The 72089-nt window shown below is 42.4% G+C and overlaps 1 long non-coding RNA gene across 1 annotated transcript; it reads right to left on the bottom strand.

Moving 5' to 3' along the window:
- Positions 1–43049: 43049 nt before the first annotated feature.
- Positions 43050–61340, bottom strand: LOC309373862. Its single transcript, XR_014170249.1, has 3 exons — positions 61303–61340; positions 57081–57267; positions 43050–43543 (listed from the first exon to the last, which is right to left on the bottom strand). It is a non-coding gene; the product is annotated as an uncharacterized lncRNA (long non-coding RNA).
- Between the last annotated feature and the right edge of the window lie 10749 nt (positions 61341–72089).

The following is a 72089-nucleotide window of genomic DNA, read 5'->3' as shown; positions in this document are numbered from 1 at the left end:
CCAAACTTAAACATCCATACTTATACATCAATACTCATTCTTAAAACATTTTTTTCTAAAGTCGACCAAAATTCCCTTCCACGAATTTCCCAATTTTCATACAAATAACAAAACAAAATAAAAACAGAACAAATTATAATTATGTACCCTTTGGATTCCCAAACTCCACCCCCCCTTTCCCGGTTTTTTTTTTTCCTTTGTGAAGGGATTCCACCCCCACCCCTGAGCAGAACAGTCCACAATTCAGTATAGTATGCATCCCTATTATTTGACAACAATCTCTATAATGAGATTGTAAATGTTAGGTAACATAACAGGTTGACTTTGCCAAATACACAATACTGGTGCACTTCTGTTGGCACAAATTCATCTGTGTCTCACTGAAGCCACCTACATACCTACAAAGTCAGGGTGTTGGAATAAATGGAACGAATAGCACCATAAAACTGCCTGCACAAAGACCATTACAAGAGGCAAACATTATTCAGAATAATCTCACAACATCAGCAAGACATGAAAAATTAAGCATCCAATATAACTTGCATGTTATTGCCTGATGAAGAGTGCAAGATATCCCCGCCTTTCCTTAGCCTAAAATTGTGGCAGATTACTTGCATCATTTGGCTTTCTGAAGGCACATTCTTCTCAAGATATAAGTTCAATACAGAGGAACTGGATCTGAATACAGATTTGCCTGATGTTCATTGTGGGTGACGCAGACATAGCATTTTAGTTGGGTCTTTTTGAAAGGACCCTTTTTCTGGCCTAGCGTCAACTTCATTTTTAAAAATTAAAGCATAAGAAGAGCCCTTCTGGATCAGGCCCGTGGTTCATCTAGTCCAACACCCAGTTCTCATGATGGTCAACCAGATACCCATGCAGTGGTGTAGAATGGGTTGTCAGACCTGGGGTCACACAGATGAGGGTGGGAGGGAGGGAAACGTACTGAGTACACATGCACATTCAACTGCTTAATGGTGTCCTGGTCACTGAGGAGATTGCAGCTGGAGAGGTAAGAAAAGAAGAGGCATTCTGTTGTCTTCAGAGGTCACTTCCTGGTTCTCATGGAGAAGCCATCTTCCATGCAGCCCAGAGATGGGAGTGCACAGCTGTATTGAGGCAGCACCAGGTGTTGAAATTTTGCAACCCTAACAATTTTGCGTCCAGGGCAACCACCCCTGTGCCCCCCACACCACACCACTGTGCCCACGGGAAGCCCACAAGCAGGGTCTGAGTACAACAGCACTCTGGCTATTTGTGATGTACAACAACTGGTATTCAGAGGTGTACTGCCTCTGATTATGGATGTAGAAAATGGCCATCATATCTAATCCTCTTTTAAATGTTGTCCAAGTTGGTGGCCACCACTGCCTCATCTATGAGCCTCTTCCATAGTTAAACTATGCACTGTTTAAAGAAGTGCTTTGTTTAGCCTGTCCTAAATCTTTCAACATTCTGCTTCATTGCATGGTCCCAAGTCGTAGCATGAGGGCAGCCATCTTTTCTCCAGGAATGCTGCTAGGACTTATGCCTCATCAGTGAGTAGCACTGTCCCCTGGGACATTTTTGTCCCATTTGCAGCCAGGCTATCCAGCTGCCACTTGAAACAGAGTCTTTGCTTTGAAAAAGAAAAGAAAAGAAAAGAATAACTTACATAAAAATTAAAAGCCCTCCCATTTTAAAGCCATACAACTTTTGCCATCACCCTCAGAAGTCCCCATCTTCTTGGGTAACCAAAGCTCTGGTGGAAGGTGGAGTGATAGTGACTTGACCTAACTGGTTTGTGTACTGAGTGGAGTGTGAATGACAGAAATAATTGTATCACAAAGCTTAACTTTAGCCTTGACATTGTAAATGTTGCCACTTACCAGTAAACAATGTAAATCAGATAGAATGTGTTCTTTATTCAAATGTGCTTGGATAACCTTGAGATTTACCATTACATATTATTGGGTTTGTTCTGGACATTTATATCTGGTGGATGAAAAATATGTTTTGTTTTTTTGCTATGTGGTGATGGAATTGAGGAGAAAATCTGACTGTTCACTGAAATACTGTTTCTCTTGAGATTTCCTAGTAAATATCAGGATTTTCTGACATTTCCAAGGAAGTTTACTGAGATGCAATATATGAAGCTCCTTAACAATGTTATATAAATTCAAAGTATTAATAATAACAAATACATTAATGATGGTGATTATAATAATGACTGAAAAAGTATCCAGCAATTCATTCAAATAAGATACTACAAAATCCAGTCTTTGACAAGGTCCCAGTACACTCTGTTGTTGTCTTCACCGAGATAAAAAGTAATTGTTCCAGTTGTTTAATACAGGAAGGAAAGCAACCTCAATATTTAGCTCTTCTCTGCTGCACTTTTTTCTTCTTCTGAAGCAAACTGATATTTGATACTTGGGGAATGGTTCTTGGTGATTGATACAGCATGTTTGAGAGAGGCCGGCGACGTATCTAGTAATTACACTGTTCAGACATCAAGATTGTATTACCTCAAATTGCCTGGAATGATGTCAATTTATCAAACATCCTTTGAGAAGTTCATCCCAGTTTTCATTTCTCTCTGTTAGGCTGCTTTATCTAATAGAATAGGGACCGGAGGGGATTTATATACTTTGTCAGCTTCAACCTCTGATGATTTTGCTTGACCAACATGGGGGGGGGGGGAGATTTCTTCCCTGTTGCCTTGTTTGTTTTATCATCTCTCGTTCTCTCTCTCTCTCTCTCTCTCTCTCTCTCTCTCTCTCTCTCACACACACACACACACACACACTGTGCAGTGGAGAGAAAGGATATACAATGTGATTTGAAAGCCCCAGATAGTTTAAGCAACAGGGTTTCAGCAGAGCAACAGTAATCATGTCTGCTTAGTGAGGTAAAACATACCCTGTTTGTATTCCAGACGGAGGATTTCAATTATGCTTCTTTAAGACCAAAAGATTAAAAAGCATAAAGATTCATTTCCTAGGGCACTATCTCGGGGAATGCTTAATAATAAGAATAAAAAGGTGGGAGCTGAATGAGCAACATTTCGCTGGCATTTGTTCTTTTACTGCTAACAGGCTAGAGGCATGTGTTGAATTATTCTAGCGATGTGGACAGGATTAGATTATAGGCAGAAGCACTAACAGGTTAGCAAATTGATTTATTCTGAATACCTGAAGAAACCAAAATGCTTGAGAGCCAAGTCAGTTGGCTGTAACATTATTTTCCTGATAGTTTTCTGGGGAGCAGATTTGTAGAGGTTCCTGGATGTAGTAAACTTGTTGCTGTCCTCATTGAAATAGGGTATGAGTTCCACTGCCTGATTATACATTAGAGAAAATGATTTGGGGCAGTGATTCTATGATCTTTATAGTCTATAAAATGGTGTGTGTGCATGTTGGATGGGTGGGGAGGTGGGGGAAGAGAGAGTAAAATTGGAAGGTAAGAACTGGCCTTGGTGCTGAATCAGACAAAAGTTCAACAAGTCTAACATTTTTCTTTAAATAGTAGCCAGCCAAATGCCTCCAAACCCTTGCAATTAAGTCACAAACTGATTGCTTCCCTCCCTCTGCAGTTGTTTATCCCAACTAGGGATGAATGAATCTGACATTTTTCATTTCCCAGTAATCCAAACTTCACCCCCACTTCTGCATCTGTTAGAGATTAAGTTAAAAAAAATCAGCATGAAGTTTGCACACATTTTTGAAAGCATTTTTCTTACTATTTGCATTTTGTATAGAATTTAGTCTAATATATGCATTTTTGCAAGCAATTTCCCCCTTAAAAACCATTTGCTTTGTTATTTCCACAAATGTGTGCATTTTTGGATGCCATTCCCTCATTATATTTGCCAGTGGTAATTTAATGAATAGGTCTAGTCAGCGTGGCCAAGAGATGTTTTCATTTAGGAAGCCTTACACTGAATCTGCTTATACACCTTCGCTATCTGTAATTTGAATATATTTCTTATGATGCCTGGTTATCTATTTTTAAAAATGCCTTTTCCCTTCCACTTTCTGTCCTGCATCGACAGTGTTCAGGCATGCCAGCTAGCAGGGACTGAGGGACCTTGCCCCCCCCCATTTTCAATGAGGGGGCCAGACCCCCTCAGTATCCCACAGTGATGTGAGCACACCATGTGCAACAGGCCCACATGCCCACACAGCATGTGTGTCTGATGTGAGCATGTTGAGGGGCACTGGTCCCCTCAATCATGGGGTAAGCCAGCGCACCTGACAGTGTTTGTGTGCATAACACCTCTGTGGGAACTATAACTCTATGAGAGGAGCAGAGGTCTCCTAACAAGTCTCAGCACCCTTAGCAAACTACAGATCCCAAGATTCTTTGGATGACTGCTTAAAGTGATATGATACAGCTGTAGGTGTATACAGCAGATAAGGTCTAGATCTGAGAGGGGATATAACCATTGTTTCTTTGAAATCACCTTCCCCACCCTTTCGTCTCTTTGATTTGCCTGTAGGACTTCTATGTTGTAAATATTATCTTCTGGTAAAACTTGTAGAGTTATTGTTTAGAGTAATGTAGGAAGCGTTTAGGAACATGTGGGTGGATTGAAAAACTTGACTGGTGTTATTTTTCTTCTTCTTCATCATCATCATCCCTTGTGATCTTTAGGTGAAGGGTGGTATAGTAATTGAATAAATAAATAAATGATGATGATGATAAATCATATATAAATATAGATATCTATTTTAAAAATGAGGAAAACTAGTGACACACACACTATGCAGTTTGAAATCTATGAACTTCCAACAACTTCCCCACCTTGACTCATCAATAATTTCAAATCTCTTCCTCAATAAAAGATGTGTTCCTGATGGATGAAGGAGCCATGCCATTTTCTTTCTTCTTTTTTTATCTTGGACTGGTCGATCCACTCGTTGGTGTTGATATGGGGGGGGGGGGGTAAACAAACATTAGAGTCCCTCAGTTGGGGGAAAGAAACAGTAAGTATTCCAGTGTGTAATCTCTAAATATTTTATACTTAGAGTGCCTTTTTCATTAAGAATACACTCTTATTTCCTGACATGGGGGAAATGGATCAGTATCATCACTCTGAAAAAGAGACAGAAGGAGTTCTGTTTAGATGTAGATTTTGAATGGCTGCCAGGACTGGATGAAACCCTTTGCAGAACAATCACTATAAAAATCAATATTGCTCTTTCCAGGGAAGTATATTTCTCATGTCACGTCTGCTCTGACTGCATTTTAGGGCAGCACTTTCCCACCAGTTCTTCTCTTTCCCCATTCTAATAAAAGTGAAGTCCAGGACACAAAGAATGCAGGCAGCCTAAGAAATATTTAAGCCTCATTTAAGTTTTGTGTACAAAAATATAGCCAATTATACATGCAACAGGGGAGGAGAACCTGTGACTCTATGAACCTCTAACAGCCTCAGCCAGCAATGGGAGTGGTCAGAGATGATGGGAGTTGTAGTCTAGCAATTTCTTAAGAATGAAAGGTTTCCACATCCACAATGAACAGTAATTAATGGGACAAGACAGTTCTTTATAATTGGGGATATACAAAATATGAAAGCACAATATAACCAGGGATGGAGAAACTGGCTTCCAGTTAAGACATAAGAAGAGCATGCTGGATCAGGCCAATGGCCCATTTAGTCCAACACCCTGCTCTCACAGTGACTGAACAATTGCCTGTGGGAACGAGCAAGCAGGATTTGAACAAGATAACACTATTCTCTCCTGCAGTTTCCAGCAACTGGTATTCAGAAGCATTGTGCCTCTGATTATCAAGGCAGAGCATAGCCATCATGCCTTGTAGCCATCCTCATTTAAAGCCATCCAAGTTGATGGCCATCAGTGTCTTCTGTTGTGATGGCCTGGGATTCAGACTCGGATGCTGAACCTGAGGTATCCCAGCCTGCACAGGATTCCCCGCTCCAAAACCATCTGAGCCAGGGCTGGGGCTTGAGCCTGAAGGGTCCTCATCTGGGCTGGATCCTCAGGTGCAGGCACCAGCTGAGTCTGCTCTGGCTCCTGAGATGATGGAGGACCCATTGCCTGCAGGTGCTCCACTCTCAGCTCCGTCAGAGGAAGCTGAGGTTGCCTCTGGATCCGGTAACCCTCCAGCCTCTCCTGAGCTGCAGAGGCTCAGGGCAGAGAGGTGGAGGGAACTAAGTTCCCGCAGGAGGAGTGCTCGCCTCCAGACCAGGAGAGGTGAGTCACCAGATAAAAAGGGGCAGATAAAAGCCGGCCAGCCACAGTCCCAAGTTGCGGGAGCTAGTTGCTGCCCCGCCCTGGCTCCCTGCTTGCATGCCTGTTCCTGACTTCACCCAACTCCCTGCCCTGCACCCAGCTTCAGCAACTACAGACTGCCTCCACGTTGCACATTTGACCACGGACCAGACTTGGACCTCACCTCTCGGGTAACCCACAGGACCAGCACATCTGTGAAGATGAATTTCATAGTTTAACTGTGTGTACTTTCTTTTGTCCATCCTGAGTCTTCTAACACTCAGTTTCTTTGGATTTCCATAAGTTCTGCTGTTATGAGAGAGGGAGAACACTTTGTCTTTATCCACCTTTTCCATGCCATGCATAAAACTATATGCTTGTTGTTGGACAGCTTGGCCAGTGATGATAGGAACTCTTATCCCGCAAGAGACTAGTTCATTAGGATGAATGGGTCTCTGCCCCATGAGCTTCAGTCTGCCCCCAACCAGCTCCCACTTGCATGTCTTCTTACTCTCCCTGCCACTGGTTCTGGTTCCACTTACTGCTGACCTCCCTCTCCCATAGTCCCAATGATAACCAGGCACTGATGGAGACATTCCGTACATAATTGATTGATTGACTGACTGGGTACAAGCTGTGCCCAAAGTGGCTTACAGCAAACATTCAAGATAGATAATATTAGACCACAATACCTCATGAATGCAATACCTCAAGGACTGCCTCTTTCCATATGAACCTACCCGGTCCCTGAGATCATCTTCTGAGGCCTTCCTTCGTGTGCCTCCTCCTTGAGAGATCCAGAGGGTGGCAACGTGAGAACGCGCCTTCTCTGCAGTGCCTCCCTGTTTGTGGAATGATCTCCCCAGGGAAGTTCATCTGGCACCTACATAATACACCTTTAGGCACCAGGAAAAAACATTCCTTTTTAAACCAGGCCTTGGGTTGATTCAGTTGACATCCTACAGTCTTTTAAAATGTGGGTTTTTGGGAGCAGGGATTATTGGGTTGTTGTTTTTATTTTGATTACATATTTTGTGGCTTTATATTTTGATTTTGTTCTGCGAACCACCCTGAGACCTCCAGGTATAGGGCGGTATATAAATTCTAATAACAATAACAACAACAATAATACAATCTCTATCTCTGTATCGATAGAAAGAGTTTAGAGTTTTTAGAGTTTAGAGTTTAGAGTTTTTAGAGTTTAGAGTTTAGAGTTTAGAGATAGAGATAGATAAAACCCCAGAACATGTCAGTAAATGCAAAATAACAAAATCAACAATGTAGCAAATAAATAAATAGATAAATTCCATATTACAAAGGAGCCTGTCTAGGCTGAAGTACATAAATACAAAGCAAAAATGAAACTTAACTGATAGCTCAGTTGGTTAGAGCATGGTCCCAATAATTCCAATGTTACAGGTTTGATCCCCATATGGGACAACTGCATATTCCCGCATTTCAGAGGGTTGGACTTACGTGATCCTAAGGGTCTCTTCCAACTCTATAGTTCTATGATCCTATGAATAAAGTTTCTGGTACTGGTCTTGCTGCACTCCAAGGAACCTGACTTAAATATATTTCAGAGGGAAGGAGTAGGTGATATAAACCTGACTACCACATTTCTCTTCCAGAGGAGGCTGACAGCACTAAAAGGCAAATGTCCGAGAGAAATGATGGTAAGTCTTTTCCCCAGGCTCCTGGAAATATCAACTGCTGGTGCAAGTCTTATTGATGGTGATGAGGATTTACCACAGGAACCTTGTTCCAAGAGAGTTCCCAGTGCCATTACCTTTCTTCTACCAGTTCAGAATAATCCAGAGCCTCCATTACTCCATGGTGGCAAAAAGAGTTTCCTTCAGGTCGCTGTGCAACTGAAACTAGCCTAGCATTACAATTTCCTTGTACCTAGTCTAAAATGTCATGGCAGACATCCTCTTGAAAGATAACCACTCCTCCTGGGTAAAGGTTTTGACCTAGCCCTATCTCAGTATCAGTGTTAACTGACAAATTCTGATGTGTCTGTATATACACTATCCATTTGCTTATTCTGCAAATATTTCTATTCAGTCACTGACACTTGTTTTGCTGAAATTGTGAAATGCTGACCATGCACTTACACCACGTTCTGCTTTTCATAACTGTAGTTTGGTTGTCAGTGTATGGGCCCTCACTAGGTTTTGGTAAAGTATTGAAATTTGCTGATTTCCCTCAAAGTTCTCTCAGAATTAAAGCTAACTTCCTTTTTACCCTTGTTTTAATTCATCAGGGCCTCCCAAAGTTACCTCAGCATTCATAAAATTGATTCACCTCCAAAGCTGCTTCTCATTTATTTTGAATAACACAAAATTGGATCAAAGCGAAACAGTTCACAATAAGCTCCAGTATTTAAACGCATGTCTTGAATATAAAAGTGAATAGCAAAAGGGATAGAAAATAAAATTGCCATGATAAAAAAATCATGACCGCATTTGGAATACTGTGTACTGTTCTGGTCACCCTACCTCAAAAAGGATATTGAAAATCTGGAAAAGAGAAAAGGGCAAGGTTTCCACTCAGGGGCTTCCCATGGGCATCTTGTTGGCTTCTGTGTGAGAACAGTGTGTTGGACTCAATGGGCTTCTGGCCAGATCCAACAGATTCTTGTTACGTTTGCATTTATACATGAGAGAAGTCAATGGAAAATTCCTGAACAAAGTTAGCTGCTTTCTTCATGAGTTTGGATGTGAAAGAAATACCATACTTTTCCATCTATAAGACACCCCCTTTTATAAGACACCCCCTATTTTGGGGACTCAAATTTAATAAAATAGGGGAGAAGATGGCTCAGAGTTGTTGAGATTTTTTGGGGGGGATTGCCAAAAATTGCTCACACACAGCATCGACGCTGACAATCACTGGCAGCTGACAATCGCTCACATGCTATAGTGACAGCCAATCGCAAACAGACCCTTCCCCAGAAAAAATCTCTTACCCGACTGAGAAAAGCTATCCACTGGCAATCACGTCCTAGTACAGCAGCTGTCAATCACGGCAGCGGCAGCCAATCCACAGCAGTGTTTGCTGCATAAACCAATCACCAATCAGTTAGACAAGCAGCAGCCAATCCAAAGCAGCCCTTCTAGCCACCAGCAATCCTCACTGACAAGCTCCTGCTTGCAGCTGCAGCCAATCACCCGTCCACCCCATTCACTATCATGTATAAGACAAGGCACATTTTTGAACATAATTTTAGAGGGGGGAAACCTCGCCTTATAGATGGAAAAGGACGGTAATTGTCAATGAGTGCGCTGTAAGTGTAAAGTCTCCAGGTCGGGACTCTTGTGTCCCAAACTGAGAAGGGGAAAGGTGTTATGTACTGAAGTTCTCACCCTGAGCCAGCAGGGGGATACTGTAGATAGTTATGCAAATAAGGGATCGAAAGTGACGTTCAGTGATTGGATAGTTTTAGAAAGTTGTTACAGTAACATTGTACTGGAGCTCTATATAAGCAGGCTGACTGAACCCTTCAGTTCAGTTCTGTTCTGGCCTGTGAATAAACAAGAGCTGTTTGAAGAATCACTGTGTCGTCTGGTATATTCACCCACAACTTAACAAAAGGGAAGGCTGTGGCTGATCTGTAATCGCAGGTGCCTTTGAGAAAAAATGTTGTAAAGGCAGAATTCCCAAAGCTGCATCCTTTTCATTTAGGAAAAGGCCATTGTTTCTTTTCATGCCATTGGGCTGATATTTGCAGAGAAGCTCACACAGATTAAATGGAACAAAGGACTTGGGAAGCAGACCTCTGCTAAAAAAACACATTAGTGTATGTTATAGGTCAATGGCGGGACATAAATATAGATGTATGTTTTAACAGTACTTGATAACTGCTTGGTCTGGGTTTGCTTCAGGTCTGGCTACATCTTCCTGCATTTTTCTACATAGCCAGAAAAGCTCAGTGATAAAACTAACAATTGCCTATATCTAATAAATCAATATATAATAATATTCTTATTGTCATTGCACAACCTGTGTACAATGAAATTAAATAAGCCTCCCCCCTCAAAACACTCAATATCTCCCCCGTCCAGCAACTTTAAAAAGTGAGAGGAATTCAGCAGTCAGTGCTCTGTGACACACATTTAAACCAAACAATGCAAATGTAAAATAATAATGATAATGATAAAACCCCTGCAGTAAGAAGATACTACAGTGGTACCTCAGGTTAAGTACTTAATTCGTTCCGGAGGTCCGTTCTTAACCTGAAACTGTTCTTAACCTGAAGCACCACTTTAGCTAATGGGGCCTCCTGCTGCCATCACGCCTCTGGAGCACGATTTCTGTTCTCATCCTGAAGCAAAGTTCTTAACCTGAGGTACTATTTCTGGGTTAGTGGAGTCTGTAACCTGAAGCATATGTAACCTGTACAAAGTAGAGATCTGATAGTAAGTTAAGCAGTTAATGTAAAATCCACGTTAGACCAAACATCTATTAATATGTTAATAAAAAACAACAAACATCAAGTTCCTGACAAAGGGTGTTCTCATTAAGGGAGAGCACGTGTTGCAGCTGGGGCCTAGCAAAGCACCCTGTAGTTGCCAGGCAGGACCTAAGGAAGGGGCCTGGCAAGGATTGGTGGTGGTGTTGTTGGGGCAATTTGTATGTTGCCAATTTGGGGGTGGAGATCAGAGGATATTTAAGGAAGGCCCACAGAAAGCTGCTTTTTCTTTCGCTGTGGGCATCGGATCACCCGCCCTCCCTCCCTTGTTTGGGCTTGCGCTTTGACCTTGCTATGCCTGTCATGGGGTCATTCGCATTGGTGTGGGGGCCTGGTAGGAATTTTTCCATTTGGCTGATTAGTGAGTGCCATTTGGTTTTTGCCTACTGCGTAGCAAATCGTCACAACTTGTAAGGTTGGCGGTTAGGCATTGGTTTAAATTGGTTGGTGGAGGGGTATGGATTGGCTGTGCCTGCCCCTCCAGTGATGCTGCTGAACGGGAATTCCGTTAAAGGAATTCAGGGGCTTACCATCCTTTCGTCCAAACCCCTGGAATCGGGTTTGGGCCGCGTAAGCCCCTAGGAGCATGTGGGGAGAAGCTGAGGGTCTGTGTCGCAGCTCCAGTTATCCCTAATCTTGTTCCTCCACACTGGCTTTCGCTGGAATCCGGAAGTCAGTGCTGCCCCCAAGGCGGGTGGGACAGATAGTCTTAACCAATGCCTAAGCAACCACTCACAATTATGTATGGTTAATAAAGTTGTGGCCAAAATTATGCCAAAAACCTTCAACAAAAATTATGTGTGATGTGTGAGTTATTGGGGTTGGGGTGTTTTGGGGGACCTCAGCATGCAAATCACTTTTTCAGAAGTGTTTCCGTCCATGGGAATAAGACACACACAGAAATCATGAATATTTGCCTGCAAAAAGGGGGGGGGGAGAATGCAACCCTCTTTTCTCCTTACGATCTCTAACCATCATTGTCACTGTTCCATAATGCTTCCGGACTGCTTTTAAGTTGTCAGCAGATGTTAAAAAGAGAAGTGCAACCCCCTGCATATTGTAGCTGACTTCAGAGGTGATGTTTGTAGTTTATGTGGAATAACATCACGCGGCAAACTGACAAGAGGTGGCATGCTGCGATGCCATATGGCATAATGTTCTGAATTGGAAAGAGATCAGACTTGTTTTCAGATCTGATATTGTTCTGTTTACCGATTCTAAAGAATGTGCTAATGCACACCAGCAAACGTGTGACATGCAAAAGCATTTGAAGCTGGAAGGATTGAAGCTTCCCCAAGGCTTAAGACAAGGAAAAAAGGAGCCGCCTAGCTGAATAGGCCTGTGAACCAATATAGCATCCAAGTGGTGTGGCAACTGTTTCCCTGTGGTATAATATGTTTCTATGGCTACAGAGGATTGAATGGTGTCACTCCTTCATAAAGACAGAGGTGGCAAGGCCCAATTGGAGTGTGGTATTAGATGAGGCAAGGTGGGACAAGGTCCAGGCTGGCAGCTATCAAGGCACAAGCCTGGGAAGCTTCTGTCCGGCTTAGGGAGGCCCAATGCTCTCACACACAACATCACTCCCCCCATCAGAGGCAGAGGAAGGGGGACCGTGGGGGCGGTCAGACCTGGGTGTCATCCCTGAGGGGGGTGACATTCAGCACACCGCCCACATGCAACTCCCAAGCCTACCCCAAGCCACTGGGGAAGGGGGGAGCTGTGCTGTTTTGCCAGCAGCCTTCCCCCTTCATTTTAAAAGCTCAGGAGTCACAGGAGTCGTGGGGGTCGAGGGCGGGTGGTGCGCCGTTGCCCTGCACTCCCAGCTAGAGGAGGCAGGCAGGGGAGAGGAGAGGAGAGGAAGGAGGTAGGTGAGCAAACAATGGAGGGGACTATCTAGTGGATTTAAAGGGTCACTTCGAGCGCAGCACTGCAAACGTAGAAGGGATCTTGCAGTATGTTTACGCAGACCTACTGGATGTAATAACGCTCCTAAGTGAAGGCGTGCCTATATCTGATTGAAGCCGACCAAAGGTTAATATTTTCTATATTCAAGGCAGATTAATTCCCTAAGCACAAAGGACACGTACTGAAAACTGGAATTTCATACTCCCTTGTAAGAAATTGCGGCACTACAGAACCACGGCTGGCTGCACTATTGTAACATGCGATATCTCTCTCTCTCTCTCTCTCTCTCTCTCTCTCTCTCTCTCTCTCTCTCTCACACACACACACACACACACACACACACAGACACAAGACACAACTACCAAGAATACAGTTTATCGGGCAAGCGCCCTGAGCAGCTTCCTCCGCCGCTGCCCCCCATTGCCCTCTAACTCTTCCCCTACAAGTAACACTAGCAGAAACAGCAAGTGTGGTCAAATTGTGAGCAGTATCTGTGCTGCAAAATGCTCTTAGACATCCTGGACCTTCTGCAATGGAATCATCTGAATCAGAGCAGTGCCACATTCTTCGTCTGACGAAGGAGAAGCATCTTGGGAAGCACAACAGATTCATGCGAGGGGGCATCTTGGCTCTGAGGGAAAAGTGTTAAGGGGAAACCAACTGAGGGGCATTTGCAGTTTGGAAGAAAAACTTCATTTCTGGCCCTGTCAAACAGAGGCCCAAATACAGACCCTTCAAGTGTCCCCATTTTCCAGGGATGTCCCTGATTTACAGAAGCTGTCCCTGTTTCTGATTTGATCCTGGAATGTCCTGCTTTTCCTTAGGACATTCCTATTTTCATCAGAGAAATGTTGGAGGGTATGGCGTTATCTGACCCCCGAGCCATCTGAAGGCAGCCCTGAATAGGGAAGTTTTTTTAACATTTAACATTTAATGTTTTATTTTTATTATGTTTTATATATGTTGGAAGCCACCCAGAGCGGCAACTCAATCAGGTTTGTGGGGTTTAAATAATAAAGTGATGATGATGATGATGATGATGATGATGATGATGGAATAGGATGTCCCTATTTTGATTCATGCAAATAGCTCAGTGAAACTCTAACATTGAGGGTAGGTGGGTTAGATGTTAATGGGGTAAAATGGCCAAATCCTTGAGCGTGAGGCCTTTTAAAGACCTCAGCCCTTCCTCTCAAGCATGAGATTCTGTGAGGTGATCGGTATCCTGCAAGATCTTGCAAGTAGCAAAGGGATGCTACTTCGTCCCCCATCCCACTTTCTGGACCTTGAGCCAGCAGGCAAAGTCACCCTATGTTCAGGTCGCAACATGTTGATCAAGGCTTGCAAAATTTTAGAGAGTTTTCATTAGAGGGAGAAAACTGAAGACAAATAAATAAGATTATTTTAAATTGAACTGTGACATGAGTGCAAGTCTACATATTCAGTGAAAACTGAAAGCTGAGAACCTGTGATAATCAGTGTGGAAGGACAGTTTCCCATCCCCATTATATTACTTTAACGAAACATGTGACATTTCACAAGAGTAGTTTTGGCCTACTTTTCTTGCCCCTCCCCATGAAGTCTACCTGCAATCCCTAGCTATCTCCCATGCAATCATTTGAATCCTAGAGGTTTAGTAAAATAAGGCAAAACATTGCACAGCTGACACCACTGCTAGAACAACTCTACAGTTATTTATAACCATCCTTGAGTTGAGCTGATTCATGGAGATGACCTTAGTACTCTCCATCTCTCTGTTCTCAAAGTAACTAAAAAGGAGCCATTTGTTTACAGAGTCTCTCTTTTCCTCTCTCTCCTTCTCTCTCTATGCTTCATTTTTTTCTTGATTCTTCTGGAGTTCAAAGGTTGATTTTGATAAGCTTTCTTACTTGCTGTTCAGATTATGTTCGCAGCACTACTAGGTGGGACAATGGAAACATTGCGTAAGCACAGGAATCTGGCTTTGAGAGGTGGGCAAAATCATCATTGTAGGGAGTCCAGGACTCACTATTCCTTGGACCACTTGGAAAATGAATGAATGTTTCCAGCACAGGGAAGGGAGACATTCTAACTTCATTCCCCAGCCTTGGGGCATGTAAGGCAGGAGACTATCGCAGCCTGGGGTTATTCATGGGCTGTGAAAATCCTGCCCCCTTTCTGCTTCAGCTACTGATATGGGTTTCAGTGTTACTTTGTGCACCCCAGGCATTTCACACACATTGAGAAGCCTGTAAAAACACACAAATCAGAAACACCTTTTTGTGTATCAGACAGCCATATGGCAAATATCTTTCATGGCCTTGGGAAATTCACTGAACTCTCAATACCACTAAGGGCTGTTGCTCTCAAGCTTCCCATGGGCCACTGTGAGAACAGAGCATGGGTAGGCAAACTAAGGCCCGGGGGCCGGATCCTGCCCAATCGCCTTTTAAATCCGGCCTGCGGACAGTCCAGGAATCAGCATGTTTTTACATGAGTAGAATATGTTCTTTTATTTAAAATGTATCTCTGGGTTATTTGTGGGGCCTGCCTGGTGTTTTTACATGAGTAGAATGTGTCCTTTTCTTTAAAATGCATCTCTGGGTTATTTGTGGGGCATAGGAATTTGTTCTTTTTTTTCTTTCCAAAATATAGTCTGCCCCCCCCCCACAAGGTCTGGGGGACAGTGGACCGGCCCCCTGCTGAAAAAGTCGGCTGACCCCTGGAATAGAGTGTTGTACTAGGTGGGCCTTTAGTCTAATCCAGTAAGCTTTTATTATATATCAAACACTGGCTACATCAAAAATGTCCATTGATGCCCCTTAGGCAAACTAGGTCTCCATATCTAGACTTAAAGCTCTGTGATGCAGGGAGTAGACACAGTGTATTCTCCCCGTTGGGCTGTGAATTGGGTTCTAGTGCAGAGAAATTTCTGGAGCTTCAACTAAGAGCCTTTATATCTGATGAGTCACTAAATCACATGTTAGAGCCTCTGTCTAAGCCCAGAGTGGGGAACCTTTAACCCTCCAGATGCTGCTGGACTGAAACTCCCATCATCCCTGCCACATGTTCCCTACCCCTGGCCTCAGCAGTTTAGTTTCCTCAAGATTGGACCCAAGCTTCATATCCCCCCAGGTATGAAGGGGAAATTGCAGGGCTTCTTGTGCCGGTTAAAACAGTGATAGGGAACCAGATAATGTTGCATTACAACTCCCATCATTCCTGGTTTGGGGTCTTGTTGACTGGGGCTGATATCGGGACAGGAAGCACAGCAACATCTGGAGGGTCACAGATTCCCTATCCAGGTTTACTCTCATTTGAGCAATATGGTAGGGCATGTTCCTGTATCATTTGCTTCTGACTTGACTCTCGTTCTTGGCTCCTGGATTGTTCTCGACTTCTTACTCTTTGGTCCTTCTGACTACTGGCTTGTCCTATGGCTTCTGACTTTTCTCACACTGCTGCCCACAGTCCAGGCCTGACAGCAAATGGCAATGTGGTTAATACTGAGATCTGCTTTCTAATTTTATAGAAATGAATCAATGAATGAAAAGATCTCCTAGGGTGGGAGATTGGGAGAAGAAAGGGAAACTCCTAGGTGAGATCTGAGAGATTCCACCCCTTTGTGTCTGAGACAAGGCTTAAGATATTTGAGATTTACCTTTGCTTTTTTTTAAAAAAAAATCAGATTAATTTGTTTTTTATTGTATCATGAAAAAGCATCAATAAAAAAATATGGAAAAAGAAATACTGAATATTACTTTCTAGGGGTGCTTGTAAATTTCTACACTGAGTTCTCCCCTCCAGGATAGATGAAACCTGTCAAGCCTTGCAGGATGAAGTCCCTGGGGACCAGCCAGGGAGACAAGAAAGAGAAAGAAGAGAGATAATATTTGTTGAAAAATCACTGCATGATGCTCTGGGGCAAGATGCGAAAGCCTGCTGAAGCCACAGAGCTGCCAGGGATGGACATGGTGATAGACATAATAGTTAAGACCCACACACATTGCTCAAAATAGCTTCCTATAGCCAATAATAGAGAAATCCAAGGTTTAAGCATAGCTGTGACTGACAAATAATGTTGTTGTTAGATCACCATCATCATTGTGACTATTACATTCGTACCTTGGAAGTCGAATGGAATCCATTCCGGAAGTCCGTTCAACTTCCAAAATGTTTGGAAACCAAAGTGTGGCTTCTGATTGGCTGCAGGAGCTTCTTGTAGCCAATTGGAAGCCGTGGAAGCCCCGCTGGACAATTGGCTTCCAAAAATAGTTCGCAAACCGGAACAGTTAATTCCGGTTTTGTGGCATTCAGGAGCCAAAACGTTCAAGAACTAAGCTGTTCGAAAACCAAGATGCAATGGGTTTCTGTGTATGACTGAGCAGTGGATTTATATGGGGGACAAAGGAGGCACATTTTAATAAACTTGACCTTAGCTGCTGTCCGCTTTGTAGCTTACCTCCATGCGCACCTGATTCCACTGCTGTGAGTGTTGTTCTTTTAGCAGAAAAGCAGGATGAAGATTTACGGTTGTCTCCCACTATGACCCACTGAAATTAATGGGCCTATGTTAGTCATCCCCATGAATTTCAAGTGGTGTACCCTGGACTCAGCTACATTAGTCAAAAAATGCATTATAAACATGCAACACCAGATGGTGCTGGAGAGCAAACAAAAATTCTATGTGATTTCCTATAGCATTTTTTTGTTGTTATAACAATTTAATTTCTGCCTTATTCATAGCGATTTTTCCCCTGTGTGTAGATCCACCCCCTGAGTATTACTAACACTGGATACAACCCTCTCTTTTTTGAATCTCAATAAATTCCCCCACAAAAAAACTCCCAAAACCTTAGCAAAATGTTAGAGTATGACATAACTTTACAGGACTGCACTGCCAGGTTGTCATAGTGAATGAACTCTCAGGACCTGCCCCCCCTTACACTATGTGTGTAATAACAGTGGGCTATTGGCATGGTAATTTGCTTTGTCAAGATGAATGGAGGGTTTGCATTAGAGAAGGCCAGATAAGTGATGCTTTATTCTACGCAGTTGAAGTTGTTTATTGCATTCTTGGATGCTTTTGGGTATTCGGAAGGAAAGAAAAATCAATAAGCAAGTTAAATAGAACAACTTTAATCCCCTTTTGTAGGGTTTATTACCTTTACTTCCTTGCTATCAGCTTTAAAGGGAATCCTAACAAACGGAAAACATGGTAGTGACAGTGGTTTGGTGCATCATAAAAAACGCTTCACAAAAGAAACTTATTAAATGACGATGGCCGAGGATGGAATTTTAAAAACGCCATTAGTTAATTGCCCAAGCAGTTATAAACATTAGATGTTAATGGAAAGGTTCTGTCCCTGTAATAAATGTGAGTCTTTAAAGATGGGAACTGAAGTCTGTTGCTTGTGCAGAAGCCTTAGCAGCTGTTATCACATCTTCATGGCCTCTACAAAAAGATTGGAACGGGCTTCTACAAGTAGCAACTGAAGGATAAAGACTAATAGAAATATTGTGGCTTATCCCTTGGTGCATTTCTTATCTTTCTGAGTACCACGCAAGTCTCTCATTTGTTGCCTGTATTTCAACAGTCTAAAATGGCAACGGCATCAGGGAATTTGGCAATTGACAAGCATGTTTCCCATCTGCCAAGTTGTGAAAGGGAGCCTTAGGCACACATGGGGAAAGTGCACCGTAAATCCAAGTCATAGGACATGGTAAATGTTCTGAAATTGGTATGACAATATGTTATCTCGAGATTTGCTTTTAGCAGGGTAGGACAAAAACAGTCCTTTCCAGATAATTTGACATTTTCTTATACTGTACAAAGTGGGATCGGCAACAAAATATGGCAAGTGTACGCACACCCTTTTCCATTCCATTTCAAAACCATTCCTCATCTTCCCTAGTTTTCCTTCTGTCCATCTCCTTCCAGTGCTCAGGCATTCTGGGTCCTCATTGGGTTGCTTTTGACCACCTTTCTTAGGGTGATTGCAAACTGGGGGCGGGGGGGGGCAGGTTTCTACAAACATCCATGGCTGGGCCAAGACATTCTGCTGCCTGAGGCAAAGGACAAGATTCATGGTCTTCCCATTCCGTGTACAAAAGCCAACCAGACTGCCAGCTGAATCTTACTTAAATGCTTGCAATGGGATAGTGCCTTCAGTGCATCTGAGTGCAGCAGGTTAGCTTAGCAGGTGCACGAAGTGCCTGGGACATAACATAGTTCTTTATCTCCAACAGGGGGCTCAGGAAGTGTAGTGCGGGGGGTGGCTGCTGTTACTCCCCTGCATCTGATGATGGTGGTGCTGTCTCCCAGAATCTTCTGCCTGACACATGGCCGCCAAGACCATATAGCACCAGTCCTGAAAGACCTACATTGGCTCCTAGTACGTTTCCGAGCACAATCCAGTCTGTTGGTGCTGACCTTTAAAGCCCTAAATGGCCTCAGCCCAGTATACTTGAAGGAGCGTCTTCATCGTTCTGCCCGGACACTGAGGTCCAGCTCCGAGGACCTTCTGGAGGTTCCCTCATTGCAAGAAGTGAAGCTAAAGGGAACCAGGAAGAGCACCTTCTCAGTAGTGGCACCCGCCCTATGGAACGCCCTCCCATCAGATGTCAAGGAAATAAATAACTATCTGACTTTTCGAAGACATCTGAAGGCAGCTCTATTTAGGGAAGTTTTTTAAGTTTGATGTTTTATCATATTATTATGATGATGATTATGATGATTATTATTATTACAGTAGTACCTCAGGTTACATACGCTTCAGGTTACATACAGATAGCATATACAGTAGTACCTTGGGGTACATACGCTTCAGGTTACAGACTCCGCTAACCAAGAAATAGTGCTTCAGGTTAAGAACTTTGCTTCAGGATAAGAACAGAAATCGTGCAGTGGCGGTGCAGCATCAGGAGGAGGCCCCATTAGCTAAAGTGGTGCTTCAGGTTAGGAACAGTTTCAGGTTAAGAACAGACCTCCAGAACGAATTAAGTTCTTAATGCAAGGTACCACTATATCCTGTTGGGAGTCGCCCAGAGTGGCTGGGGAAATAATAAATTGTTGTTGTTGTTGTTGTTGTTGTTGTTGTTATTTCTAAGTTCTGTTTTAACAATCATTTCATTCTTTAAAATGGGTGTTGGACAGAGCAACAAAAATGCAAAGCCCCATGATTTGTGAGCACATGCGCGCTGATTAAAGTACAAAATGGAATTCTGACAGCATGCCATCAGGCCACACCAATCAGCAGCAGCCTGTAAGGAAAAGGAATACATGTACAACCTTTTACATGATATCATTTTTACTGCTTACTTGGTTGTTCTTTACAAGGAGGCAATTTGTTGTGATTTTATTACAGAGCTTCTTAAAAGATGAATGTACGTTGTAGCTGACTGTTATGAGAATTCATACAAAGAACATGTTGGTCACGAAAGGGCATTTGCAATATCTCTGTGAATATTTTCTATGAAAAAATATGTGGAGGATGAGCAAGGGAATTAATTTAAAACCGCAAATTGTACCCAGCCTGCAATTTATAACCAATAAAAGTGGAGAATGTATCACTTAGCTAATAATATGATTTCCATGTATGAAAAAGCATGTGAGAATTAAGATTTGATTTTTTTTTTAATATTGCATTTCACTTTTTAATTAAGAACATTGCTTAAATGTTTTCCTCAAAAGCAGGCTAGACGTAGGTGGTGAAATTAATTAGATTGCAAATGAAAATGATCCACTTGACAAAGAGAGAGTAGAAGAATTGTTAATAACTGTTTATAAAGATAACAGGATTTGCTCTATTTCACTGCAAAATATAATGCAGGCACAAAACTGCTATTGGTTAAAACTAGGACCTTGCCTCTTAAGTACTATATATGAGCGCTCCTGCAAATGCACATAAGTGTCTTTCATGAATTGCAGCCATTCTATTGATGGAGGCCTTCCTCAAATGCATAGGCTTCCCTGCATTTGATTATCACATCCAACAAAAGGCATTGTCCAACAGCAGGGAAAACTCTTTGTGGCCTTTATGGACCTGAAATCTGCCTTTGACTCCATCCCCAGATTCCAACTATGGTCCAAATTACATCTAGTACTGAAGGATAAACGCCTCCTATATCTTATTAAAGCTCTGTACTGTGGAAGCAATTTGCAGGTTGGATGTGGGTTGCAGGGCCAGTTCTCGGACTGTATTTAGATGGACAGGGGAGTGAGACAGGGATGTATTTTGGCCCCTACTTTGTTCAGTTTGTTTCTGAATGACTTAGAGGCATGCTAATCTTCCAAAAATAGGGGCAAGAAAGACTCCTCTCTTGTTGTATGCGGATGTCACGGCCATCCTCTCCTGAACAAGACCTGGCCTGAACTACCAACTAAGGAAATTCTCAGACTACTGCTCTGGTAATGGGATATCCATCAATTATGAAAAACCAAAAGTCCTGGTGTTTGAGAAGAGATTCTCGCCGAGTAAATGGGTACTGGACGGTCACAAACTAGAGCAGACCAAATTCTTCCAGTACCTAGGGCTTCTATCCATCATTACAAGTCCTGGAAACATCATTGGCAAACCGCCTATCAAAAGGTGGAGGTAAACAAACTGGCTATACTTCGATTCTTTTATACAAGGGGAGGCCATTATGTTCCATTCAGGTATTTAATGCAAAATCTGTCTCTTAACTCTTCTACGCCTCAAACGTCTGGTTCAATGGCTCATTCTCCAGGTTTGATGGCTTCCAGGCTCTCCAGTCCCTCCTACAATTTCCAAATTGTGTTCCAAATGCAATACTATTTTTAGAAATGGGTGAATGTCCTCTATCAACTAAAGCATGGTGGGCTGCCCTGAGATACTGGCTCAAGATCTCAGTCTTTGGCCTAGGGAAGGCGTTACTTCCATACCTAAACAACAAGGAGTTTACCCACTCATGGATGAAAGTTATGGTTTGAAAAGCCACTTCGATTGGTATGCCACCTTCTCTTCTGTACTATCTACAATACCACCCTTGAGTCTCTGAGGACATATCACATAGTGATCTCCGATCTCAATCTCATGTTATCTGTGGCCCATTAGCAGTAGGAATTCACTATGGGTTCAAGTTTCAGACACCTGCATATCTTAGAAATTTGTCTGTACCAACATATCAGTGTCTTTTTACCAAAGCCAGATTAAATGTGTTAAATGTCAGAAGTGTTAAATGTCAGACTGAGAGGTACCCCTTATCAAAATAGGATCTGTGTGTGCTCTCAGGACATTGACTGCATGAGGCATATTTTATTGCATTGCGGACAATATGATCAGGCTAGGGAACTATTGATTAAACCACTATAGGCAAACCGGCCGGGTCAATCTGAAGCCTAATCAAATATCTTCTGGACGACAAGTCCAATGTGTTTGTTTTGTTTTTATTGTTGTTGTCTGTATTGGTATTTGTATGCTTTTATTGAAAATTTTAATAAATATCATTTTTTTTTAAAAAAAAAAAAAAGACAAGTCCAATGATATCACAGTGGCCATGGCAAAGTTTCTTTCAGTAGTCATACGAATCAAAGATCAACATACCCATGATTAAACAAATAACACTTCGGTCTTCCTTCCCCTTCTGTATGCATCTGTATTTTATTCTGAATCCATGCTATTGGACCGCAATAAAGATTATTATTATTATTATTGTCCAACAGCTGATTAATTTCCCCTCAGTTTAAATTGCACAAACAGTTGGTAAAGTATAGTCCAGAGACACAGAGGAAGCCGAATCAGTTTTGCGCAAAAGCTTATGAACAATTATTGAAAACATCAATGGTGTGCAGACATTGGCTTCTTATGAAACGCATCATATATGCAGAATAGATTCTTAGGGCTCCTCCAGACTGGTGTCCCGTCCCCCCAGCTGTATTCTGCAAAATGACATCAGTGTGGTAATAGTGCGTCATGATAGATTTATACTGCTGAAACTGTTAGGATATTGTTCCGTTCCACCTTTAGAACAGGCATGTGGAGTTGTTGTATGTCACATGTCTGTTTACTTCCAGCACAGCCTGCTGGGAACTTCCATTGTATATAGCTTTTGCTTATGCTGTTTGCTTGGACACGAAGGGAAGCAGACATGTTTTTCCTTTGTCCTGATGCTGAATAAAATGCTTGTAAATATGCTTACATGTGTCTCTGTCAGTCTTGCGTGCTCAGTCTCTAAAGGTTTCTGAAGCTTGAGTTGCAGTTTTTGATGCCGTTCCAAGAACCTGAGTTCGCCCAGTTGCCAGCCGGTGGGCTGGAGCCAGCTAGGGCCCTGCCAATTGCCCCCGTCTCCCTGGAAGCATCCCAACAGAAACATCAGACAACAACAGAAACATTATTAGTTGTTCTGCGATGCTTCCCAAATGTTTCCCTGGGCGGAGCACTCTTGCATTATAGCACACCAGAATAGTGGGATGAAAACATAGGAATACCTGGGACATTTGCGGAATGAAAAGTTACAAGATTCCAGCAGTTATCTATGGGATGTGTGCCAGTTGGAAAGGACACAGTAGATCTGCCCCATAACCTTTGCCAATGCCATACCATTGCTTTGTAAAAATGTGCATATCAGGCAAAATTACACAGAAGCATGTGCATAATTGGAGAAAGTTGCACTGAAATGCTGGCGAATTTTCATAGAATCATAGAATCTTAGAGTTGAAAGGGACCCAAGGGTCATCTAGTCCAACCAACCCCCCCCCCCCCACAATGCAGGAATCTCAGCCAAAGCATCCATGGCAGATGGCCACTCAACCTCTCCTTAAAAACCTCCAAGGAAGGAGAATCCACCACCTCTCATGGGAGTCCGTTCCACTGCCGACCAGCTCTTACAGTCAGAAAGTTTTTCCAAATGTTTAGTCGGAATCTCCTTTCTTATAACTTGAAGTCGTTGTTTTGAGTCCTACCCTCCAGAGCAGGAGAAAACAAGCCTGCTCCCTCTTCCCTGTGACAGTCCTTAAGATATTTGAAGATGGCTATCATATCTTCAAATGGATCTTTCATATGGATTTATTTAAAAAAATGCAAAATGTTGTGGAAAATTGGGAAAATTGGGAGAAACTGCTTGATTGTTAAAACATCAAAGTGGAACATCAAAGTGGTTCAAATAATGTAAGTCTATTTATTGCATTAGGTGGTATAATATACTCTCAGATGAGCTTTTGTGATTGCCTTCTTCCCCACTTTTTTCTGTGGTGATCAATTTCTGTGGTTTGCATGAATGTGGATGTGTGCGCAATCTGATTCATAAGTGCATTCTACATTAGGATTGGATCTTGAGCTACATGCCAAAGCCCATAAATTGCAACATTGATGAAAATAGGGCTGTCCTAAACAGCAGCAGCAACAACAACACTAATATGCCACCCATCTGACAGGGTTGCCCCAGCCACTCTGGGCTGCTTCCAACATATATAAAACCATAATAAAACATTCAACATTAAAAAACTTCCCTATACAGGACTGCCTTCAGATGTCTTCTAAAAGTTGCATAGTTACTTATCTCCTTGGCTCAGGGGTCACATAACTCCATACTCCCCAGCATTTCATTGATGAAAACAGGGGTGTCCTACCATATTCTCCAACATTTCTCCAGTGAAAATAGGGACTGTCCCTGGAAAATAGGAACACTTGGAGGAGCTGTTATTGGATTTAAGTTAGTCATTTCATTGGGTCTACTCTGATTAAAACAGCCTTGTTGTTGCTGTTAAACCCTTTGTGACTTGTATTTTATTGCTTGAATTTTGCGTTTGTGTTAACCTTGGAGAGATCTTTAAAGGAGGGGGGAGACTGTGTTGTAGTCATATACAGGATAATAAAAAAGAAAAATAACAGAAATCTAAGTAATTTATGGACACGGCTGGCGCTGTGGTCTAAACCACAGAGCCCAGGGCTTGCCAATCGGAAGGTCAGCGATTCGAGTCCCCACGATGGGGTGAGCTCCCGTTGTTCGGTCCCAGCTCCTGCCAACCTAGCAGTTCGGAAGCACATCAAAGTATAAGTAGATATATAGGTACCGTTCTGGTGGGAAGGTAAATGGCATTTCCGTGCACTGCTCTGGTTCACCAGAAGCAGTTTAGTCATGCTGGCCACATGACCCGGAAGCTGTCTGCGGACAAACGCCAGCTCCCTCGGCCTATAGAGCAAGATGAGCGCCACAACCCCAGTTATCCATGACTGAACCTAATGGTGGGGGGTACCATTACCTTTACCTTTAAGACCTATATAAATGAATATTAGTAGAAACATAACTTCTTCCTTCAATTTTTTTGACTCTTATAAACCTTATCTTTGTGTTTATGATATGACAAAGCAAATAAAAATATATATCAAGAAAAGGCGGGGAGAGACTGCTTCAAAGACGGCAAAAAGAAAAAGAAAAAAGACTGCTTGTTTTAAGGCAGTATCCACAGTCCTGCGGGACTAGCATAAGATCAGAATACACCAATAGCATCATTGCTTGCCAGTAGAATTGACCAGATGCTCTCAAACCAAAGAGTTTAAGAAGTACTCTAGTGAATGGATGCCTAATGTACAGCTGGAAGATAAAGCACAGGAACAACAACAAATTAAGGCAGCAAAGGAACCAACAATGAAATCTTAAAATGCCTATTGATTTTCCCTTTCTTCCCTTCTCTCTTATATTTCTGTAGGCCAGTGTTACTGGGTTAGGGCACCGCACAATGGAGCAAGTTCAGTTCCCCTGTACCTCACCCTCTATAAGGTCCTTTGTTTGGATTCAAAGGGGAAAGCATCGCCCAATTCATGCATGAGGTCTCTGACACGCACTTGCCGTGGAAGGTAAACAGACTGAGGAAGATGATACGGCCAGTTATCTTGGGGAAGATTAGCAAGACAAAAAAGCCTTTTCCATTTGTGAAATCACTGAACTGCTACTGGAGTAATTAAAGGAGACAAAACTACAAAGCACTCCCCTGGAGCTAACTACCGAGACCATCTGACTCTGCTGCCCTAACTGAGTTGAGGAGGTTGCACAAAAGGGGAGGCAGTTGGTGGAGTTTGACTTTGGCTTTTTTTGCCGGGAAGAAATAATTACCTTTCACCTCTCATTTGTAAGTGTCTGTTTCAGAGTGATCCTATAAGCACAGGACAGCATGGCTTGTGATCTGCCGAATGAATGTCAGCCTTTCCCAATATGAGACCCTTCAGATGTTGTTGGAAGCCACCCTGCCCAGTCAAATGGGTGGTACATAAATAATAAAATTAACATCATCAATATTGTTATGGAATAGGGCATCCCTATTTCCAGCAAAGAAATGTTGGAGGGTATGCATTAATTTCAGTGAGGCTGGATCTAGACACATCAAAAAAGTGTTGTAAACCTAATCGTGCGAATTCACATTGGCGAAAGACAGGACTCCACAACACCACCTGGTGTCACAGTCTTATAACACAATACAAAACACCTTTTCTGTACTAATATAGATGAGTCCTGGGTCTACTCTGAGCAAAGTTTGCTAAAACCCCTAAAACTAAACATAGTCTCCCTAATGTCATGTATGTATGTCATGTGTGAATGTTAGGTCCAAAGAAGATGGCGAATTCACAAAGCATGATATGCTGGCAGGCAAAGCGAGAAACTGGTTATATCAAGGAAGAATGCATAACTGTGTCCAAAAGAACATTGGTTTTGCTTACTGAACACAAAAATCCCCTGATAAAAACAGGACGGAACTGGCAATGAACAACAGTAATAAATATCCTCTGAAAAGAACAAAGACAAGGAGGAACTGGCAGTGGGCCACGTACGGATGATAAAGGCCTGAAACACGTTGTATGTATTTCTGAGGTACAACAGCAAAGGTGACTATGGTTCAGAAGGTGAACAGGAAAAGAATAGTGGAGACTCCGTCCTTCAACAAGCCAACCCATGGATGTCAAAGGAGGAAGAAGACTTTAAAAAGGACACTCTACCTGCCCTCAGTGTCGCCAGGACCAGCGCTACAACCCGACACCCACAGCTCTTGCGTGAGGTTTGATCAACCCACATGAAGGGCCTTGTGTGAGTATTTGTGTGAATGCGTGAGTGTTTGAACCTCTTGGTACCAATGTATTAATGTAAGGTTACGAGACGTCCCTGTTTCCTGGGGACAGTCCCCGGATTTACAAATCGGTCCCCATACAAAATCCATTGAAGTTGAAAAGTGTCCCCGGATTCATTGAAAAAAAAATCTGGTAACCTTATATTAATGTATACTTGACTACATGAAATAAATGTTACATGAAAGGTGTGTGAACCCAGATCTGGTCTCCGACGTGTCTTATTGAAAGTCTTATAGCATACAGGATATCACTTCTCTCTCTGGATTTCAAAAGAACAAAGTTACCACGGTTTGGTGACATTAAAAACAAAAACCAGTCTCCTTCTTCCATTAAATGAAAAATTCAATAAAGGGAGAAGTAAGCACCCAAGAGTAAGAGTGGATAACCTTTCTGAACCAAAGGCCACAATCACCCTTGGCTGGTCTACCAGGGGTCAGATTCCAAGGCGATACCACACACACTCTCATGCACACACAAAAACAGGTACAAATGCCACCATGTCTAGCTGATCTGTGCAGATGAGCTGGGCAGAAGTTACTGCTTCTTCTCCCTTTGGTGTGAAGACCAAAGGGAGAAGGCAATGGACACCCCCCCTCCAGTGCTGTGTCTAGTTTTCTTAAAAAATAAATCATTTTTTGCTGATGCTACAAAATTGATGGTTCAGGTCAACAAACATGGAGTTAGCTACCCCTTCTCTAGAGAGTCAAACTGCCACTGTCCTGGCAGAAGCACCTTAGAAAGGTCCCAGACAGGAGAATAGAGCAGGTGAAAAGCTCATCCTCAGAGGTTACCAACTTAAATCATCTCCCTGTATGATTCTCTTCATGTATTAAATAGCAACAGAAGGATATGAGTTATTATTCATTGTGGAAGTAGCATGGCAAAAAGACTGAACCCTTTTTCTGACAGGGGCATATAGCCAACTGAATGCACCATTACCTGTGCCTTTTATTTATTTTATTTTATTTAAAAATCTAGTTTGCTCCACAGAAGTAAGAACTCCAAGGAGAAGGAATGAAAATGCCAAAGTAAACACTGCCAGAGTTTCGGGCCCATTTCCATTCTCTGATTTGAAATGAATGAACTTATTTCGTGGTCCTCTGAGACACCACCATTTTGGGGGGAAAGCCCAGAGGTTTTGTGAAGCCCATCAAGACCTGAACTACCACCAACATCTGTGTTTTGACCACAGTATGTTCAAAGGGTCTGCACAATGGGCATAAAATGCAAATAGTATTTTTAAAAGTCATCAATGTGTTATATGTAAAATGGATGTTTGTAGGGGGTGGGGCAGATGCATGATGGAGGATCTAAGACAGGTTTTTCATCTATCATGTGAATTGATCCCAAGGTGATCATGTGATGTTTTGTAGTTATTCTTGGAGAATGATGACAAATACAATGACTTAGCACCTGGAATTCATCAGTCCAAACTTGCTTGAGTTTACAGCCTGAAACAGGCAACATAAACCCTGTGTACCAAATCTGGTCCATTTAAGGCTATTCTTCCTTGCAGATGTCCCCCCTCCACATCTCTCTCTTGAAAATTGTGACTCTTGGTGAGCCACCAGATAGCAACAATGGCCAAGGAGAAAGCAGGCGAGGGTGGAATTGATTGAAAATAATTTGGAGGAAGCAATGGGTGGAAGGATAAGAAAAAAATGAGTAATTTTGATGTTGTATGCAGTCACTATGCTAGTGCGCCAGGTAAAGGCTTTTCTCAGAAATCCTATAACAAGTCAGGATGTATTCAGCAAATTCTTCTTATGACCTCTTCTTGGCATAGCACACTTCTGAAGAATCAACCAGTTATAATTCAGGCCTTCAAGCATAGCCAGCTCTAGATTATTATTATTTTTTTTAAAAAAAAATCCCCATGAACCTAGAGACTGACTTAATTTAACAAAGTAATTGGAGCTATATTTAGTTCCTCTTTATTATTTACTTCAGAGCTTTTTCTCTATACTGCACACAACCCTGTGTTCAAGCTTTCCTTTCTTTCATTTTGACAATAAGCTTTGAAAGGGAAAAGAAATGGAGCAACTTGTGGATGTATTTTAAAATGTTGTCATTCCAGGGATCTTTAAAATGGGGAAACTCATTAAATAAAAATATATGGAATTGACAGACCTGGTTTAAGCAGAGGTTGTGTGGTCTTCTGTCATGTATGCTTTAGATGAGATTCCTGCATTGCAGGGCATTGGATTAGATGGCCCTTCCAACTCTGTATTCTATTATTCCTTTTCCTCATGCACTCCGCAGTCCCACCTCATATATGGATGCAACAAACACTCAACATTCACTTTCCCCAAATGTATAGTTCACTACTGAGAGATGTCTGTATTGTATCCAGAGAGATTATGAACTGTTTATCTGGTAGTGTCACTTTACTTCTTTTTATTAATTTTCATCCAGTTATACATTTTATCCCGAATACAACAAATTGTGACTGTTTTAGACTTCCTTCAGTGTCTCTGACAATCATCCATGTTTATACCTTTAATACACATTCCCTTCTTTCGTATTGCCATTGTTCCTCCTTACTCCCATTATTTCTAGCAAACAATACTTATTTATTTCTTTACAGTGCCTCTTGAAATCCCTCTAGTGTTGTATTTACACCACATATATTTTTCAGATAATCCACAAATTTTCCCCAGTCCTCGATGAACTTTTGGTCTTTAGTATATCTAATTTTCCCAGTTAATTTATCCAATTCCGCATAGTCTATCAGTTTTGATCTCCATTCTTGTATCGTCGGTATCTCCTCTTGTTTCCACTTCTGGGCCAACAGGATTCTGGCTGCCGTTACAGCGTATTGGAAAAGCTTACAGTCCTTTCTTCTTATGTCCTTTCCTACAATACCTAAAATAGGTATTGTAAATGGGTAAATGACTGTCTGAATGTAAAGTGACACTACCTACAATACCTAAAATAGGTATTGTAGGTAGTGTCACTTTACATTCAGACAGTCATTTACCCATTGGTCTTTGAAGCAAGGACCATGGCTCAATGGTAGGGCAATTATTTGGAATACACAAAGTCTCAGGTAGGGGTGGCTACCATCTCTGATTGAAATCTTGGAGAGCCTCTGCTAATTATTGTCGATAATGCTGAGCAAGATGAACAAATGCTCTGACTTGGAATATGACACCTTCTTAGGTCTTCCGCTGCTGGGTTGGGTGCGACTACCAGGCCCTGGCCTGATCTAAGACAGGTCACAACAGTACATTTCTACAAATCAAGAGAGAGAAAATGCTGGAAGTGTAAAAAGTAGAAGGTACATTTTGTCACATGTGGTGGCAATGTAAAGTTATAAAAAAAAAACACTTTTGGGAAATGATATACGATGAACTGAAAAAAAATGCTTGAAATAACTTTTGTTAAAAAGCCTGAAGCCTTTTTATTAGGAATTATAGGAAAGGAGATACCAAAAAATATAAAAATCTTTTCATGTGTACGATTACAGCCCAGTGAGTATTGATAGCCCAATGCTGGAAAGAGGAAACGATTCCTATGAAAAAAGATTGGCAAATTAAGTTAATTGAATATGCAGAAATGGCTAAATTAACAGAGAAACTCAGAAATCAGGACAATAACAAATTCAAAAATGAATGGGAAGTTTTTAATGTATATATTTCAAAGCATTATATACAAGTTGATACATCAGCAGGATTCTAAGAAACATTTGCATTATTATGATAAAAGAAAGAATTGGATACAATTAGATGGATAATATAATTTGGACATGCATGAAGTAACCATGAAATAATGGAACCAAGGGATGGGGTAGAGGGAAGTCAAGGGATTTGAGAAATCCCACATTTGGATATTTTATTGAATGTATAAACAGTATTATGAAGTTCTTATTGTTTTCTTTTAAAAAATTATTTTCCTTTCAATGTTTATCTATATGTGATGTTTGTTATAATGAAAATTCAAAAAATATTATAAAAATAAATAAAAATAAGACAGTTTGCAACAGCAGCACTATTGACATACAAATATTTGGGTCCCCAAATGCAGTTTGGGGTTTATGGTGCATCCAAGCCAGAAAACATTGACGAGTCCTGGTTTTACCCAATCTAGATGGACATTTAACCAATTATAGGTCAATTGGTAGTTGGGTGCATAGGGCAAATGTAGGCTTACCATATTCCCAGATGCAATGCGTATTGTACATGGGCAATAGGTCACAGGAATTGGCCCTTAATCTGCAATCCTAAACATACATCCTTGAATGTAAGCCCAACTGAAATCAATTAAGCCCAACTGAAATCAATTAAGCCCAACTGAAATCAATTGAAGCTGTTTCTGAGTTAACATGCTGAGGATGGAGCTACGAATCTCAATAAGTAAAACTTGAAATTGATCTGCAGATATGTGGAATATTTTATTGGTGAATGCCGCTTTCCTGCACCCATTATTCCCATCAGCATTCAGGTTTCCTGAAATCTACCACTGCCATCCTTTTGTTTGCAAGCTGTGGGGGGGAAGACTTGAAGTGTTTCAGTATTATTTCCGAGATGCACTAAGGAGATCAAAATGAGCTGAAAGTCACTGATCACTTCACTGTGATTAGCAGTGTTTATGGGGGTCATAAAACCAGCTTTTATGCACGCAGTTAAAATGGTCTTACATTAACCCCTTTTTCTGTGGTCAGCAGATAACACACAGTCCCATTAACAATGCGAATTCTCTGAGCCGCAGCCCATTTGCTTCTACAGGAAACAGCAAGACATCAAAAACATCTCATTAGAAGGTCAGCATGAAAATCGCATTATCTTTCGCACTGTGTATAGAATATATGCTGGTTTCACTCCTCCATACAAAACAAAAAGCCACATACACTTTGGGGACAAGGTGGGGGGGAGAGAGTGGGAAAATGTTGCTCTCTTTGTGGGCAGCATGTTCCACATCAAGCCTCCACACAAAATGGATGCCACAGGGAGCAAAATAAGTTCTGCACAAAATTCATGCAGTTGGGAATATCAAGCTTCTCCCCAAACGTAATAATAGCTGCTTAACAAAGGCGTTAAGAAGAAACTATCTGAATCAACAGGATTATCCTTTTACAAAATCCAGTACAGTATGCTAGAGTAGGGACACAACCCTTGTTGTGTGTTATAAAATCTGTCCAGAAGTTCTCTGTTCAAAGTGACACCATAGTTCTGTTTACTTGGTAAATTATACTGAAGTGAGACAAGAAAGACAGAATGAGTCCCTGGTTATTGGGGAACTCTTTTCCTTAATCCCAACTCACTCCAACCTCATTTGTGCTCCTTATGTTGGTAAATAAATCAAAATATTCTGTTTACATAAAAAATACAACAATGTGGTGGTGATAAGCACTGGTATAGCATCAGCACACACTGTTTCATGTATACAATATGACTGACCTTGGCGCAATCTTGCATGTTACTGTGTTTCATAGCAAAACGCTCATTTTCTGAAATCCATTTTCTGCAGGACTAGGCCATAGTTGACCCTTGAATAAGCAATAAATGCCACAGTTGTACAGAATGTCAAGCATTCTTTGGGAGTAATCTAGAGCACCAGGGATAGACATAACTGACCATTCTCCATTAAGGGTCAACTTGATGTGAATATCAGAAGAAGTCCTAGAATAGATCATTAAACAGTCAGAGAAAGATAGAAAAAAATGATGTGATTGCTAAGACCCAGCAGTGGTCTCTCAAAAACAAGTCATGCTAGACGAATCTCATTTCTCTCTCTCTCTCTCTCTCTCTCTCTCTCTCTCTCTCTCTCTCTCTCTCTCTCTCTCTCTCTCTCTCCATCTCTCTCTCTCTCTCTCTCTCTCTCTCTCTCTCTCTCTCTCTCTCTCTCTCTCTTTATAGAGTTACAAGCTTAGTGGATCAGGGGAATGCTGTGGCTGTAGTATATCTTGATTTCAGTAAGGCTTTTTACAAAGTCCCCCAATATCTTATTGGCCAGAGGTTTTTCATCCAACCTCTAATGTGAGTGTGGGGAATCTTTGACCTTCTAGATGTTGTTGTTGTTTAGTCGTTTAGTCTTGTCCGACTCTTCATGACCCCATGGACCAGAGCACGCCAGGCACTCCTGTCTTCCACTGCCTCCTACAGTTTGGTCAGGCTCATGTTTGTAGCTTCAAGAACACTGTCCAACCATCTTGTCTTCTGTCGTCCCCTTCTCCTTGTACCCTCCATCTTTCCCAACATCAGGGTCTTTTCCAGGGAGTCTTCTCTTCTCATGAAGTGGCCAAAGTATTGGAGCCTCAACTTCACGATCTGTCCTTCCAGTGAGCACTTAGGGCTGATTTCCTTAAGAATGGATAGGTTTGATCTTCTTGCAGTCCATGGGACTCTCAAGAGTCTCCTCCAGCACCATAATTAAAAAGCATCAATTCTTTGGCAATCAGCCTTCTTGATGGTCCAGCTCTCACTTCCATACATCACTACTTTTTCTAGACGTTTCTAGATGTTACTGAACTACAACTCCAATCAGCCCCAGTAAGAAGGGCCAATGGACAAGGGTGGCAGGAGTTGTAGATAAGCAACATCTGGCGCAACAAAGGTCTCTTTCACTGTTTCTTCTTCAAGTAGCTTCTATTAGAAGCTCATTTCTGTTACGTCCCTAGGAAACAAATAATGGTTGTTTGTTTACCTGCTTCTCTAAACTGGTTTTAATGAGTTTTAAAAGTTGGTTATAAATATATTTGTGTACCTCCATTTCTCTCTATTTTTTCCTCACAAAGCAATTACCTTTGCTTTGGTGCACATCCAACTATGACAAAGTAGCTCATAGATGCACAGCCAAATTTTGGAATAGGTGCACTATAGACTGATAACAATAGCCACATTCTTCACAATTATATCCACACATGTGATCTTATGATGCACACCTGTGGCTTGTTGGCTTTTTAAGGGTCGCTGAATGATGTGTACATTTTCACAGCAAATCAGCTCAAAAGTGATTTAATGCAGGTGTTTCTTTAATTGTGATACATTGAGAGAATTCACACTGTTCAGTTACATTCTTAAATCTGTTTTCTCATAGTCCAAACAGATCAATACCTGCTCCACAAACCCTTTCTGTTTAACTTGATCTACAAGTTTTTTTTTTTTTCTTCCCAGCTATCCATCTCTTACATGTTAAAGTCTTTTTTGTTAATGGAGTACAACCATCTTTTTATTGACCTGCCTCTAGAATTCTGTGACTAAACTCTAGTCACTGGAGTAAACTGAGTGGCTCATAAAAACATAAGACCATAAGACAGCCCTGTTGGATTGGATCAATTGTCCATCTAGCTATTATATTGCTGTGGCTTTGGAAATGGTTTTGTACTAGTTGAATTGTACTGTTTGTTATTTAATTTTAAAGTGCAAGTGTAACATCGTTATAATTAGTCCAGCAAGTAAAAATGTACAGATATCTCAGAATTTTATTCCAGAGCAACTTAGGTTGGCCAAACCATTGCACAAGTGCTATAAAACAGACAAAGTGTACCTCTTTAGCAGTAGTTCACTTTTATTTTCAGGAAGGTAACCAATTTATACCAGTTGCTATTCAGATTTTTCAAGCTACAGTGTAGTCCCAGCTACTTTTTGGGAACCCAATATGGATGCAAGCATATAATAGTGGTTTAGATAAGATACACTCAAGTTTCTTGAGACATAACTGGGGCTCCCAAGTTTAATCAAGTATGAGACATGTGCAGTTCTGTGTGCAAAACTAGGTATACACACAATGAAATACTGGGTTTGGGCTAGCACTATAAAATACTGGTTTCATTGCCATTTTTGTTGCCAGCCTTCAAGTTTGCTCTCTTAAGGATTCTTATAAATCCAGATAGTTCCAACTCTTACATAGCAAAATCTATTCACATTGACTTGGAACTCTTGTATAATTCAAGTGAGCAATATATTTGTCGCAATATTCAAACCAGATTAAGGGACATTGAAAAACAAAACATCAAATCAGCTGTAAATAAAATTTGCTTGCCCAAGTTCTATGTTTTAAATACAACAGATAACAGGGTCACACATCTCAAAATTAATAATTCCAGTCCAATGCAGGGCCTTTATGTTAGTCCGACTAAACCTTTTCCCTTTGGCTTTTGTCAAGGGCAGACATTCAAACAGCCCCGGAAATGATAGACATTGTGGATGTTCTTTGAATGTGCCAGAAACTGTACGACATATTCTTTTCTACTGTCCATTGTACAACCAGCTACACAAACGCACGCTATCCCATTTTTGGGGTAGTCTAACATCAGAGCCAGGTGGCGCTGTGGGTTAAAGCCTCAGTGCCTAGGACTTGCCGATCGAAAGGTCGGCGGTTCGAATCCCTGCGGCGGGGTGCGCTCCCGCTGCTCGGTCCCAGCGCCTGCCAACCTAGCAGTTCGAAAGCACCTCCAGGTGCAAGTAGATAAATAGGAACCGCTTACCAGCGGGAAGGTAAACGGCGTTTCCGTGTGCGGCTCTGGCTCGCCAGATGCAGCTTTGTCACACTGGCCACGTGACCCGGAAGTGTCTCCGGACAGCGCTGGCCCCTGGCCTCTTAAGTGAGGTGGGCGCACAACCCCAGAGTCTGTCAAGACTGGCCCGTACGGGCAGGGGTACCTTTACCTTTACCTTTAACATCAGAGCACACTGAAAACATCAGATTCTAGCTGTCTCACGGTAACCTGGAAGTAACTGCAAGTGTAGCTGAGTTTTTGTCAATAGTATCTCTGAGAGTGGTGAATGGCACTATTTAGTGGGAAGAAATTCCAATGAAAATCCTTGTTGTTACATATCGTACATTGCTGTTTATTTGTATATATTTAAAATTTTTATATATAGATGTTTTATGCTGGCTTATACATGTGATACCTAATAAAGGTTTGGCAAAGTAAGTATAATTAGTCCACAAGGTTCTTGTTGCCATTCACAAAGCCCTAATCATCTTGACTCTTCATGCTGTGCCTCAATCATGGAGGTCTTCTGATGGGTCATTTTTGTGTGGTCCTACATGCATCTAAGGTTCAACTGTCCTTTACCAGCTGCCTATGGAGCTCCTTGCCAACATAGGTCCACCAGGAGCAGAGGTGCCAACTTGTGAGGGTGATGAGGGAGTGGGGGACATTACACTCATGATGTTGTGACGTCCTGCTGTTGCATGTGCATTGTTGCACATGTCATGACATCCTGTGTGTGGGACATCAGTACATTGTGAGGAGCTGGGGATGGAGTCGAACATGACAACAGTGAAGCTCAGTGGGTGCTGGCTCTTCCTCCACTTCCTCTTGGCACCATCACCGGTGGGGGGCTGCTTCAACCCACCTTCCCCTCTGCACCAGGAGGAAAAGAAGGAGCCAACCACTGTAGGCATGCCACAACCCTGGTAAATCAAGGGGAACATGCACAGGTACCGCAGGCTCCCCACTCCAGAGATCTGCCCTCCAACTTGTGGAGGGCAATGAACCTGGTGGCAAAGGTGGAGTCTATGCACTGGTTTCTCTTCATATATTCACTGTCATATCAAATATCTGAAGAGAGCTTTTGCCACACAGCTTCAGTCCACTCATCTGTGATATGGGGACAGCAATACAGTGGTACCTCGGGTTACATATCCTTCGGGTTACATACGCTTCAGGTTAAAGACTATGCTAACCCACAAATAGAACCTCGGGTTAAGAACTTTGCTTCAGGATGAGAACAGAAATTGTGCTCCGGTGGCGCGGTGGCAGCGGGAGGCCCCATTAGCTAAAGTGGTACCTCAGGTTAAGAACAGTTTCAGGTTAAGAATGGACCTCTGGAACGAATTAAGTACTTAACCCGAGGTACCACTGTACCGCTTTAACTTACAGGAATGTTTTAAAACATGCCAAGATGATGTTGGTGAAGTGCTTAAGACTCTTTAAAGCAACTACACTACTATTAAATCTAAGTCTTATTTTCAAATTATGGGTAGCATTAAAATGCATGGGATGGAAAGATAAAATAAACTCGGGAAAAGAGAGGACTTTTAAAAAAGAAGATTGCTCTATAATAATAAGGGTGATTATTTTATTTTTATCTGGAAGCAAGTGTGACTTTCAAACAGTACATCAAAGAAAAGAGCTCATCCATAAAATGTGTCTCTCTACACCAATGTGCGTTTTATGTTTGGCATGACCCGCTGCTTTGAAATGAAAAGCCATTTGACCTGAGTATCTTCTACTGCTAATGAAATGCATAGTGAAGGTCAAAGATATTTCATCTCTTTACTTAAGTACTTATTCTTGATGCTTTACCATGAGAAGCTACCATTGTTCCTCCAAAGTTTTGAAAACATTCCACATTATCTTGGAGTGGGGATGCGATAAGATTTCCTGTAGCAAGCTAATGTATTCCCAGTTGAGTCAAAATATCAGGCAAGGTTTAGAGAAACAAAAGCCCGGTCTATACAGGCAGCAAAATGAGGCAGTAGAATTGTGAGGAGGTGGACTGCAGTATCTCAGACTGCAGGTGGGGGAGAAGGTCCTCTTTTTTGAAGGTAACTCCTGTGAAAGTAACTTATGAATAAAAATGAGTGCGTTGGAAAACGTAAGTTTTAGCTGAGCCTCTTCTCAGCTATGCCTGATTTATACCACCAAGGAGGAGTCATTGGGTTGGACCCAAGCTTCACTGTTTCTGATGGAGCCTTATACTATCAGAATGGGTGGACTGGATCCAACTCATTTTTTTGGGGGGGGGATTATATAGAAGGAAGCAATGTGATGCATCCCCCCACCCTGGCAGTCTAAAGTGCTTTAGTCTATTTTGCCACCTCAGAATAGTGCCATATTATGTTGCATGTAGGAACACGGGTGGCGCTGTGAGTTAAACCACAGAGCCTAGGACTTGCCGATCAGAAGGTTGGTGGTTCGAATCCCACGATGGGGTGAGCTCCCATTGCTCGGTCCCTGCTCCTGCCAACCTAGCAGTTCGAAAGCACGTCAAAGTGCAAGTAGATAAATAGGTACCGCTCAAGTGGGAAGGTAAACGGCGTTTCCGTGCGCTGCTCTGGTTCATCAGGAGCAGCTTAGTCATGCTGACCACATGACCCAGAAGCTGTATGCCAGCTCCCTCGGCCAATAAAGCGAGATGAGCGCCGCAACCCCAGAGTTGTTCACGACTGGACCTAATGGTCAGTTGTTCCTTTACCTTTACCTTTTTATGTTGCATGTATGACAACATCAAGAAGGGTTATCCAATGCCGCCGCCGCCTTCTTCTTCTTCTTCTTCTTCTTCTTCTTCTTCTTCATATTTATTATCTATACCCCGCGCATCTGGCTGGGTTTTCCCAAAAGAATATTAAAAACACAATGAAACATCAAACGTTAAAAACTTCCCTAAACAGGATTGCCTTCATGATTTATGAGTGGCTTCTATCTGTCCTCCTTGGACCTGGTCAACAAATCTTGAAGATTCTTAAAGAGGTGAGGCAATGTTCCTGGAACATGGTCATAAATAGGGTCATTTCCATTATTCTCCATAACGCCACTCCGTTGCTGCCTCAGAAATTGATATTCCTTACTCTGGCATATTTAAGCAGCCTTGCCGACCTCTATTGAATAAAATATGAATTACATAATTCTGGCTGGTAGCTGTGTTGGTTTGACACAGCTGAAATAAATATTATTATTTTTTTAAAGTTATCCAGTAGCACCTTAGAAACCAACTAAGCTTGTTCTGGGTACAGTGGTACCTCGGGTTACATACGCATCAGGTTACATACGCTTCAGGTTACAGACACCACTAACCCAGAAATAGTACTTCAGGTTAAGAACTTTGCTTCAGGATAAGAACAGAAATCGTGCTCTGGTGGCACAGCAGCAGCAGGAGGCCCCATTAGCTAAAATGGTGCTTCAGGTTAAGAACAGTTTCTGGTTAAGAATGGACCTCTGGAACGAATTACCGTAAGTACTTAACCCGAGGTACCACTATATAAGCTTTTGTGTACATGCAAACTTCTTGAGATACACATGAAAGCTTATACCCAGAACAAACTTAGTTGGTCTCTAAAGTGCTACTGGACAATTATATATATCTGGCTGTGAATTTGTGATAGGTTGCTCTGCACCAAGTGTGCTCCCTCTGCAGGTTTCCGAAGCTGTGTGCATAGAACGTTAGCCACAATCCCAAATGTTTTTTTGAGCTATACTACCCTTTGATGTGCTTTCCCTCAAAGCAGCTTCCAACTGAATTGAAAACTTCAGGTACATTCTCTTTGCAGTTAAACCAAGCTATGTACAGTTGAGACAACTATTGAATATGCATGGATGGCTGCACATGTGCAGATGACAGCTTTATGAATAGGGGTTCTTGGGAGGGTGCATCTGTGCAGTGGCGTAGCTTGGGTTGCGGCACCCGAGGCAGGCAAGCACCTCCCCATGAGAGCCAAGTGGGTCAATGTTGCACCACCTGTTTGCCTGCCTGCCTGCTTGGGGTTGGGGGGAGCCAGGCCAGCCGATGCAGTCCTTGGTGGGCAAATCCTCCTGATGCCCCAGAGGTGAGTGCCAGGTTGCGCTCTGCCGGAGCGGGACAAAGACCCCCTGGTTATTATTATTTATTTTATTTATTTACAACATAGTCCACAACAACTCATACATACAAACAAACCCACCACCATTGACAATTTAATTATCAAAATTAAACTCCTAATTGTCTCCGTTAATCTGGCCAGTTCAATATAATCTAACAATTTATCCTGCCATTCCTTTTTTGTTGGCACAAATTCTTTTTTCCAATTTCTGGCAATTAAGGTTCTCACTGTGCCTGTGGCATAAAGGAATATCTTCTGATCTTCTTTTGCTATACCTGTGTCTGTTATTCCTAATAGGAATGCTTCTGTATTTTTCAGAAAGTTATATTTTTTTAAGTTCATCTCACAGGTCCACCAGATATGTATAAGTATCCCTTCTGCTTTACCTCACCTCCGACACAGGTTTGCTTTTGTTTTATACATTTTAGCTATTTTGGCAGGTGTTAAGGACCATCTATAAAACATCTTGATTACATTTTCCCGTAGCGCTTCGCAGGCTGTAAATATCCAATTCTTTCCCCATAATTCTTCCCATGCTGATAAATTGATTGTTTTCCCTATATCTAAAACCCACCTGGTCATTCCCTCTTGACCTGTTCATCTTTAACCTCCCACTCCAATAATGTGCATGTAAGTTTTAGATATTAATTTGATGTTCATCTGTAACAATGCTTTATCCAATAATGAAGGTTCTTAAAAAAAACCATTTTTCTTATCTGCCCTGAACACTTCATGCCATTGGTGATACTGGATCCAGCCTGTTAGGTGTTGTTTGATTTCCCCGTAGTCTTTTAATATCAATTTATTATCTTTTTCCTTTATCAAATCCTTATATGTGGCCCAACCTATTTCCATATTTTTCTTTTTTTATTGTAATTGCTTCTAAAGGAGAAGCCCAGCGTGGTGTTTTCAGTTCCAAAAGATTCTTATATTTTGCCCATGTTATGTATAGTGATTTTCTTATAACATGATTCATAAATCCCCTATGCACTTTCCCTTTTTCATACACCAAATAAGCATGCCATCTGTAGTGATTATTAAATCCTTCTAAGTCCAGCAAATCTCCATCTTTTAGCACAATCCAATCTTTTAACCAGTTTAGGCAGACCGCATCGTAATATAAATTTGAATCAGGTAATGCCAGTCCACCTATCTCTCTATATATTTTATCGATTAGGAGTTTGTGTTTCATTCTTGGTTTTTTTATACTGCCAAATGAATTTTGATAAATCTTTTTCCCCTGGTTGCACCCCCTCAGGATTTTGTGCCCGAGGTCATGGCCCCAGACCCCCAAGCTACACCACTGCATCCCTGCTCCCCTCCGCTCACAGCTGGTGACTTAGAAACAAATCAAACCTTACTGATGTATACAACACCATGCCAACGTGACTTGAAATGCAGTGAGGGAAAACAACATTGCAGCATTTTAAGCTCGCAACGCATACAAAGTCCTGCCGCCACCAATCTCAGTCCCTACTTGGTGTAGAGCCTCGCCCTGGATGAACTGTACTCATAAGTGGTAGTCCACCAATTGGATTTCCCACCCCCTTTTCCATTCAACTTCAAGTTGAAAATTCAAATAGAGCAAAATCTGGTTTAGTTGGATGGAGGACAGGAGGAAGGGTTCAAGTGTTGCAAATAAGGGCACTTTAGAAAATGTTTGTATATAAACCGAATTGAAGGGCGGGGGGCGGGCAGATAAAAAGAGGCAGTAGATGGGTCAATCTTTCTACCTGCTGTTGCTGTAGGGTTCCATTTTACAAAGAATGCAAAGTGTCAGGACTGAAGAGATCCAATTTTCTTTTGGCTATATTGCACATAAGAGGTTGATCTCTGCTACAGTTCATTTGTTATTTGGTCTTGGGGGATAGACATTCTTAGGCTGTGAAGGGACGAAAATAGATCTGGAGAGAAACAGCAAAGCAAATTCATTTTTCTTTGACTCTGAAGAAAGACTGCTTCTTGTTTTGCTTTACTGGAGCTCAGCTCTTGCCAAGCACTTTTCTACCAGGAAACCAAAATTACCTACTGCATAAAACCCTTGGTGGTGAATTCACACATGCATTTCATTCTGCTCCTATATAGACATATCAGCTCAAGCTTAGACAGCAGTTTCCTATCACTTAAAAATACTGTTTTTTGTTTTTTGTTTTGCTGAAATTGATTAAAATATTCAACTGAGAGATTTTATAAAACCATACAGGAATGGTCATGTGGGTCAGGAAATGAATTAACAGGCCAGATCTGAGGAAGGCTTATCAGCCATTCAATTTTGGATGGAATGGCTTTGTCTGCTATTTAAGGGGAACCCTCCACCACAAGCAAGTGATCTATAACCCTGAAATCTAGAATACTATTAAGAAATTAAAGAAATCATGCACAAATTATTTTTTGGAAACTCCGTTTGCAGCAATCCATGGCAAATGCTAAATTTCAAACAACAAACCATTAGCTTTTAATGGTAGGCCAGTAACTTTGATAGGAATGTGTTGCTTTAAAAAAAAAGTAACAAAAGCCCTTAATTTGTAACTTGAAAATAAAAATAAAGCCCTTAAAAAAAAACAACACACACACACACCACCCCTTCAAGTATCTCGTAGCTGGCCAAATTCAAAAGTATTCAGTGGCTTCTTACAGTTGATCCCTTTTGGCTTCAGCTTGTTGGGACTCTTGTTATTAAGTAGCTCATTAGATGGCTGCAATGGACAGAGGTGCGTAGGCAGACCAGGGTGGAATCTAGACACATATTAAAAACATTTTGAAAATGCTTTTTTACAAAACGTTTTGAAAAATATATTGAATTTGCCATAGCCCACCATCGCCATCTAGCGCCACATTTGTATAATGCACTTTGCAACACACTTGAAACGTTTTACTTGCAACTGCATAGCTGAGTCCCAAGGATAGCTAGAAATCTGCTGCGCTCTCAGAGGCACCTTATAGATACTTGGGGATTTTCAGAACTTGCTACAAAGGACCGGTTGACCTGTGCAATGGGCATGGATTGTTTGGGGGTCCCACCTGCTGCACTTGCCTGGAGATGTGAGATCAGTGAGGGTAGGTTACTGCAGGAAAGAATAGGGTGTAGGTATAGCTACACCCTATTAAATGGGAGCAGTAGCATGATTACTCCTCAGCCCAAGAGCCAGGTGAGCTCATCATATCCTATTGGTGTAGTGATAAGAGTATTAGACTAGGACCTGGGAGACCAGGGTTCAAACTCCCACTTGGCCATGAAGCTCTCTAGGTGACCTTGGGCCAATTCACCCTTTTTCAACTTACCTACCTCACCAAATTGTTGTGAAGACAGGAGTGGGAGAGCCAAATATACCACCTTGAACTTGGGAGGAGAGATGAGATATAAATGTAAAAATAAGCAAATGAATAAGCAGACTGAGTCTCTAAGTGGCTTGAGAGTTTTTAGTGAAGCCCTGCACAGTTCTTACTAAATAAAATTGTGCCCCTAGTTTACCCAAAACACTTATTTGTGATTTGTCTCTTTGTCTGATCTCCCCAGGCAAAAAATTATTTTCTTCATTTTGGGGTATTTCTCAGACTATGCAGTATATAAAACCTTCCAATGTCCTCTGGTTAAAAAGGGTGAGGGGAATATCAGTATTTCAAGAGACAGGTTTTTTTCAATAATATTATTTTACAGATGAGAAGATACCTATCTCGAGAAAGAATGAATGAACTCATTACTCAGAAAAAGAAGAAAACAAAGCTTCTCAGTGATATAACAAAGAACAGGGAGTTCACAGTCAGTGAGTAAGCAAATCCTTTTTAACATTTTATAAATATGTTTGTCGAGAAAAGGACACTCAGTTTACACATTGTTTTTGCTCTCTAAATATTTTATTGAGGGAAAACAAACAGGAAGCTGGCACATATACCTCCCAATAAGCAACAGAAAAGTCAGTTTGCTTACCTCTAATAAGAACACCACCATTAATTATACATTTAAAATTTGTGAGCGGAGCATAGGGCACCCAAGCTGGCAGATTGATTGATTGATTGATTGATTGATTGGTCCATCACCAGTAAGAGTGGTTTGCACCAATAAAAATCTCTTTTAAAAATACATTAAGATACAGATCAAATATAATAAAAACAATTCCATAGGACAGAATAGAAAAGGCAGCATAAAACTTTTCATCAATACGATTCTTTCCATTGTGAATTCTTGAATATGCTGAGCATCTTGGTTGCAGGGATTTGCCAAGTTCCCACTAAATTGTTTCAGAAATCTTTATAGAAAATATATTGCTTCCCTTGGGATTCCTCAGATGTTTTGCCCAAGCAGCGATCTCTATGTTTGTCTTGAAAAGTAGCTTTAGGTGAACCTCAGTAGCCTGAAAAACATGTACGGTCATCAAAATGCCTTCACTGTTCCCTGAACGTTTTGCCTGTGCAGGATAAATCCATAATTGCCCAAACTCTGTGACATTTGTAAGTCTTATGACAGTTTGTTTCTGCAGGAGAAAAGCTATCACAAATCAGTTATGGATGAAACTTTTTTGGATTATTCGAACCATCTATGGAAGGCATTAGTAACTGTCCCCTTAAGATGGTCAAGTGAACTAGGCATATAGTGAGAAATGATAGAGCGAAATTGTGAGACTGTACACACATACCCAGGAGTAATCCCCATTGAACACAGTGAATTGCTGAATGATTGGAAAGTTTTTTCTTGTCTCTTGGTAACTCAGAAAATGAATTATAAGTGTACCTGAACAACACCAACCCACGGTGCGAGGTAGTATAAGGCAGAATTACTCCTTCCTTCTGCCAACTCAACAGCATACTCAGGAGACCAATGTGTCATTGACTTTTTTAAGAGTAAAGTGTTATTTGGCTTGTTTCCATCCAAAAACTCCCATGTGATCTCATCTCTAGCTGTTTATTCATGTGGAAAAGAAGAGAGATTGGTGCTCTCAGTTTCTTTCCATTGAAGCACGAGTTGGCTTTCTCTTTAGACACGTTGATACGGTCCTAACTAGGTCTCTAAAAACAACAACAACAACAACAGCCCGTGCAATTTTGACAGAGTGCAAATTTTCCCTGAGGCCTGAATCACTTGCATTCTGAAGGGATGGAGGATGGTCCATTGATTATACGCTTCAGGGTCAAACTGAACTTTGGCAAACTGTAGCCAAAAGAACTCCCATCAAGTTGCCTCGTTCTGAAAGCTGATGTGTGATTTCAGCCCCAGTGATTTACTTGTGAGCAAATGGAGGGAGGCTGCTTCGGTGTGTGAAAAACAGGTCTATAATTTCAGTCATACTGCATCATTGATATCAGATGTGCCACAGGCATCATTTAATTTTTTAAAAATGTTTCTTTTCAGGGGCTAGTACAATGAAATGGGCACAAGCTTATTGGAAACAGGCAGTGTCATGCTAATTCCCTAGTTAAAGCTTAGAGATAGAGGGGAGTGGCTGTGATGTGGCACATATAAATTATGCTTTTATCTCACTTAACCAGCACAAGAGATTTTTTTTTTGGGGGGGTCTCTGATTTATATTATGTCTGTGTTTGCATTCTAACCCTTTTGCAGGCTTGGGGAGGAGCGAGAGAGGTCTTCCGCCTACTTAGGTCTACAGCCAAATGCTAATGGGAATGTATCTTGCACCAGCACAACAGGAACAAACTGAGGAGTGTGTCACTCAGCTTTCATGTGAAGGTTACTGCTCACATTATGTTTGAAAAAACATGACGTGTTCGATGGGTTTGGAAACATAGAAACAAAACATGAAGGGGGTTGTGCATATGTTTAAGAAGAATGCCCGTGTTCCTGGAAAAGCTTCACGCAAAGAAAGAAACCTTCACCATTTCAGTTTAATATTGCTCACCACAATTGAATCCCTTATGGAAGAAATGGCATTCAGAATTATATGGAGATATGTGGAACCTCAGGGACACGGGTGGCGCTGTGGGTTAAAGCCTCAGCGCCTAGGGCTTGCCGATCGAAGGGTCGGCGGTTCGAATCCCCGCGGCGGGGTGCGCTCCCGCTGCTCGGTCCCAGCGCCTGCCAACCTAGCAGTTTGAAAGCACCTCCGGGTGCAAGTAGATAAATAGGGACCGCTTTCTAGCGGGAAGGTAAACGGTGTTTCCGTGTGCAGCTCTGGCTCGCCAGAGCAGCGATGTCACGCTGGCCACGTGACCCGGAAGTGTCTTCGGACAGCGCTGCCCCTGGCCTCTTGAGTGAGATGGGCGCACAACCCCAGAGTCTGGCAAGACTGGCCCTTACGGGCAGGGGTGCCTTTACCTTTACTATGTGGAACCTACAAGAAGATGTGTGTCTTCATCTCACCTTGTAGGAGTCCTTCTGCTCAGAGTTGCAACCAACTATCCCCTCCTCCAGGACACTTATTTATTTATGAAAACATTTATTTGTCACTGTGTTCCAGATTATATGAAAGCTCAAATTTGTATGAATGCTCTCCAAGCTTCTATTTTCAGCGCTAGACCAAACTCATTTTCATATGAAGGTATGAAGGGTAGGAAGTAGAGGGAACAGAAAGCAAAAGTGAGGAGTAACATCTTTTTTCCCCTTTACAAGAAGAAGAAGAGTTTGGATTTGATATCCCACTTTATCAATACCCTAAGGAGTCTTGAAACGGCTAACAATCTCCTTTTCCTTCCTCCCCCACAACAAACACTCTGTGAGGTGAGTGAGGCTGAGAGACTTCAGAGAAGTATGACTAGCCCAAGGTCACCCAGCAGCTGCATGTGGAGGAGCGGAGATGCGAACCCGGTTCACCAGAGTGCAAGTCCACTGCTCTTAACCACTACACCACACTGGCTTTACAAGTGGCTGTGTTACAGGGAAATTTCTTCTTCTTCTTCTTCTTCTTCTTCTTCTTCTTCTTCTTCTTCTTCTTCTTCTTCTTCTTCTTCTTCTTCTTCTTCCCCCCCTCCAATAGTGTCCCTATTTTCCAGTCCCAGATTTTCCAGTCCCAGATTTACAGAAGCTGTCCCACTTTCTGAATTGATCCTGGAATGTCCCACTTTTCCTTAGAGCATCCCTATTTTCATCAGCGAAATGTTGGTGGGTATGGAGTTATGTGACCTCTGAGCCAAGGAGATAAGTAATTCAACAACCTTTAGAAGACATCTGAAGGCAGCCCTATATAAGGAAGGTTTTTTTTAAATGTTTAGGGTTTTATTATGTTTTTATATATGTTGGAATTCACCCAGAGTAGCTGGAGCAACCCAGTTGGATGGGTGGGGTATACATAAAGAAAGAATATTATGATGATGATGGAACTCCCTATTTTCATTAGAAAAATGTTGAAGGGTATGTAATAATAATAATAATAATAATAATAATAATAATAATAATAATAATAATATAAAAATAAAAAGCAGACACATTCACATTTCTCCACCCATGCAAGCAAAATGCATCACCAGAGTTCAGAAAGACCTTTCAGCTAGACAAACATACTTTAAGAGGGTGCAGAGCAGAAACAGTGAGGGATGTGGTCTGGGAAAATCTTGCATGCAGGATCGAGAGGCTTGGGGAGACGCCTTCAGCCATTGGACCTGAGTCCCCACCCACACCCCATTGTTGCTGTTCAGAGTGGAAGCCAGATGAGAGGTTCCTGCCCCAAGATGGTACCCTTCTAAAATAAAATGCAGTTCACAAACAAATGTAACTGACATTCATCAATGCAGCCTACAGATCAGCTCAGACAGTTCACCTGTCTTTTAAAATCAATTTATTCCCATTGGCTGGATTCTGTTCTGGGAGCCTTGCAGGGCATAACATTGTGACTGTGGCTGAGACCTTAACAGCATTGGGCTGGCTTAATGGAATTTCTTCACTGAATTTCCTTCTGTAGCATGCTTTTTTCCAATGAGCGCGCTGCCAAATCTGATCTGAATAATTTGTAAGCCTGTGGCATAGCTACTAATTCCCACTCATTGCTTTCAAGCGATATAGTACACACTGTTTCACCTTTCAGATAGAGGTGTATTTAGATGAGTTTTCTAACCACACACTTATCTTAAATCCCAGCTCCCTCTCTCTCTCTAATAAGCTCTAAAAGATGTTTAATGTGCCTAATATGTATCTTCCCACTCTTAAGGGCTTGGTGCCATATTCTGAAAGAGTTGGGCCTGTTCCCAGAGTAATATGCACAGTTCTGAGAATATTTAGGCTGTGAAGCAGTTGCTTTGGCAGGTATTTTGAGGAGCTACACCTGGGATCCATAATATCTGATGCCAAGACCTGAAATAACTATGGTTTCCACACCCCATGGCTTCCTGTATTCATTTTTTGGTTGTGGAAGTAATTAAGGCTGTGTTCCCTAGTGCATGTTCTTGGAAGCAACATCCATTGAGCATCATTCTGGTCTAGAGCTGTCAGATCACTGGGTTTGGCTTGAAGAGTCAGGACTTTAGCTTCCTCTTCATTTCCCCCTTACAAGTAAGGACTAAAACCTCAGGGTAAGGGGACAGAATCAAATCTATAGGCTGTTTCCTGACTTGAGAGTGTTTGCTATCATCACTACCTATAAAGGTAAAGGTAAAGGGACCCCTGACCATTAGGTCCAGTCGTGACTGACTCTGGGGTTGCGGCACTCATCTCGCTTTATTGGCCGAGGGAGCAGGGATACAGCTTCCGGGCCATGTGGCCAGCATGACTAAGCCGCTTCTGGCAAACCAGAGCAGAACACATGGAAACACCATTTACCTTCCCACTGGAGCGGTACCTATTTATCTACTTGCACTTTGACATGCTTTCGAACTGCTAGGTTGGCAGGAGTAGGGACCGAGCAACGGCAGCTCACCCCGTCGTGGGGATTCGAACCACCAACCTTCTGATCAGCAAGTCCTAGGCTCTGTGGTTTAACCCACAGGGACACCCGCGTCCCTACTCACTACCTATGGATTGGGGAGAAAATCGATTTTGTTTGTATTTTTGTAAGAAACTCCCTAATTCGCAATTTTTTGACAGATGTGCAAACTGAAACACAAATAGCCTTTGAAATTTGTAAAAAAATGCATTTAATAGTATGGGCAGGGAGTGATCTGAAATTGTAGGGGCATTAAAACTGACACTTTGTCATGGTCAGATCATCTCCTGGTGAGTTTTAGATACCCAGTGGCATTTTCCTCTGCTATTGGAAGGAGGGGTATATTAAAATGGTCTGCCGCAGAGACTAATTGATCGAATTGGTTTTTAGAGGGCCCTGGGGATTATTATTTTTTTCTGTTGGCATGGCTGGCTCCTCTGTCACATATCTGGTTAATCTGTGGAACAGGCCGATGACCTGGGTGGCTGACACAATTTCCCCTGAGTGTCCTTTACCAAGTTCAGAAAGCTCTATGGTTTACCCCAGAGCAAAGAGCAGCGAAGAGATAAAGGAGACAGTTTGAGCAAAAGTAGAGAACAAACTCCCAGCAAAGGTAATCAAACATTGGTAAATGCTCATGTCGAAGAAGAAGAGGAGGAGGAGGAGGAGGAGTTTGGATTTGATATCCGGCTTTATCATTATCTGAAGGAGTCTGAAAGTGGCTAACATTCTCCTTTCCCTTCCTCCCCCACAACAAACCCTCCGTGAGGTGAGTGGGGCTGAGAGACTTCAGAGAAGTGTGACTAGACCAAGGTCACCCCACAGCTGCATGTGGAGGAGCGGGGAATCAAACCCAGTTCACCAGATTACGAGTCTACCACTCTTAACCACTACACCACACTCCATGGTTGTGAAGGTGTTGAAGAAATTTGATTGGTGGCTAAATTGTTCTCCTTGCTCCTGATGATCCCCATTTCTCACCTGGGGTAGAGAAAGTGTTTTCCTTCCCTCAATAGTCTTACCCAATGCAGTCTGCTTGTTTTGCCCCAATGCACGTACTGACAGTCATTGAGCCTGCTTGTATTTGCATAGTCCTGCATAGGTCCCCTGTGCATTCTTGCAAACTCAGATGTATGTTTTCAGGGTGTTTTCTCCGATGGGCCCTGAGAGGTTTTCTGTGTGCAAGCATTCACACCTTGCATTTGTTCCTGCTAAACAGATGCCATTGAAGTGCCTGGCAGAAGGCAGGCAGGGATAGCATCCTTTGCCTAAATGGATACAAGACGATCTTCAAAACTTGTACAGAAGGTTAAATAGCAGAACCAAGCCTGTACTTTTGGACAACAGTGCTAAATCATCAGACACTGTTCTGACAAATAAAAAGCTATTAGTCTACCCCAAACTGTAATGAGATCATGATTAATAAATGCCTCTCAAAGGTCTATATCAAAGTCAAGGCTTTCCGGTGATAAATGTAAACATCCAGACCCCACTTTGCCAAAAGCTCTGTGTTGCAGCTACATGGCTGCCCTGATTGATCTGTTCATTACTCTAATAAATAATTTATCGCCTCCAAGAGGACAATTCATTATGCAGATAGTATGAACAAGTAACTTTAAGCAACCGAAAAATAAAATGTTTTCTTTTAAAAAATAATAATAATGACACATGCTACCAGTGCTCTGTAATAGTATCTGCTGCAAGTACACACAGCTAGCCTTACCTTACTATAAAACAATGTTTCAAGAAATATATTTTTTTCAGAAGTAATAAGTCATATGTGCAACTGGGATCAAGAAGTCCTCATTTCAAGAGGTTGTTTACACTGTTACTTCTAGCATTGAATATCACTTGTATTGGCCGGGGTTTGCCAAAAGTTGTAGCTGTATCTAGGTATGAATAAATCTGTCAATTTTGGTTTCTCTCCATTTCTAGTCTTAAATTCAGTTCCCCACGTTTCCCCCACAATTTATTTTCTTTTAAGAAATCCTCATGAAAATTCACCAGCATTTTAGTGTGAATTTCTCCTGACTGTAGAGTTTTGTCTACAATAATGCCTAGTATATGCATTTCTCCAATGCAATTTCCCTTAATGTACAGTGGTACCTCGGGTTAAGTACTTAATTCATTCTGGAGATCCGTTCTTAACCTGAAACTGTTCTTAACCTGAAGCACCACTTTAGCTAATGGGGCCTCCTGCTGCTGCCGCGCCGCCAGAGCACGATTTCTGTTCTCATCCTGAAGCAAAGTTCTTAACCCGAGGTACTATTTCTGGGTTAGCGGAGTCTGTAACCTGAAGCGTATGTACCCCAAGGTACTACTGTATATGCTATCTTTACTATTTTTTAAATGAACATTTGATCCTAGTACACTTGTACCTTGGAAGTCAAATGGAATCCATTCTGGAAGTCCATTCGACTTCCAAAACCAAAGCATGGCTTCTGATTGGCTGAGAGAAACTCCTGCAGCCAATCAGAAGCCCCAGAGGCCCCGTCGGACATTCAGCTTCCAAAAGAACGTTTGAAAACTTGAAGAACACTCACTTCTAGGGTTTCAATTGTTCAGGAGCCAATTTCTTCAGGAGCCAAGGCATTCAAGATCCAAGGTATGACTGTATGTTCATTTTTGTACACATTACTCTGCTGGAGAACTGCATTGCAAGATTTGGAGAAGTGTGAATTTAGACGGATAGCTGTTTTGTTCATGCATTGTTTTTGAATGTGCACATTATGCAAATTCACCTAAATGTGAACTGAATCAAATTTCTTCCCCTTCCATAGGTACATCAAAGAGGTCCTAAAAATTCTGGTGGCTCGATGGAACCTGTGGACAGGGCCTTCTGGCCCAGAGTAGCCTAGCCCCTAGGGTGTGTGTGTGTGTGTGTGTGTGTGTGTGTGTGTGTGTGTGTTGTCATAAAACTCACCACTTAAGGGACCAGTCTAAAGACAATGTGCAGACATTTTCATAACTCTTTGTATGAACTTTCTTGCAGCAACAGTAGCAACTTCAAACAAACTAAATAGCTGAAAAGGCTATGCCCATATTCACCAAGCTGGACCTTTCAAAATACAAAATGCACTTAGCCATCGCTTTTCTTCTAATGCGATGTTCTCCTGTGGTTTTGTCCGTTTATTAAACTAAACTGATGGCTGTGACCAAGGGATGAACAGAATAAATTGGAAGCTTATGTGGAGGTTTCTACTAAATTGTTTGTAGCCCAAGCAATATGCAGCCTAAGGAACGGGATATAGCTGACAGGCAAAGAGGAAGCCGTATTGATTTTTATTCCCAATTAGGTTAGGTAGATCCTGTTTATCTATTCACTTAAGTGGATATGAATGGGAACTCTCAAGAGTATTCTTAACATGTTTTCAGGGATATATTTTTAAAAATGTTTCTGAATCACAGCGCTAACAGGGTTTCAGATGCCACCAGATGGTCATTTAAAACACCCTGACAGTGCATTTGAAGTCACCTTGTTTTTCCCAACCATTTGTAAGCAGAAGAATAATTCAACAGAAAGGACGCAAGCAGAGCTCTTGATTTTAGCCATGATTGACACACAGGATTTGCTAACGTTCTGAATGTTTGGGCCCAGGGCCTAGAACATAGGAAGCAGAAAATATGCTAAATCTCCCTCAGGAATTCTATACAATTATTCCCTCAAAAACCCTCACATGTTTTGTCTGAGGACCAACTCCAAATTTCCATTTTTATGTTGATTTAAGCCCAAACTGGTTAATGGTGTGTGTGTGTGTGTGTGAGAGAGAGAGAGAGAGAGAGAGAGAGAGAGAGAGGGAGGGAGGGAGGGAGGGAGAGATCCAAACATATAATCTATCCATCAGCTGAAGTTCCTTGAAGCAGTTAAAGAAATCAATTTTAAAAATTGTGGGCAGGTGTGGGGACATCCAATGAAAAATTATCACAGACTTCACAGCAAGCCGGTGAAAATTCTTCTCTTGAAATAAAAATAACACAGTGGCTGGCCAAGTGTTTTCTGTTTAATGAAAACGTATGGCAAAAAGTATGTTACCCAAAAGATGTGTGTGTGTGCGTGTGCATAAGAGATACCGACAAGGTTGTGCTTACACTATTGCTAACAAAAAGAACTCTCCAACAAAGCAAAAAGTGACCTTGTTGCTGAAGTCATCTTGTTGCCCCGTGAGAGACGGTCGGTGTCTGGAGAATAAATGTGATTAGGTCATTTGTGAGTGCTTGTGAGTAGTGAGGCAGACAGCTGTAAGTGGTGGTGGTTTATGGGGGTGGGGTTGGGAGAGAAAAAAATGGAAGGGGAGGAAGGCAATTAGCCTTGTTCAGGATACTAGAGCTACAACAATGTTAGGGAGGCGTCGTATGGTCTACATAGCATGACCTTGACTGGGACCAAGATGGAAAAAGAAAGTCGTACCTCCCACACTGAAACCAGATATGAGTACTTTGCAGTTCGCAGGATAATATTTTATCAGAATGGAGAAGTAACCTTCACTTAGCAAAACTGATAAATCTGAAATGTAAGAAAGCATTTTAGGAAGGCAAGCTGGATGAAAAGTTGACTGTGTGGGAACACTTTGATTGGCTTCCTAGCTACCTGTGTGTTGGAATGCCATGTTTGTTTAGTTTAAAATTTGAATGCACATTGCTGCAGAGCTTTGTTTCATGTGTTCATGTGCATGTGGGAGAGGTGAGGGATGGCGTTTTATTCCTGGTTTTCTGATTGGCAGGAGGCACAGCATAATCTTCCCAGAGTTGTCTTCATATAGCTAGCACTTCAAAAGGCTCCAGGCCCCAGGTTTATTGTGTTCTTTCTTATGGAATTACATGTATTTCCAGCAGCAGAAAGGATTGCTAAGATCCAGTCTGCTCAAATAGGGTTATATTCCAAATAAATGCAGATGCAACGATGAGCATTTGCACTGAGTTCCAGTTCCCCAGAAATTACTGATTTGTGGATTTTTTCCCCCTCGTCTAAGCCCATATTTGATGCCTCTGCTCCTTTCACAAGGAAACAAGTTGTTCCCTCATGCATTTGGTCTGCCAAACAAGCTTGGAGGATGCACCCACGATCATTTCCAACATTTTACTTGGATTGCTTTAATTAATCAACAAACTTTCACCTGAACAGTTAGTAATGACAACATAGGGCTATTGTGTTCCCAAACATCCCTTCCTAACTGTTATGCATCTTGACAGTAGCTAGGTCACATAGACATGCTAATGCGGGAAGACTAAGGCCAAAATTTGTGAGACAGTTCAGCTATTCTATCACCAACACCATCATACATACATAAAGTTATCTACACTAGGGCAAAAAAATCTAAGCTTCGCATATACATTGATAGGGTTTGAGCTGGCAGTAACTTACCAGGAAAGGGGAGTTGTGGTGGAGAAATCAATGAAAATGTCAACCCAATGTGCAGCTGCTGTGAAAAAGGTGAACTCCGTGTTGGAGATCATTAGGAAAGGAATTGAAAATAAAACTGCTGTGCCAATATCATAATGCCTTTATACAAATCTATAGTCTGACTTCACTTGGAGTGCTGTGCACAGTTCTGGTCAGCACACCTCACAAAGGGTACTGCAGAGCTGGAAAAGTTACAAAAAAGGACAACCAACATTACTAAGGGGCTGGAGCAACTTACTGTTTAGGGCTTTTAAGTTCAGATGAAAGGTGAGCAGGGAAATTGTAGGAAAAGTAGATAGGGTGAAGTTGCTCTCCCACATAGTTAGTGCTGTGGCAAAAACCCATCCAGTTTTTCAAAAGTTTCTTTACCCTGTGAAAGATGCTTCCATTTTGATGCTTCATTCTCAATGCAAATCAGAATGTATTTAGAATTTTTGTCGGGTACAGAATTTTGAGTTTACTTTATTGTTCTGAGGTCCCTGTGTGGTGTGTGTGTGTTTCCCAGTAAACATATTTCCAGCACACTGCGGCCTCCCTTTCTGGTCTAAAAAAGCTCTATGGAAGGTGTTACCTCATGAAATATTCCCCTGGGCGTTGATTGAAGCACGGACACCCATCTCTCACTGATGAGATGATTTGTGGAATGAAAGAAAGAGCACTCAAGGCACCTCACAGAGAATGGTTTCGAAATGGAGAAAAAGGTTTGGCACAACAGTACTCATAAAATTAGAAACCAGGATCATCTAGCAAAGCTGAATGATGGAAGAGGGAGGTCAGAGAAAAGGAAGCCCTTCTTCTCACACATCCCTAAACTATGGGATTTGCTCCTACTAACTGTAGTGATGGCTAACATCTTTGATGACTTTAAAGGGGAATTAAGCAAATTCACTGAAGATCTATTCCTCAAGGAATGGCTTGACCAGTGACAGTAGGGCATTGGTGTGTTTGGGAAGCAATTCACAAATGCTTCTGATGGCTCTCTTTTAGAATCTGTAATTCATATGTAACCTTTCTCCAGTACTAGCAGTGTGGTAGGCACTGTGCAGAGGATAAAAATGGGGGTGGATACAGTCCACCTTACCTGGACATCCCTGATTCTGTACTGAAGATCTCATGATACAAATGACCACCATCATGTGGAAGATCTCCATGCTTCCCTCTCCACTTTGCCAACGGCTTTGGCAAGACCTTCTGTATTTTACAGACATAGGGTTGAGAGTTCTAGACCTGGTCTGAAGTCCTGGTCAATGAGGGCAAGAATGCATTGTTTCTGTTGTGACATTCTATTCCAGTTAAAAAGGAAAATGCTTCTAAGCTACTCTGCTTGAAGCAGTGGCAAAGGATTGTTGGTGGAGAGAAACACCCCATCACCTAAAAAATAATGCTAAGCTTCAAACCGTTTTAGCATTTACAAAGCTTCTCCCCACAAGTTGCAACCCCCACTGTCACTAGACACAAGCAAGGGAGGAGATGTTTGGTCTGGCATTAGTTAATGCTCCACAGAAATGCCATTTTTTAGAGACATCCCATAGCCAGAAATCGACAAGTGACATTAAGGCAAGTGGGAACTGGGAACCAGCACAGAGATGGAAGAAGAGAGACACAATAGCTGTAACTAATAAAAGACAGACTATTTCAGTAGAGGCTTTTTTTAATGGACTGAAGTGGAAATAAAGTTCACAGTAAGGAAGCTGCAATAGTTTACAATGACAAACATTGTGTGAATGTGATGGTTCAGAATTTATCTGGTTAAATTCCCCTGGTGTGTGTCACCTGCTGACGTCAGCTTACAGAAGCTGGGCGGGACAATCCCTGTACTTTCACTTCCCTCTGTGTATCTGAGAGGGAGACATGTTTGCAGCAATGGCTGCCTGCAGTGACGGACCTTTGATGCTGTAATGTTTTAATAAAGAGCTGTATATAGGCACACCTGTCTATGTATGCTTGCTTGGAGAAGTAAGGCTGCTTTACACGCTGCGTGTTTCTACTCTGCTAAAAAGCCGTGACTGAGAGAAGACAGCAGGGCTCCTTGGGAGTTGTTGCGCAGCTCTGGAGGAAGCGTGCCGGACCCGCTGTAAGTGATTGATGCGGATCGTAAAGCTGTCTGAGCTACGGCTCCTTCGGTCTAGCCCAGAGATCGATTTCCCCAGAGTGAATGCAGGTTTAAGTCAGTGCTTCCCCCCCCAAAAAAAATAAACAACAATGTTAAGGGGTACTCTCATTTTGACTCAATGAAATCACCATTTTATAGTTCAAATCGGGGAAAAGAAATACAGTAAATGGACAAAAGTACAAAGATTCACAAAATGTTCAGGGGAATGTATGCCCCTGCACCCCCCCTCCGAAAAAAAGCACTGGTTTAAGCAATGCAAAAATAAGTAAACCCTGAATGTATAAAATTGGGCTGTGTAGTAATGTGGCACCCTCTCATCGAGGATAGCTACAACTTCAAGGAAAAGGAAATAACACGAAATGTTGTTTCAAACATTAGCGGGTGTAATCTGGTCTTTGAAGTGAGAAATACAAGGCTACATTCTACATGTTTAAAATGTAGCTCTTTAATGTAGCTCTCAGGGTTCCCCCGCACTGCCTATTTTGACAAGGCTCTTGCCTTATTCTGTGCACCAAATGTTGAGGTGAGGGGGCACATTGTTTTTGAAATGAGTATGCTATGCAGCTGAAATGAGATAACGGAATCATTGCAATTGTAGGAGTTTGCACGAAGGCCTCTGGATTGCATATGTGAAATCGCCTCTTGAAATTGCTTAGTTCAAATTGTAACATTTTTGACTCTCTGGATAGTTGTTTGAAATCAAAGGGTTGCGGAGAACAAATATAGCTCTTTCACATACAGTCCAATCTCACGAAGCAGTCTGCTCACTGAAAAGTCGTCCCTCCATGAATAGTCTCTCAAAACATTATATTTGATTTAATGTATGTCATTTTTGCAAATGCTGGTTTTATTTGATACCTTATAATCAAGCACCTTAGAACTACCTTAGAACTGCAAACCTGCCAGGAAAGCAGGCAACATTAATCTTGGTATGTGGAATCCCTTGCAGACGACTGTAGTGCCTGGAGACAGACAGGTTTGTATCCGCAGCAGTGACCAGAGGAGGAATAGCCACTGGGAGGAGCGCAGAAAGAACAAATGCAATGGTATACCATGGTACCTCGGATGACATATGCTTCAGGTTACAGACTCCGCTAACACAGAAATAGTGCTTCAGGTTAAGAACTTTGCTGCAGGATGAGAACAGAAATCGTGCTTCGGCGGCGCAGCAGCAGCAGGAGGCCCCATTAGTTAGAGTGGTGCTTCAGGTTAAGAAAAGTTTCAGGTTAAGTATGGACCTCCGGAACAAATTAAGTAAGAGAGCCAGTGTGGTGTAGTGGTTAAAAGTGGTAGTCTCGTAATCTGGGGAACCAGGTTCGCGTCTCTGCTCCTCCACATGCAGCTGTTGGGTGACCTTGGGCCAGTCACACTTCATTGAAGTCTCTCAGCCCCACTCACCTCACAGAGTGTTTGTTGTGGGGGAGGAAGGGAAAGGAGAATGTTAGCCACTTTGAGACTCCTTGGGGTAGTGATAAAGCGGGATATCAAATCCAAACTACTTCTCCTCCTCCTCCTCCTCCTCCTCCTCCTCCTCCTCCTCTTCATCTACTTAACCTGAGGTACCACGGTACCTGCATCAGCACAACCGGACGCCTTCATTTGCCCCAGCTGCAACAAAACTCGTCTCCCTCATATCAGTCTCCACAGCCACAGCAGGTGCTGCAATTCTCCAATGGTTGGGATTTCACTCCTGAAATTGCAATCGTGCATTGTCACCCAAGACAGATGGTTGCCAGCTGCAAAGAACTACAGTTCACGCTGCATTTAAAAAACACAAATGCAGGGAGGTCATTGGGCAACAGTCCATTGTGCTTGGAATATTATTTTCACAAATCTGCAGCACTCCAAGATCTGCTGCAAAGAGCTGTGGAGATTTTAAAAGACGTGTGTAGTGAGTAGAAGGAGATGGGGGGAGGGCTCATTTCACCACATTTTGGTCTTGTTGGCACTAGGCCATAGGAGTTTTCCTTCCTCTTCTGCCTGGTTCATCCCATTGCACTCATTTAAGTCATATTTTATGCAAGCATTTTGTATAAAATATGAACTTTCAAAATAAAAAACACACACATTTCAACGCTTTTCAATGTATTTACTAGAAAAATATGCACTTCCAATGCACTTTTATATATTTATTTTTGGCACACCTTTTTGCACCGACAATGTATTGTAAAATCCGGAGAACAGTACAATCTGCATGGGAGTCGCTGCCCCATCCAAAATCAAGTTTGGAATATCACATTGGTCCCCAACACTGCAAAAAGCAGAACAAATATATCCTTCCTCTATCTCTATTCCTCAACTGTGATGTGACCAGGCTTGTGGTTTTTTTCTCCTCCTTAAAAATCCAAAAACTGTAAAATGTGGGTGCACAAATGAAATCTGTTTTTGCATCCCTCGGAATTACGGTCAGCTTTTCCAACACAATATTCTCTCAGCAGCCCTTTTCACACAGAAGAGATGAAGGAGGAATTTCCCCAAGTCCCCTTTGTTTAAACTCTTTCTGGTTCCATTGAGGGTCCTTCTTTCCAAATGACAAGACACCCTTTTTTCCACGTGAAATGAGAAGAAAGGAGGAGTGGGTTACAGCAGAGAATAGGGAGAAGCTTCATTCATTAGCCATGCACTTGAGGTAGAAAGCTTTCTGGTTTTTCAGAAGGGGCTACTGAGACAAGCCACAGAGCTGCCGGAAACAAGGTGTGGTTTCCCTATGCAAGACCATTTCAGTGTTGTGACTTGGTGTGCCAAAGCCATCGTGATCTTAATCATTTTCAGTCCACTGACCAATTGTGCAGATGCTCCACTGCACCTCAGACATCTGATATATTATTCAGTTTCAAGTCATCCTCTGGAAAACCAGTGCAGATTGAGCCAAGAGGCAATATGCTGAAATGTAGTAGCCTCATTCACACAAGCAGGTACTGTGGCAAGTCAAGTAGGGTTGCCATGTGTCCTCTTTTTCCAGGGCATGTCCTCTTTTTCAGGGCTAACATTTTTCTCTGGGTGGATATTTGTCTCTGGCTATACTTTCTGGATGGGACATAGATATAACTGGCGGTTGAAGACTTGCTTTCCTCTTCTCTTCTCCTGCCCCCCTCAGCAATATATCACAGCTTCTATAGCCAACATATAGAAGGGGTATTTAAAATGATAGTTGCCATAGTCCTTTGTGGCGTTCTTACAAAGGCCCTGGTCATTTCATGGACTATTGACCTGTACACCACTGCTTATTCTTCCACTGCCACCAACCAGGTTTCTTCTGGTGAAATACTAAGTCTCAGTCAGGTTGTAAAGTCAACAATGAAGATGAAAGTTTATTGAAGAGCAAACAAGTTTTAAGTATCTTCAGAACAGTTTCTCAAATGCGTTGCCTTAGCTAAATGTGGCACCATCTCACACTGTCACACTCTTCTCTCTCAGTTCTATCCATGTCTATCACTCTAGCTGTCACAACGGCTATGTTCATCTTACTGGCTCTGTCTGACTCTGACTCCTCTATTTCCCAATGGTAAAACCCCTGGGCTGAGCCTCAAAACCAGGTAAGCAGCTCCGCCTCTGAGCTTTCTCATTGGTCAATCTACATCAACCATTTCCATCCCTCTGTACAAACAAAATCACAAGGAATGGGCAAACGCCACATCCTCTTTTTTGCCCTTCAAAATATGGCAACCCTAGAAAGGAGAATAAAGGGGATATGGAGTGGTCTTCACCACATGTCAGAGGTGGGCAACACTTCTCAGCCACCTTCACTTCTGAGCTACCTTTGGGACCAGAGAAAAAAGTGGGTGTTCCAATAAATGTATTTTTTACCTTGGTACAGGTTTTTACACACACACACACACACACACACACACTCCCCTATCCAGTATTATCTGCATTCAAGGACACATTCCAGCCAGTCAAACTCAAAAATGTTCTTGGAGATTCAGTGAGAAGACTGGGGAGAGGAAGTGTGGCTGGAGAGAGGTGTGGGGTAAGTCCCAAGGACCAGATAGATAGGTTTGAGGGAATGCTGTTGGCTTCTGATCCTGAAGTTCCATACGCCTGACATAACTGATCACTACAAAAGGGTTGCGGTGTGTACGCCCTGTTAAATAGTGGAAAAGATGGACAAAGGACACAGCTCTGTTGGATTCACAGCTCTTTATAGCAGCAGTTAGAACTGCTCCTGGAATCAGACTGACTGCAACCTAGCTGGCTGCTTTATATAATACTAAGTAACTTGAAACAGTAACAACTCACAACTAGCTAACCAATCAGGAGCGACAGTTTTCAATCCTTCATTTACATACTGGTGGCCCTGAGTGAGAACTGCCACTAATCTTAATACATAACACACCCCACCTAGCCTGGTGTGAGAGGCCCTGAATAAGAGAGCTAAGAGGAGTCAGTTGGAAGGGAGGAGCCTTTCTCTTTTCACAGACCCAGTTTCAATTTGTGTGGAATGTGTGAATGGTAAAAGGAAATGGGGTATGAGTTTTCCTTTAATGTTGCTTCCATTTCTAAAGATTCTACTCAGTGCTGTTTTTCTAGAAAAAGAGGTGCCGGAACTCACCATAAATAATACCTCCCTCATTCACCTAGAATGGCAATGGGGCCCATCTGAGAGATGCCAGAACTGAGTTCAAGTGAGTTCCTGCTGGGGGGGAAAGCCCTGATTCTATTCTGCCTGCAAAGTGGCTGCTCAGTCTTCACCATATATGGCCTTTTGGGCACAATGTTCATTCTGAAGGTTTGGAATTTAAGATGGAGAGAAGAAATGCCCTTTGCAAAGGTGAAAACAGCAGCCGTGGCCTACAGAGGCTATATGTCAAGCCCATGTTATCGCTCCATGGAGAGTGCCACTGCAGTGACATGGTAATGTATGATTTCAAGGGTAATGGGTATAAAGCATTTTACAAAGGTTAAAAAGTTGCCGTTGCCCATGATTGCTTAAATTATTTCAGAATAGAACCTGTTTCGGATACCTGGAGGCAATATGTTACATCAATGCTTCTTGCCATGTGAGTCTCTCTGGGGCTATTTAGTCTGATTGAAAGCATGTGTCTGCTTTTTGATAACTGCAATCAGCAATATCACTTGTCTGGAATATTGTAAATGACCAGTCTTATAAATGGTGTATAAATACCACCAGCACCATGTCTAGATCACACTGCCCCTACTCTATAGTGCATGCATACAACATACATGTATTTCTCATTGTGCCTTCAAGATGTTGTCTCCAGGTGAGCACTCTTTTGAAAGATGCATGATAGTGGTTTTCATACTTTGTCCCATGTCAGGGATGGGTCAAAGGAGGAATGGTGGAGACTGCCTCGCCAGCGTGACCCTCTCAGTGAGGAGGAAGAGGAAGACAGTTTAGATTTACAACAGGGGGTTGAGGGAGGAAGCAGCTCAGAGGCAGATGAGGGGGAAAGTTGAGAAATCATGGGAGAGCCAGAACAACCCCTGGCTGACATGTTGTCCTTAGAAAGCATTCCAGACCCTACATCTCCCAGAACCCAGAGAGCCTTAAAAGTAGGAGAGCAAAGAGCTCAAAGACAGAGGGCATGTATTCCTGATTCCTTATCTTCTACTTCTTGGTGTGTGTTTTTCAAATACAGAGAAAAAGCTGCTACAGAGTGGAGAAAGGAAATGTATGAATCGGTCCCAAAGTCACACATAAAGTCGATGGGTACAGGGTTGTGAATGTATATCTATTGGCTTCAATTTGATGGGTTACAAACTAGCAAACCAATCTAAAATGTTTCCCCAATAGTAAAAGTTAATACATCCCCAAATAAAATTATTCATCACCTACTATGCAGATCCATCTTGACAGGGCTGAGATGCAGTCTGTTTGATAACTGCTTTTGACTTTACCAAGACTTAAAGCATATCCTCTTTGTGACATCACACATGACATCAGAATGGCATGTTTGCATTCAACCTAGACCATCTCCATGCCAACAGCAATGGCCAGTAAACTTCTGCAACCAAGTAACCATCAGCCTGACTACCCAGTTATTTCTATCTGGGCTATTGAATGTTCATTTTTTTGCTCTTATAATGAAAGCCTGAAGAAGAGCTGTGTATAATCTGAAAACCTGCTTCCACTGTTAAAGAAAACTAATTGTCAGGGGCTGGGCAGAGGAGGAATGGTGGAGACCTCCTCCCCATCCCTTCCAGGGAGGAGGAAGAGGAAGACAGTTTAGATTTACAACAGGGGCTTGAGGAATGTCACAGCCCAGAGGCAGATGAGGGGAAAAGTTGGGAAATTATGGGAGAGCCAGAGCAACACCTGGCTGACACGTTGTCATTAGAAAGCATCCCAGACCACCATCTCCCAGAACCCAGTAAGCCTTAAAGGTAGGAGAGCAAAGAGCTCAAAGACAGAGGGCATGTAGCAACACCCGTAGAGGAGACGAAGAGAATGATGAATGAGGAAATGGGAGAGATGGGGGTGGAGATTCACTTGGGACAATGCCATTATCCAAGAGACTGGGTTCTATAGCCTCTCTTTATAAATATTGATTTTAAAAGGACCGTAAGAAACCTTCCTTTGTCTTTATACTTTCCTGGACAACCAGCTGGGAGTTGCTGACAGCATCCTAACATCCCAGAGAGCCTGGGAAATTAAAGGATTCTTTGGAAGCATGACTCATGATTGCTCAGTGAGAATATCATTAAAGGAGGGCAAGTTTCCCTAGTCTCAATGGTGGCACCAGGGCAGGACTTTGGGGCCGAGGTCTAGAATTAGCAGAGGTGGCTGGGCTGAGGGTGGAAAAAGCTTAGCAATATAGGCTTCCGACATTTTGAAATAAGCTATTTACATAAGCATATAAACAGAGGAATCCTTGGAGGACCATTATGTCCACAGTCTAACATGATCTAAATGTCCCACTGCCTGAAAATACTCATTGTGGATGCAACCATTTCAAGCAGAAACAACACTGTGGGGAATCAACGTCGAGGCCTAGTCAATGACCAACTTGAATAAAATATTGGGAGGGAGCAGGTAGGTCCCGCCCTGCATAACTGATCACATGACGTGATACATGCACACGATTTGAATGGCAATGCCAATCAAATTGGGTAGGAGCCGACTCCCTCAAATATTATATTGGGGCTACCTTTGAAGGTGACTAGGAAACTACAACTAATCCAGAATGTGGCAGCTAGACTGGTGACTGGGAATGGCTGCCAAAACCATATAACATCAGTCCTGAAAGACCTACATTGGCTCCCAGTACGTTTCTGAGCACAATTCAAAGTGTTGGTGCTGACCTTTAAAGTCCTAAATGGCCTCAGACCTGAAGGAGCGGCTCCACCCCTATTGTTCTTCCTGGACACTGAGGTCCAGCGCCAAGGGCCTTCTGGCAGTTCTCTCCCTGCAAGAAGCAAAGTTACAGGGAACTAGGCAGAGGGCCTTCTTGGTAGTGGCACCCAGCCTGTGGAACACCCTCCCATCAGATATCAAAGAAATAAACAACTATTTGATATTTAGAAGATATCTGAATGCAGCCCTGTTTAGGGAAGTTCTTAATGACTGATGTTTTAATGTATTTTTAATCACTTGTTGGAAGCTGCCCAGAGTAGCTGGGGAAACCCAGCCAGATGGGCAGGGTAAAAATTATTATTATTATTATTATTATTATTATTAACAAAGAGTTGACTCCTATGCCAATGAATCTCATGTGTTGGGTATGCAAATTAGAACATGTCACAGAATCCTATGCAATGCACTGGTAAAGGTGAAGGGACCCCTGACTATTAGGTCCAGTCATGGCCGATTCTGGGGTTGGGGCGCTCATCTCGCTTTATTGGCCAAGGAAGCCGGCGTACAGCTTCCGGATCATGTGGCCAGCATGACTAAGCCACTTCTGGCGAACCAGAGCAGCGCACGGAAATGCCGTTTACCTTCCTGCCGGAGCGGTACCTATTTATCTACTTGCACTTTGAGGTGCTTTCGAACTGCTAGGTTGGCCGGAGCAGGGACCGAGCAATGGGAGCTCACCCCATTGCAGGGATTTGAACCGCCGACCTTCTGATCAGCAAGTCCTAGGCTCTGTGGTTTAACCCATAGTGCCACCTGCGTCCCTTAATGCACTGGTATTTCATAGCAAATAATGTAGGTGTTATTCAGCAGGTACACACGTTTTCTGGTCACCATAAATAGACATCAATACGCCTTGAGGAAAGTGTGTACCTCAATAGGCAATATACTAGATAATATACAAGATTAGGAATATTAACTGGGAACTGGGCACAATTCCCTCTTTGTGGACAGATTTTGTACACATTCTGCCTCAGGAGAATGAGCACAATGGCCAGTTGTTGTTGTTGTTGTTGTGATTTCCCATTCAACACACCCTATCCCTCCCTTGCGCACAGAAATTCATAGACATTAAGCCTGTTAATACTACACAGCAAGCAAAGGTTATGAAGAGCTGTAAAGTAAACACAATATTTAATGCTATAATTATGAAGTGAAGAAATAGCTGCAGATTCCTTTTTCTCAAATGTGGCTCTAACCATATGCTGTTCTAACCATATGCTGTCGATTTTTATATGATATATATATATATATATATATATATATATATATATATATATATATATATATATATCCAGTCAAGAAACAGAGTAAGAGTACAATAAATTTACATTAAGCACTTTCAGATATCATTGTTTTCCAGGGAGAGGGGATGCTGAGCACCTGCTCACTTTCCCTCTGAATTCAATTGACTTTTGTTGCTGATTTCCAGACAGATTTTCCCATCCGTCAAAATGGAGAAATCCTCAGGTTGCTGTACACAAAAGGTGGAAGCTATAAGGCAGTTGAAACATAACTGGGATACTTGCAGAGATGCCAGTGAACTGAGTGCCCTTTTCCCTGATGTGTGTACTGTCTCCCTAACTCTATGGGATTTTCCCCTTGTTCCCCTTGATTAAAGAGGTGGAAACATAGCTGTCAAGTGTCCCTTATTTGAAGGGACAGTCCCTTATTCCAGTGCCATGTCCCGCTGCTGTCCCTTATGGATGGATGTCCCTTAAATGTCCCTAAAATGATGTCCCTTAAATTTCAAAGGAAGCAGCTCCTCTCCCTCCCTCCCTGCCGGCCAGGGAGGAGGGAGGCTCCAACTGTGTTGCTTGGCTGTGTTGCTCACCCAATAATAAGTCTAAGAATGATGGGGGGTGGAGCTTGCATGCCTTGTGTGTGGCTAGTTAATGCAAGCTGAGGGGGGTTTTGAATGCTGGACGCCATTTTGTTGCATGTGCTGCTGCAAACTTTGCAGTGCAAAGCCAGGCCGGGGAGCCATCTTAGGTTGAGGCTGCATAGGCCTTGTGGTGCATGTGATTCAGATTCTAGTCAGTTGAACCTCTGGTTACAAAGTTGGTTGGACAGTGTTCTCGAAGCTACCCAGCATGAGTTTGACCAGACTGCAGGAGGACAGGAAGACTGGAGTGCCTGGAACAGGTGAGGCTGCAGGTCCCTTATTTTGGCTGCTGGTCCCTTATTTTCAAGGCTGCTGGTCCCTTATTTTCAAATTTATAAGTTGACAGCTATGGGTGGAAAGGAAGCATCACCATTTTTCCAGCCCTGGAAACAAAGGGGGAAGAATTCCTCATGCAACCTGCCCTGTCCATCTGCAGCAGCGATGCACAACTCAGATCATTCTAAGTCACTGCTGCTTATTGGGAGGAATAGAGGGCCAGGCAAGGGATGGGGAAGTTGATGTTGTGAAAATACACCTCAGGCGCATAGAAAGTTGCCTTATAATGAGTCAGACCATTGATCCACCTGGCTTAGTACTGTCCACACTGAGGCCTAATCCACAATTCAATGTAGCCCGTGTTTTCTAGACACATGTCAGAGAGGTTTTTTCTTCTGTCTTGCCACTTTTCCTGGGGAAACCATCTGTCTACAGCTGATTTGGAACAAACGTCAGTTGGGTCTTCTGCGGATTGTCATTTGTTCCGATTCAGTGGTAAACAGCTGGTTTCCCCAGTAAAAGTGGCAAGACAGAAGAAAAGAAACCTCTTAGACATGTGTCTAGAAAACAAGGGGCAAATTGAAGAAAGCATGAAGAAGAAGAAGAAGAAGAAGAAGAAGAAGAAGAAGAAGAAGAAGAAGAGGAGGAGGAGGAGGAAGAGGAGGAGGAGGAGGAAGAGGAGGAGGAGGAGGAGGAGGAGGAGTTTGGAATTTAAATCCTGCTTTATCACTACCCTAAGGAGTCTCAAAGGGATGCGGGTGGTGCTGTGGGTAAAACCTCAGTGCCTAGGACTTGCCGATCGTATGGTCGGCGGTTCGAATCCCCGCGGCAGGGTGAGCTCCCGTCGTTTGGTCCCAGCTCCTGCCCACCTAGCAGTTCGAAAGCACCCTTAAGTGCAAGTAGATAAATAGGTACCACTTTATAGCGGGAAGGTAAACAGCGTTTTTGTGTGCTGGCTGGTGCATGTGACTTCATCACGCTGGCCACGTGACCCGGAAGTGTCTCCGGACAGCGCTGGCCCCCGGCCTCTTAAGCGAGATGGGCGCGCAACCCCAGAATCAGTCATGACTGGCCCATACGGGCAGGGGTACCTTTACCTTTACCTTTAAGGAGTCTCAAAGTGGCTAACGTTCTCCTTTCCCTTCCTCCCCTACAACAAACACTCTGTGAGGTGAGTGGGGCTGAGAGACTTCAGAGAAGTATGACTAGCCCAAGGTCACCCAGAAGCTGCATGTGGAGGAGCGAAGATGTGAACCCGGTTCACCAGATTATGAGTCTACCGCTCTTAACCACTACACCACATTGGCTCTCATGAGACAAACATGTTTGGATGAGCCCTGACTGGCAGCAGCTCCCCAACATTTCAGCTTGTTGAAGAAGAAGAAGAAGAAGAAGAAGAAGAAGAAGAAGAAGAAGAAGAAGAAGAAGAAGAGTAGTTTGGATTTGATATCCCGCTATATCACTACCCGAAGGAGTCTCAAAGTGGCTAACATTCTCCTTTCCCTTCCTCCCCCACAACAAACACTCTGTGAGGTGAGTGGGGCTGAGAGACTTCAGAGAAGTGTGACTAGCTCAAGGTCACCAAGCAGCTGCATGTGGAGGAGTGGAGACACGAACCCGGTTCACCAGATTACGAGACTACCGCTCTTAACCACTACACCACACTGGCTCTTGGAAGTTCTTTCAAGAAATGTCAAAAAGAAAACAGAGGTTTTCTGGGTGATCTCACATATGTAACAAGAGCGAGTTCCAATGATTATGTGCCATCAAACAAAAGAACTGGCTCCTAAATGTGCAGAATAGACCACCTGAGGAGATGGTTTGCAGGAGGCCCTCTCCTGTAGAGCGTAGTGATCACTTGGGTATATGACAATCTTTTAGGTATTCCCCCAATGAAACTATGGGTAAAATATTTATCGAGGATTTCCTATGTTTCCAATAATAATTACACCTTCAAATCCCACGATGCCCATAACATTAACGAAAACACCAGGTGCAAACAAGATCCTTCTGCCTTCTGCTTGTTTGCAGGAGACAATGGAATGAAATTTAACAGTTTTCTTTTTTTAACTCCATAGAAATTTGGATGAAAATAGGTGCGTCCTTTTTAACAACAAAACAACAACAACAATTTTATTATTTGTACCCCACTCATCTGTGTGGGTTGCCCCAGCCACTCTAAGTGGCTTCCGACATGTATAAAAACATTAAACTTAAAAAAAATTCCCTATACAGGGCTGCCTTCAGATGTCTTCTAAAGGTTGTATAGCTACTTATCTTCTTGGCTTGGGGGGGTGGGCCGTATAACTCCATAGGCTCCAACATTCCGCCAATGAAAATAGGGGTGTCCTAAGTGAAAGCAGGATATTCCAGGATCAAAAGTGAAGTCATCCCAACTTATACTCTTAGATATGATGCTGCACCAGCCCTCAAATCATCAGGTTGTAGCACGTGTTCCATGGCCTAATGCTGCTCCCTCCTGCTCCCTCTTCTTGGCACACACAGCCAGCCCCACAGCTCTCAGTTTCTTTCCTGAGGTGTCACAGCTGCATCTGAAGGGCCGTGCTCAAAAACATAACCTTTGCAGCAAAGCACACCGCTGCGATATAATCCTGTAATCATCCTGGCAACTTCCGACTGATTGTTTAATGGGTTAAATCACATTAAGCAGCAGTAGGAATGGAAGCAGAACTGTGCATAATTGATATAAATAGCTATATGAACAGGCATACAGTAATACTGTTAGGATTTCTCATTATTGCAGGTCATTAGACAGTGATATGTTAAGTAGTTCGCCTCTGCAATTTGACACCTCTCAGAAATGTGCAGGAAACTTAGCTGAAGGGTTGTACCAAACTGGGTTTTACGCAAAGTAGATCCGTTGAAATTAATGACCCTAAGTTAGTCACATTCAGTAACTTCAATGGGTCTATTTTGAGTAGGATTAGCATTGGCACAACCCTAACAGCTTGATCCAAACCCAAGTTCCACCAGAATGAGCAAGTGTGGAACAGAGTGATCTTGGCGTACGCTGGCATAAGTCCTTCATCCTGGCTCTGCCAAAATCCAGCGTCATCTCTGTGAGGGCAGCTTTCTCCTGACTGGAGTGCAGTGTTTGAGGACTGGGACATTCACAGGGAAACCAAAATGCTTGTTTACAAAGCCATGGTACTACCAACCTTACTGTATGCTTCTAAAACATGGACCACTTAAAAACACCATCTCCAACTCCTCAAAATATTCCATCAACGGTGTCTCTGAAAAATTTTACACATCACCTGAGAAGACAGACGAACTAATGCCAGTGTACTGGAAGAAGCAAAGATCACCAGTGTTAAAGCAAGGATTCTTCAGCATTAACTTTGTTGGACAGGTCATGTTGTGTAGATGCCTGATTGTCATCTTCCAAAGCAACTACAGTGGTACCTCAGGTTACATATGCTTCAGGTTACAGACTCTGCTAACCCAGAAATATTAACTCGGGTTAAGATGATGCTTCAGGATGAGAACAGAAATCGTGTAGCAGCAGCGCTGCTGCAGCAGGAGGCCCCATTAGCTAAAGTGGTGCTTCAGGTTATGAACAGTTTCAGGTTAAGAACAGACCTCCAGAATGAATTAAGTACTTAACCTGAGGTACCCACCTGGAAACCCATGTCCCCACTGTGGAAGGACATGTGGATCCAGACCTGGCCTCCACAGTTACTTACAGACTCATTTTTAAAACTGTGTTTATGCAAGACAATCTTACTTGTCTATGAGTGATCATCAAAGAAGGTAGTGTAATATAAGCAGGCACAAGTCTTTAGAAGGAGGTATTATGGGGCCTGGTAGGGATAAGATGGGACAAAGAGAAACTTCTACCTATTTGAAACCTCTTTCAGCTCAGTCATGTGACCTGGCAACCAGACAGAACGTATGCCAGCAAAAAGGGTGGTGTATGTCAAACTCTATTTTAAAGGCTTGGTTTCCTTCTCCCAGGCTGAAATACCTGTGTAAAAATGTCTATTTAAGTTGCTTTCTCTTCACTGTGCTATTAATTCTAAATCATCACTGTTTAATTAGTAATGTTTCTAGTCTTGGCAATGTAGATTCAATCCGGGGATTGAGGTGCTGCACTTCAGCTCTTTGCTGTTGGCAAAGTGGTCCCTGGTGAATAATTAGAGATTCCTTAGGAATTCAATATTTGTGAATTCTGGTATGATGAACTGACCTGATCAACACCTCCAGAACTGATGCACAGATCGCTTATCCGCTGGCTTTCACTCTCCCTGTATTTTTCAACTCATGTCTCTAAATCTGTTTAGAAATGTGTATTTTGCAGGAGAGTACATTTAGCGAAGCACATTTTTTTTGCAGGAACAACCCAGTGGTTGTGCCAATTGACCCAATGGTTGGGGATGATGTGAGCTAAAGATCACTACTTTGGCTGCCCCTGTTGTAAACATATGTTATTTCTATATCATGTTAATTCACATGGATTTTGCTGAAGATTTTCCATTTTTGTCAGTGGCAGAGCTTCATGTTCTGGCACCGGGGGTGGAGAGCAGGCGGGGGCATGGCTGACACATATCCCAGGAGACATGGCATGCCACCTGGGGACGTGACACCCAGCACGGGGGGGGGGGGCAGCCGCAATGACACCCCACCAGGATCTTGGTGCTGGGGGCGGTGCGCTCCCCCCTCTTCCTCCACCAATGGTTTTTATTAGGTTGCTGAAAATTGTGTTGTCTCCCTCACAGAACTACAGTTCACAACTTTTCAGATACAACTTTGGCAAAGTTGGTGAGCTTTTTTGAGCTATTTTAAAGGAAATTCGCCAAAATCTACGCTTCTGACATAGGTTGTCAAACGTCCAGATTTCCCCTAACATTTAAGCAATTTCCTTCTGGATACTGCTTGTGACTGCTGTAACCCGGCTATATCTGGGAAATTCCAGACATATAGCAACCCTATTATAGATGAGGCTTTAGGATGCAATCCATATCTGATTGAAATCAACAGCAAACTCAAACATTATTTATCAGGATCCATATGCTGTTTTGGGGGTGAGAATTGTGGGCGCATAGAGTAGTGGCTAGATTTTGTATGCTGAACTTACAAAAAATAATAATAATCCCAAATGGGCATTACAGTTCAAATACCAGTTTGAACAAAAATAACTAGAACAGGCCTGCACTACTTGTGATCTACCAAGCTAAGTGCAACCTGCCAGCCATGCATTGTGGCATGACTAGCAGTGGAAAATGTGTTGAGCAGAGGCACCCACCTGACCTCCCAGCAGATTAGTTGTTGCTGCTTACCAAAAGGGTAAGGGGAGGGGTAAGGGGAGGTGATGGCACAGTAGGTGCAGTGCAAACGCCTAAGTGAAGCCAATCCTGCAGTCCTTTCAATGTGTTTGCACCACGCTACCTTCCCCACTGCCTCACCCATCTCCCTCTGGCAAGAGGCATTGACTCACCTGCCAGGAACTCAGGTAAGTTCCTTCCCCTACCATGCTATCCACTACAGACTGTGACAACGATCCTATAGACCAGCAGTTCTCAACCTGTAGGACCCCAGATGTTGTTGGACTACAACTCCCATCTTCCCCAGCTAGCAAGGCCAGAGGTCAGGGATGATGGGAGTTGTCGTCCAACAACATCTGGGGACCCACAGGTTGAGAACCGCTGCTATAGACAAATCCTATTTTTGTACTCACCAGCGAAAAGCAAAAAATGCAATACGATACAAAACAAAAACAAGAGGTTTATCAAAATGCTGGAAGGCTACAGTACATGCAGGATGAGCAAACAGAGCTCAGGATATTTGTGGTGGTCAGGCAAAGAAAATCCTCATTTTTAACACAGAGATCTTCCGTTTGTCACCCTTTAAAAAGGTGAAGGGACCCCTGACCATTAGGTCCAGTCGTGACCGACTCTGGGGTTGCAGCGCTAATCTTGCTTTATTGACCGAGGGAGCCGGCGTACAGCTTCTGGGTCATGTTGAGGCATCTAATCATAGCCTGCATTTTTATCAAGGCTTATATTTTGATCAGGGCCTGTATTTTAAAATGAGCTTAAGGATTTTCAAATGTTTTATGCCAGGCAGAAGACCAGCTGCCTAAGTACTTTGGCAAGATGTTTATTCTCCTGGACAAGGGGGCCCCCTGATTTATAGCAGAAAACAATTCTCAAAGTCGTAAAAAGGGAATTACAGGCTGAGAGCAAAGGTTACACTGACCCTACATATTACAGAATATAAAAAGCTGAGAAAAAACATAATTAAGAGTTGGTAAATAGTAAAATAAAACCATGTGCCTCCCATTAAACTTGAGCCATATTTTCCTAAGGTTAAAGGCCAAGAGCAAATGGAAAAAGCAACTGGCTGGAGAAGCGGAGTGTAAACAGAAGAAGAGGCTTCTTCCTATTTTATTTTGAGGCTGTAAACTGTTCCTTCCTTTTTACTTTGAGAAGGTTTATTCTTCTAAAAGGCTACCTATGATAATGTATGAAATATATTGGCTTAAATGTAATTATGCAAAGGATTTAGAAAGAAAGAAATGTTAAATTCTTATTTCATAGAGTCATATAGCTGTAGGAGACCAGAGGGGCAAACGAGCCCAGCCCCCTGCCAGACAGGAGATGCCATCGAGCACTCCTGATATATGGTTGTCAGGCCTTTGTTTAAAGACCTCCAAAAGAAGGAGATCTTTCAATGATAAACTCAAGATCTCTGACATCTGTTTAAGATAAAAATTTAAAACTATTAACCATCTGTTTTGGAGGGCAATAGGGCAAGGAGGGCAAGAGGTGAGCTGGTAATTAAGGTTCCTTGTTGAGACAAATGTAAGATAAATGACTACTTATTTGTCATTTATAGATAGAAGAATATATAGCTTTTATTTCCCATAAAAGGCAATAGGAAATGGGTGTATCTTTTGTGATTGGTTCTAGCAAACAGCCAATAGGAATTTCAACCAGGCTGATTGGACAGAGGCAGCCAAAGGAGGAGCAAGGGGGCTGGGTTAAGGAAATATAAGTGCTGGCCATAATGGCAGGAAGGCAGGCCAGAGCTTGGTAACCATATACCACTGTGCCTCTCATTTATTTGTCTGACAAATAAATTATT

This window comes from Podarcis melisellensis (genome assembly GCF_964234715.1).
Source record: "Podarcis melisellensis genome assembly, chromosome: 7".
NCBI classification, from domain to species: Eukaryota; Metazoa; Chordata; class Lepidosauria; order Squamata; family Lacertidae; genus Podarcis; species Podarcis melisellensis.
The sequence above is the reverse complement of the archived record's forward strand: the minus strand, read 5'-3'. Positions and strand labels throughout refer to the sequence as shown.